Genomic DNA, 65359 nt, shown 5'->3' with positions numbered 1-65359 from the left:
CCGTCGTTTGAATCTTCATCCTCGAGCAACATTTAAAGCGTCTGCTAAATTCAGAATTGAAAAATAAAAAAAGAAGCAAAATGAATTAAGAGGATGAGCAAATATGGATCCATTGGAGTAGGCGATTGAGGAAATGCTGACTGATCGAAGCTGTTGACGGAATTCCTTCTGCGCCATACTGATCTGGAGCCACCGTAGCAGCAGCAGACGGCCTGCGCCGGTGTCGGGAGCTAGCCGCTCCCCCTTGTTTTCAGTACTATCGCTGTGGTCCTCGACCTTATCTACTTCCTATCTCTCTCCTTTAAATCAAGCAGTGACAGTTAATTTTAATTACCTTGAAAATTTACTCTTTTAGGGTTGCATGAAAGATATATAGTTACAAGGCGCTCGATCGCTAGTGTTGATATTTGAACTAACGACATGATTGAAGAGCTAGCTAGCACATCTCAAGGAGCCTTCCTCTCGTGGCGATGTGATAATTGAGATATAAGATGTTATCATATGAGGTTTTAAGGTCAAAACTCAATGCGTCCAAGTATACTTTTCCTCATGTTTTGGTCACCTAGACTAATTATGGCTAGTAGTCATCTGTGATTTACCTCCTCCGTGTTAACTTAACTTAGGATGAATTGGTGGGAGTATTAGGGACGAATGAATCACCTTTTTGTCAATTGATGAGTTGGACCCTCATGCAAGCTTGGGAATTGATGCGAATGGTAATTAGAGAGTGACATGTGATTAAGAATGTCAAAGATCCGGTGAAGGTGATGGTCAAAATCAACAGAAGGTCCTGGCTACTCTTGGCTCTGTGCCACTCTCGGCTCCATGATCGTCCACAACTTCATGTTGCTCCTGGTTCCACATCGATCTCAAGTTTGGATCATCTCGGCTCCGTGCAGCCTCGACTCCAAGCAACCCTGGCTCCACACCAATCTCGAGTCTCTATCATCTCCGGCTCCGTGCAACCTTGAGTACTCCGAGCAACTTTGACTCCATGTCAATCTCGAGTCCAGATCATCCTGACTAATTGGAGTGACATACTTGACTACTAGCAATTAAGGTGATAAATTATGGCTTGCTAAATATATGGACAACGTAATCATTCGTCAAAGAATGTGAGAAACGTTGACCGTTTAATTCAAGAAAAGTGGATAATATAGTCATTTATTTCAAGAAACATGACTAGCACAAGTGTAGATCTCAAAGCGTGTGGAGCATAACAACAACACTATAAAAGGTAACTCAAGTTTAAAGTCATAGCTAGGTATGTGCACATATTCATCCACAAACTCTAAACTATCATTCATCTTCCCTTTCTTTGTTCCTCCTCCATCGAAAATTTACTTGAGAATCGAAATGAATGTAATAGAGAACTTTAATCTTCATTTTAACCCTCTCTTTCAGTACTCTCTTCCGAGCTCCAAGGAGAAGGACGACAGAGCCAACATTAACGCCAACTTATCGGTGACACGTTCGTCGAACACTCAGTGTTAGATCACATTTGCACTATTTGCATGCTCAGGCCCTGTCTCGCCAAGACTGTGTTAAACTCATGAACAGCTCGCTCTTATTTCCTCCTCATATATGTCATTGTAATGAAGTGGATGATCGATTGGTTGTGGGGTTGAGTGTTTTGGTAGGTTGGCAATATGGTGTGGCTTATTTGTAGCAGGGTTTACGTACACCTGCATGCCTGCATGCATGCACGCTTCATGTCAGTTCACCTGTCGAGCAATATTTAAGACTGACAGTTCGGAAGAGAAAAACTTTACACCATAATTTCCCCTTTTTCATCATATTGAGCTTGACAAAACTTTACTTCGATCGGTCCAATTGGTTCGACTTGTTAATTCATCAAGCACAATCGGTCTGATTGATCTGTTTGAGTTTGGTCCAACACATTCTATTGGTTTGATCGAATGATATGATAATATTAAAAATATTATATATATATCATAGAAGTATAATGCCGGACTCAGCTCTCTTCCCATCCAGCTGATCCGATCCATATGAAGCAGATCCGAGACCTAATAATCCGTTAAAACTTGAGAACATTCTTTATAAATAGGACAGCAAGGGTTATAGTAAAAGAGGATTGACACTACTCTTCTTCTTTCATTAGCATTATCATTGTCATTTTCATTTTCATTATTTTTTTTTATTTTTTTATTTTTACTACCTTGACATCCGCTAACACACGTTGATGTGCAAGTTCCGAAGCAGCTGGTCGGAATAGAGTGTGAACTCTACCGCCTGCACACCTACAGCAAGAATGGAGTTTCTCGTGAATGTGATAAAGGTGATTCGTTCTTCTCGACCTACTAATTCTTATATTAATATAGAAAAAATAAATATGACTATTAATTATTAGTGTAATATTTAAAGATAAAATTTCTCATGAAGTCTTTATATGAAATGGAATAAGTCAATTCAATTCATTCCACACGCCTTTAGCCCCGAGGCTATGGCAAGAGCGGACTCATAGACGAGCAAGATCGAAGAAATTTGCATTAGAGGCGCATCGGTTCATCCAGAGTACCTCCATAAATTCTGATTTGATCCCTAGAGTTCTGTGTTTATTTTCTTGGAGGTGCCTCTAATTGTCTAAGGGCACCTCCAATGCTTCAATCCGAGGTTCCTCCAAGAGCCTCCAATGTTGAACTTTTATCCCGCAACTTATCCACTCTGGGGCACCTCTGACCATTCGAGATGCCTCTAGTCCCTTACGTAGGGCCTCCAATCAACTGAGGCATATCCACAATTGTTCATCTAAACTTCAATTTTACTTTTAGCTCCTACAAAATATATTAATTCAAATAGCAAAATTAACTACAAAATAGAGTTAGAATAATACATAATAAAATTTATGAATTAGATCTTGTCTGATACGACCAAGATCTAGTCATGGTCTCAACTTAAATTTTCAAAATGAATTTAAGTTGGATCATCGCCTATAGTCCCACTTGAACTCGTTTTCACTAGATATCTCTTCTCTAGTGGTTTACCTTACTTACCATTTGCTGAATCACTTGACTTGTCATCTGACCCGATTAGGTCTTTCTATCAGATGCCTCATCTAGACTTTTGTCAATTGTCAGGTTCTATAGATCCAACTGAAATTACTACTAGATATCAGCTCCTCTCTTGACCTATCTGGGTTTTTGTCAGTTATTAGGTCCTCCTGACCTAACTGGACTTCAACCTGATGTCAAGTCCTTTAGACCCATTAAGTATTTTACTCTGCACACTTGGTAAATGCATTATATCACACATAATTTAACTTTAATATTTTGTCATCTATCAAAATCTAAGTTTGATTATTAGTGTTTACTGCACCCATACTTTTTTTATGTTTTTGATGTAATGATAATTCAAGTTAAAGTTAAAAAAATAATACATTATAATGTCATGATTATATTAAGAGAAAAAAATATTAAACATTTCATTTATTCTCTTAAGCATTAGTTTTCTTTCTTAATCGGTCATCCTTCTCATTTGGTATTCATCAAAACATGTAAAGTAAGCTAATAAGTAGTAAACAAATCAAATCAACAAATTATAAAAAGATTATCAAATAACTTATCATCCTAACGAATTTCAAACAAACATCCCCGTTAACACTTTTGAAATAATGCAATTTTTTTTTTCACAATTTTGTACTTAAAATGTTAAAAAAGTTTTCAAGTAACAATTTTAAGGCATGAGAATCAGTTCTGAAGGAATGTTCACCAAACATATTTTTAGAATTTTTAATAAGGATTTTGTAGTAAAAAGATTTTGAAAGATGACAATAAATTGTTTTGAAAAAAATATTTTTCAAGTAAGGAAATTTCAGAGAAACCTTTTCTAAATAAATATTTTTCAAGTAAGAATCTTTTTGAGAATTTTTGTATGAAAATACTTTTCTAAGCAGATATTTTTAAATTAAGTAAATTCTTAAAAATGCCTTTTTTAAAAAACGATACTTTTCAATTAAGGAAATTCTTAAAAATGCCTTTTTAAAAAAACAAATATTTTTAAATTAAGGAAACTTTTAAAAATGTCTTTTAAATAAGAAAATACTTTTCAATTAAGGGAATTCTTCAAAATGCCTTTTTTTAAGAAAATATTTTTCAAAAAAGAAAATTTTGAGAAAATATTTTTAAATTTTCAATCTATTTTGAAAACTTTTGAAAGATAATTTTAAAGGTACTATTTTCTAAATTATCTTATTTTGATCCTAAAAAATATATCTGCTAATTGAATCTTCCCCTTAACCTAACATTCTATTTTTGGCAAGTGTTTGTCTTTTAAGAAAACTATCCTAATGTGCATGCATATATAATGATATATCTGAAAAAGATATCAAAATATTTTCAATTAATCATCTCAATCATACTAAATTTTCAAACAAGGTAACTTTAAAAGTTTTAAGAGATTCTTAATTTAATGGTTTGACCAAGGTAGAATTTTGATTCTTGGTTAAGTAATTTAATTTTCACTTTCAAATTTACCTTAAAAACATTATTTTGAATTATTTAAGTTAAAAAAAATTAAATTAAATTTTAAATTAAGTTTGATTAATTCATTTCGTATTAATTTAGTTAATTTAAACTTGTTTGTGTCTAATTTAAAATTTACTTGAGTTTAGCATTATTTAAGTCAATTTCTGATTTAGTTAATTTAAAAGAGTTTTATTAAAATTAATTATTTAATTAGAATTAACTAAACTTGATTAATTTTTAATTAAATTATTACTTTCGAATTGATTTTGACTAATTAAATTGAGGTTACTAATAATTGAATTTTAGATTTAATTAGATTTTTAATTATACCAATTATTTCATAATTAAATGAATTTTTATGATAATATTTTATTTTTAGATTTATATTTAACTTGTTAAATTTAAAATATTTATTTTCTTGATTTTTGATACTTAATTTTGGATTTTTCGGATTTAATTTTAGATTTTTAGAATTATTCATTGTTCGGTAGTTAAAGGGTACTTTATTATAATTAATTTTACGATTTAGTTTTGAAATTTTATTATTTAAATTTCAATTAATATTATTAAAATTTGTAAATTTATTTTCTGAGTATTTAGGATTTAATTTGGAATTTTTGATATTTGGATTAGAATTTATCTTATTTTTCAATTTGTATATTTAATATCAATCTTAATTAATAATTAATTTATTATTTAACTGTGAATTAAGAACTAAATTTGAGTTATTCAAATTATTTTTAAGATTATCTTGATTGAATTATTAATTAAGTTGGAATTTGAATTATTAAATTTAAATTAATCTTGATCAAATAAATTAAAAATCTTATTAAGGTCATAAATAATATTCTTATCTATTCTAGATTAACTTGGCCATTTTCGTGATTAACTATTTCTAAATTTTTTTATATTTTTTATTCAAAATTATCTTAATGTTTGAATTGATTAAATTATTATTTATCTCTAAATTTTTAATATTTTATTAATTAATTTATTTAAATTCGAATTTGGTGAATTAATTAATTTGTTTAATTTTAAATTTTCTGAATTAATTATTTTTTTTAGATTTTATGAATTAATAAAATCTGAATTTTTATCAATTAATTTGTGTAATTTAGGATTTTAATTTTAAGGTTTTTATTTTTAATTTATGTTTTTAATTTAATTTTTAATTAAGTTTTATTTACGTTTTAATTAAACTTTGGATTTGATTTAATTTTATTTATAATTTGGATTTAAGTTAAGTTTTAATTTATTTATGTTTTAATTGAACTTTTGATTTGAGTTAAGTTTTAATTTAATTTGTATTTAAGTTAAGTTTTAATTTAATTAAGTTTAGTTTACGTTGTAATTATTTGAGTCAATTTAATTTTTAATTCTAATTTAATGTTTTAAGTTTAACGTATTTAATTTTAATGATTTTATTTTTAATTTAAGTTTTTAATTTTTACCTTTTTGATTTTAATGATTTTAATTAAAGTTTTTTATTTTAATGATTTTAATTTTAATTTAAGTTTTAAATTTTAACATTTTTTATTTTAATGATTTTAATTTAAGTTTTTTATTTTAACATTTTTTATTTTGATTTTAATTTTAATTTTAACATTTTTTAGTTATTTTTAAATGAATTTTAATTTAAGTTTTAATTAAGTTTAATTTGAGTTTTGGTTAAATTATTCATCTCACCTAGTTAAAAATTTTCAATCAAAGTAATTCTATAATTTTTGTGAGATGAGCTAAGTTATTTTTCAAGGGTTATTTTAACTTGTGCTAAATTTAAGTGTAGCTTTGGGTCCACCAAGCAAACTTTCTTGAATAAGTTTTCAGATTGTGTTAAGTCACTTGAATATCATTAGAGTAACCATGTGCCTTACACAAAGCTTTTCAATTAGTCTTAGCTAGAGGACTTAGTATTAATCCTTAGTCTTATAGCCCTAATTACCCAAATGGATATGTTATGTTTTTGAGTTTTCAACTAATTTGGTGTCTTCTTCTAAATAATAGAATCTTTATTTTGTGTTTAAGTAATGAATTTCACTTTTAAGTATCTATTATTGATTTTGTCCTACTTAGCTTGCTTGGTTAGGTAAGCTTTCAAAATCTATGATTTGCTTTGTTTTTTATTTTTACTAACGAGTGAAATGAATGTTTTATTAGTTGAGCTAGATTTGTATTCGAGTCTGGACTTATATACAGCTCTTTGGGATCCAAGTATCATATCTAGATGTTTAGATATTGTGGTGAACTTTTCTAGAAGTCCTCTAAATTTTTGAAGTTCACATTTCAAGATGGAATTATCTTCCTCAAGTTTAACAACTTGAGTTGAGTTTCTATGTTAAATTTGTTCAGTTGAGAAATTTAAGTTAAGTTGTTGCTTAAGATCTTGATTTTTCTTAAGGAGTAATTTAACTTGTTTTTCAGATTTAGTTAATTTGTTATTTAAACATATAATTAATTTAAAAAATTGTAGGTAAATTAAATTCCACCCCATTGGAACTTTTGGAGATGGATATAGATCCATGACTTGATTCATACTTGAACTCGTCTTCTCAGTCTGAATCACTTTCTGACCCGGGTCCTGTTGCCATCAATGTAAGATAGTTTGCTTGCTTCAGTTCTTCAGCATTTGATTCTTCTGAAGAAGATTTGTCCCTGGTGGCTTGGAGTACCTTCTTCTTTTTTGTCTTCTTAAACTTGTTTTCTTTTAAATTTGGACACTAATATGTGAAGTGTTCGTTCTTGTTACATCAAAAGCAAGTGATATTCGCCTTTGGATTGTTGGATGTAGACTTGATGCTCTTCTTCTATAGATCATTCTTGGTGAAGTTTTCTTCTTTCTAGCGAATATCTTACTTACCAAGTTTACTAGTTATTCTTCTTCTTCATCTAATCCTGAGTCACACTCGTCTTCTGGCTCGAGTTTGGTCCGGGTTTTCATCTTCACCTCCTTAGTAGAACCTGCAAGGAAAGTTATACCTTTCTCAACCTGTTTTGAGTTAGTCTGTTCATGCAGTTCTAATTCATAGAAAAATTCATCTAATTTTAATTTAGAAAAGTTCCTCTAAAATTTATAAGCATTTACTATAGATGTTCATAGTGCATTTCGAGGAAACAAGTTTAGGGCATACCTTACTATATCCCTATTTTCTAACTAGTGTCTGATCAGGTGTAGTTCGTTGAGCATACCCTTGATTCTCACATGCAATTGATTTACAGTTTCTCCGTTTTACATTTTTATGTTAAGTAAACTATTTAATAACAAATCCTGTTTTATTACCTTAGCGTCATTTGTGTCTTCATGAACTTGATCAACTTATCCCAAAGTTCATTTGAGTTGTCGAACGGGCCAACCCAGATAAGTTCCTCCTTTGTTAGCCCACATTGAAGGGTGTTTAGCGCCTTCGAGTCAACTTGGGTCTGCTTCTTCGTTTCTGTGTTTTATTTTCTAGATCGAGGGGAAGATCAGTTGCATCATTTATCGGAGCCGTGTAACCTCATTGAGCACTGAACCACTGGTCGATGTCAATCTTCAAGTATCTCTTCTTTTAGTATAGAATTCAAGTCGTTTCTATTGAAGAGTAGAGGGCAAGTGGTGTTATATCCTTCACCTTGGGCCATTTAGTTTTTGCGAAGAAAATTTTACAGGAAATTTCCATGACTAGGTCTTGGGATTAGTAGCGTGAAAGAAAAAATGAATAAAGTAGAACAATGGTTCAAGTGGTGTTGCATCAATTTTAAGCAATTATGAGAAAATGAGAAATTTATTAGAAGAGGTGATTTCATCAATTCTAACTCAAGGTGAAAATCTGAAAATAAAAAAAAAATGTGTAAGAAAAAATTCTACTCGAATGTGGTTATATCAATTCAGAGTGATCTCACTCTAATATTAATTGTAAGATTGAAATGAATGAGAGAGGGGTAGGGGTGAATCTAGGGATGTAAACGAGTCGAACCGAGCTGAACAGTATCAGGCTCGAGCTCGGCTCGTTTAAGTTATATTCGGGCTCGAGCTCGAATCGAGCTTTTATCACAAGGCTCAAGCTTGGCTCGTTTTAGAATTATCAGGCTCACGAACAGTTCGAGCTCGGCTCGTTATTAGCTCGATTATCAAAGTTAACGAGCCTAACTCGTTAAGCGAGCTCGGACTCGTTTTCGAGCTCGTTTAGAGCTCGTTTAAGAGCTCATTTTTTTGCTCATTTTAAGGCTCGTTTTAGAGCTCGTTTTTTGGCTCGTTTAAGGCTCGATTTAAGGCTCGTTTTAAGGCTCGTTTTTTTGGCTCACGAGCCTATAAACGAACATGTTCGCGAGCTCACAAGCCGAATATCCTTAAACTCAAGCTCAGCTTGATAAAACCGTCGAGCTCAAAATCGAGCTCGAGCTCGGCTCGATAAGATAAACGAACGAACTTGAATGAGCTTTTTACCGAATCGAGCTCCGAATAGCTCGCGAACCGTTTGGTTCATTTACATCCCTAGGTGAATCTCATTTTAAAACTCTTCTTTTTGATTTTAAAAACTCTTCAGGAACTCGAGTATATAGCGAAAAAACTAAGTAAGAATAACACAATGGATAGTAAATGACTCATTTGTTTTTTACTTAATTCAAAGCCTTCAACAACTCCTACTCTAAATCCCACAATCCCTTGGACTGTATCAATTGGACAATTTACTAAAATCGCTTTCAAAAACCTTTGAATGGATATGTCAAATACATAAATGAGGAAAGTATAACAACCTATACTTTCCTATGCAGGTACAATAATAATTCAAAACACACTTTTACCGACACTTGTAATAGTTGTAGTTCATAGCTCGAGGTCGATGTCACTCCGGCTGCAGTAGAGCAGTAGCAAAGAGACAGTGCAGCAAAATGATCGAAGAAGCTTGTTAGAAAGTTGTTATAGAAAAAGGTGGTCGAACCCTCTTTTATACTACATTGGAGATGCCTCGGTTCATCCGAGGCAACTCCATGAAATCTGATATAATCCCTAGAGTTTAGCATTTATCCTCTTGGAGGTGCCTCCAATCATCTGAGGGAGCCTCTAAAGCTTCAACCTGAGGCACCTCTAGTAACCTGAGGCACCTCTATCGCTGAACTTTTATCCTCGCAGCTTATTCACTCTAGGGCACTTCCAACCATCTGAGGCATCTCCAATCCATTACTCAGGGCGCCTCTAATTGGCTTAGGCGCCTCTATCACTATTCATTTGAATTTCAATTTTGCTTTTAGCTCCTACAAAAAGATATTAGTTCAAATAATAAAATCACTTGTAAAAATAGAGTTAGAATACATAATAAAATTTATGAATTAGATCCTGTCTGATACAACTAGAATCTAGTCTTGGTATCAACTTAGATTTTTAAAATGAATCTAAGTTAAACTAGCGCCTACAGTCCCACTGGGACTTATTATCGGTATCCCAAGGTAGTTTTGTTGGGACCTTGATGCCCGCTAGAGGGGAGGGGGTGAATAGCGTCTCACCCAAATCGTCACTTCCTACACTTGTTAATACACAGCGGAAAATAAAATACAAATTAACAAGAAGAAAGTTAAACCTTATAAGCAATAAGGAAAGACAATAAACCAAAACAAACCGTAAGACAAGGCGTTTACGTGGTTCGGAGATTAGGGCTCCTACTCCACGACTGTCCGTAAGGTGGACGATCCCAATCCGTCGGTGGATGACTCCCCGGAAACCTCTGGCTAGCTCAAACCTCCTTCTCGGTGGAGAAACCTTACCACAACCTTGATCCAAACACTCTTAGATCACAAGAAGAGCTTAGAGGCTTTAGAAGACTACTAATAGGGGTTAACAACCTCTATTTTGTCAACCATGCCCAAGCACCCCGAGCTCTATTAAATAGAGCTCGAGAGGAAAACACTAAGCTGTTTTCCCGCTACCAGTCGACTGGTGTATGCACCAGTCGACTGGTCCTTTAAGTGAAGTCGACCGTTACCCAACGGTCGGCTACCAGTCAACTGCTATAGTAACCAGCCGACTGTTACAGTGCTGCTACAGTGTTACAACAGTACTGCTATAATGTCGCTATAGTACTGCTACAGTAAATCCTAAACACATAGGATTTTGCCCTGAGTACAATCACTCAGCACTCATCCTCGCCCGACCAACCTAGACCTAGACTTCTAGCCTCCTCCATCAGCCTCGCGTCCCTTGGATGTCTCCTCATCCTTCACATCTTGCCTTCTGGAGCTTCCTTCGGCCTTGTCCATATTGTCGGCTCTTCCTTTGCCAAGAGGCTCCTCACCTCCAGGACTTCATCCATTGCAAAGTTACACTTGGACTTACGTTGCTAAGATTACATGCTTGGACTTACACCGCCAAGACTCATCCTTGGACTTTCCTCCTTTACCAAGATCATACTTGGACTTTCCTTGTTGTACCTGTATCCTGCACACTCATAATGCATATCAAATATAATAATAAACCTAACTTAAACCTTTGCCTAAACATCAAAACCTAGGGTACTCAGATTGCTCCAACAGTTTTGATGTGATCAACCAAATCAGGTTAGGTCCTGTTGTGATTTAATCCTTGTATTTAAATGTATAGGAACTTAGGAGCATAGGAAGTCGAGCGAAAGACGCAGCTAGCAAGAATGACGGCACGGGAGAGAACCGACGGGCTTGGTGCGTTTGAGAGATGAGGTGATGCGAAAGAGTATGTGGGCAGACGAGAAGGAGGCGCGCGGCGTTTCCAAGGGACGAGAAGCCGGAGTGGAAGGTTACTCAAGAAGGTCAAAAAATGGGTTCGAGTGAGCTCTATTCTGGATGATCGAAATCACCCAAGTGAGTGGAACAGGAGCGGAAGCCCCAACCAAATGCGAACGGAACTGGAGTGGAAGACCGGGACCAAAAAGTCAACAAATATTGACTTTTTGGTCTGGGTGTCCGGACCTAGTCCAAGGTGCCTAGACCCCCGGGACAGTCGGGGCGCCTTATTTCAGCACGGTCTGGGCACCTGTAACTAGTCCAGGTGCCCGGACCAAAAAAAACTATCCAAGCACAATGTGGTGCATCATGTTGTGATGGGAATAAAAGTTTATCCTCCTCCAGGCGGCTGGAACCCTTCCAGTCATCCCGACCAGGGCTATAAATATAACCCTAATCCTAGAAGGTCAAAACAACACTTGTAATTGATTCCTCTTTAGTTTTGTTCTGTAATTGAGTGCTTCAACTGTTGTAAGAGACTTCTCCGCCTTAAAGAGATTGTTTAGTGAGCTTCAACTTCCTTTGATTGGCAATCCCCTGATTGCAAACCAAGTAGTCCTTTTGTGCCTCTTATTTTTCAATCTCTTATTTTTTTTGTATGCAAGTGTTAGACTAAAAAAGCTGCAAAGTTCGAGATGAGATTTTGTTTTTATTATGCAGGCTATTCACCCCCTCTAACCAGTCGCCAAGGGATCAACAAGTGGTATCAGAACCCAACAACTTTATGAGGACTAACCACCGAACGAAGGACAAGAAATGACCGGATTGAGCATTAACTCACCGAAGTTTGAGGGGGAATTCGCAAGCTAGAAGAAAAAGATGGATGTATTCTTTAAGACAGATTTTGATTTACTTTTAATAATGAAATTTGGTTTTGTAACACTTAAGGGTAAAGAAGAATACCAATGAATGAAGAAGGAGCAAACCAACTTTGTGGCAAATGATAAAGCAAAGTTCCATCTGCTGAGCGTCTTACTGCCACAAGAAGTCAACCGGATCGGAGCCTACGAGTCTGCCAAGGAGCTCTAGGAGAAATTCCTGGAACTATATGAAGGAACCTCTAAGGCAAAACTCGTGAGACAGGATGTGCTCGGGAACCAGATCAGCAACATCAAATTAGAAGAAGGAGAAACCGTTGCACACCTTTACTCAAGAATAAAGGAACTCATCATCGGACTCATGAATCTTGGAGAAAAGGTAAGCAACTGAGATTCACTAAGGTACGTGCTTAACACATTTCTTATAACTACTGAATGACATCATTAGTAAATGCTTATTATATATCTAAGGATCTAGAATTAAGTGCTTTAGAAGACTTATTTTCAACATTTGAAGTCCATGAAACAAGATGTGCAGATCTGAAGAAGGAGCCAAAGCACAACATTGCCTTAAAGGTAAAAACGGATGAATGAGATTCTGAATCTTCTCTCGATGATGATGAAACAACATTCATGGTAAGAAAATTTAAAAAGTTATCTAAAATTAATCAAGTGTAGGGTACAAGAAGACAAAGAAAAGTAAGATGCTATCACTGTAATGAAGAAGGGCGCGTGAAAGATAACTACCTAAAATTGAAGAGCAAGGACAATGACAAGGAAAAAAATAAAAAGCTAGCTAAAATCGACAAGTATAGAAATCTAAAGGTGACGTGAGATGAAACGTCGTCTGAATCAGAGATAGAAGATCTCACCGGACTTGCACTAGTGGCAAGTCACCAAGAAGAAGAAGACGAAGCAAGCCCATCCGAAATGAGCATCGAGAGCATCGATGAAGGGGGAGCAACATCAGAAGAAAGTAGTACTTTAGGGGGAGCTTTAGATTATGGGATCGACAAGGTAAGTCAGATACAATCTCTTCCTCCTGATAAGTTATTTCAGTTCGTAAAAATATTATTGAAAAATTATTGTAAGTTAGAAAAGGAAAATAAAGAGTTAAAATCAACCTTAGTTATATCTTGTCGATTAGAAGATCTCGACAAAATAAAAATAAATAAATAAAAAATGAAAATAGAAATAGAATATTTGAAAGATCATGCATGCTCATATATTCAAAATGTTAGAAGATATAATGGTCTAAATTGACATTTTAAATACTATAAAGGTCAAATTAGGAAAATATCAAAGAAATATATTCCTAAGAAATTTTTGATTAATCCTGTAAGAAGGAATTTATTTTAGATTAATTATTTTTATTTGGGCTTTAGAGAGAAAATTAAATATTTACTTTTATTAAAAGGTTTTGTCTAGAAGTGGTAGTTATTCCAACAACTAAGAAGACCTAGTGCCTCGCCACAGCTTGGAAGCCAATTACTGAAATAAATATTTAATTATTAACTGTGAAGTATTTAATTGTTAACTAATGCTTTCAAGTGTTTATCAAAATTTCTATTAGAAATTAACTAGAAGTTAATTTTTTTTAGAAAGATAACTTTATCACTTAACTGTAGGAAAATTTTAAAATTTTTTTAATGTTAAATTTTTTTTATTCGACAAAATTTATTTTTCTCTGAAAGTATATTCTCTGTTAAAGGAAATTTTTAAAAAAAATTTAACGCATTATTACTCTATGTTTTTTTCATACTTTTGAATTTAGAAATTATCTCTAGAGTCATTTCTATCTATCCAATTTTTTTTAAGTAAATTTTTTCAAAGTTTTTTTAAAAAAAAACTTTATAGATTCATTTTTTTTGGAGTGTTCCTTTAGACTCTTCAGTTTAGACTTTCCAAGTAGCATTTTAAAGTACCCTATTTTTAATGTGATCAAAGGAGGAGCAGTGAAAATTAAGTCTAGGGGGAGGGTAGTATTGTTAGTACCCCAAGGTAGTTTTGATGTGATCAACCAAGTTAGGTTAGGTCCTATTGATTTTTAACCCCTGTGTCTAAGTGTGCAGGAACTTAGGAGCATAGGAAGTCGAGAGAAAGATGCAGCCAACGAGAAGGATGACACAGGAGAGAGTTGACAGGCTTGGTGCGTCCGAGGGATGAGATGCTGCGGAAGAGTACACAGGCGGACGAGAAGGAGGCGCGCGGCGTTTCCGAGGGGCGAGAAGCTAGAGTGGAAGATTGCTCGAAGGCTGGAAAATAGGTTTGGGTGAGCCCTACTTCGGATGGCCGAAATCACCTAAATAAGTGGAGCCGGAGCGGATGACCTAGACCCCAGCGAGTGGAGCTGGAGCTGGAGCAAGAACCTGGACCAAATAGTTAACATAATGTTAAGTTAGGTCCGGGCGCCCGAACTTGGTCTAAGCACCTGAACCAAGAATTTTATCCAGATCACGTCAAACATGATTCGTTGAGATGGGGATAAAGTTTTATCCCCCTGGAGGTGCCTGGAACCCTTCCAGGTACCCCCGACCTGAGCTATAAATACAGCCCTGGTCCAAATGATTTAGAATAATACTTGTAAATGTTTTTAGTTTATTCTACTACTTGTTTGTGAGCCATCAATGCTATAAGATTCTTCTCCGCCTGAAAATGACTTTGATAGTGAGCTTCAACTTCCTTAGATTAACAACCTCTCTGTTTGTAACTAAGTAAACCTCGTTGTTCCTCTTCTTTCTAGTTTCTTATTTATTTTATGCAAGTGTTAGTTTAATTAAGCTATAACGTTTGAGGAAAGTTCGTGTTATTTTTACAGGGCTATTCACCCCCCTCTAGTAGGCCACCAAGGGTTCTATAATTAGTATTAGAGCTGGTTCACTTCAGGAGAACCAATCACCGAATGAAGTACACGAGATGGCCAAACCAAGTATCAACCTACCAAAGTTCGAGGGGGAATTCGCAAGCTGGTAGAAAAAGATGGAGGTATTATTTTAAAATATATTTTGAATTATTAATAATTATGAAATATGGTTTTATAGCCCCAAAAGATAAAAAAGAATATCAGTGAACAAAGAAAGAGCAAACCGACTTCGTGGCAAACGGTAAAGTAGAGTTTCATTTGCTTAGCGTTTTACCACCTTAAGAAGTCAACCGTATTGGAGCCTACGAGTCAATCAAGGAGCTCTGGGAGAATTCCCTAGAATTAAACGAAGGAACCTCGGAGGCAAAACTAGTGAGACGGGACCTGCTTCAGAACCAGATCAACAGCCTCCGATTAGAAGAAGGTGAAGCCGTCGCACACCTCCACTCAAGAATCAAGGAACTCATCACCGGACTCATGAATCTCGGAGAAAAGGTAAGCAACCGAAATTTGCTAAAGTACACGTTTAATGTATTTCCTAGAACTATTGAATGGGCATTATTAGTATATGCTTATTATATATCTAAGAATCTAGAATCAAGTACTTTAGAAGAAATGTTTTCAACTTTTGAAATCCATGAAACGAGATGTGCAGATCTGAAGGAGCCAAAGCACAATATTACCTTAAAAGCAAAGATGGACGAACGAGATTCTGAATCTTCTCTCGAGGATGATGAAATGACATTCATGGTAAGTAGATTTAAAAAATTATTTAAATCAAAAAGATTTAATCAAGTGCAAAATATAAAATAAAAAGAAAGATAAGATGCTACCACTGCAATGAAAAAGGACACGTGAAAGACAACTGCCCTAAATTGAAGAACAAGGAGAAGAACAAGGAGACAACCCAGACAAAGTATAATCTAAAAGTGGCGTGGGATGAAACGTTATCCAAATCGGAGATAAAAGCCCTCGTTAGGCTTGCTCTAGTAGCAACTCACCAAGAAGACGAAGACGAAGACGAAGCAAGCTCATCCGAAATGAGCATCGAGAGCATCGATGAAGGGGGAGCGACATCGGAAGAAAGCAATACTTCAGGGAGAGCTTCAGATTACGGGAACGACAAGGTAAGTCAGGTATGGTCTCTTCCTCCTGACAAGTTATTTCAGTTTATAAAAATATTATCGAAAAATTACTGTAAATTAGGAAAAGAAAATGAGGAATTAAAATCAACCTTAGCTGGTTTTTGTTAATTAGAAGACTTCGACAAAGTAAAAATAGAAAATGACAAATTGAAAATAGAAATAAAATATTTGAAAAATCATGCATGCTCAAGTAATTAAAAAATTAGGAGATATAATAATTTAAACTGGTATTTTAAATACCATAAGGATCAAATTAGGAAAATATCATAAAAATATATTCCTAAGAAATTTTTAATTAACCAGTAGGAAGGAACCTATATTGGGTTCCAAAAATATTCTTAAATTAATTATTTTTTTGGCTTTCAGAAAGAAAGTTAAATATTTAATTTCTTTAAAAGACTTTGTTTAGAAAGTGATTGTTGTATATCCAAGAAGGCCTAGTGTCTCGCCACAGCTTAGAAGTCAATTACTAAAATAAATATTTGATTGACAAACTGTAAAACAATTAATTATTTTAACTAAATACTTTAAATAGCTTTTCAAAATTTCTATTAGAAAAATTCTTATCATTAAAATTTATTTAGCAAAAATCATATTTGTTAGAGTTATTTTAGTGAATTTATTTTTTTTATATCTAAACAATTCTTCAGAATTTTTAACCGTTAGACAATTTTCTATGAATTAGTTATCCAAATGTAAATTTTTTTAAAAAATTCTGATTTTCCTTAAACATTAATTTTAGCTTTTCCAAAGTTATTTTAAAAGTAGCATATTTAATGTGATCAAAGGGGGAGAAGGGAATCGGAGCGAAAGACCCGAACAAATGCGAGCGGAATCGAAGCGGAAGGTTGGGACCGAAAAGTTAACAAAATGTTAACTTTTTGGTCCCAACGCTCGGACCTTGTCTAGGCGCTCGGACTTGGTCTAGGCGTCTGGACCCCCGGGACAACTCGGGGGGCGCCTTGTTTCGGCATGGTCCGAATGCCCGGAACTGGTCCAGGTGCCCGAACCAGAAAAACTATCCAAACACAACATGACGCGTCCCATTACGACAGGAATAAAAGTTTATCCCCCTCCAGGCTCCTGAAACCCTTCTAGGCATCCCGATCAGGGTTATAAATACAACCCTGACCCCAGAAGGTCAGAACAACACTTGTAATTGATTTCTCTTTAGTTTTGTTCTTTAATTGAGTGCTTCAACTGCTATAAGAGGTTTCTCTGCTTGAAGGAGATTGTTTAGTGGGTTTCAACTTCCTTGGATTAACAATCCCCTAATTGTAAATGAAGTAACCCTTTCACGCATCTTCTTTTTTAGTTTCTTATTTTTTTTGTATGCAAGTGTTAGACTAATAAAGCTGTAAAGTTTGAGAAGGGACTTTATTTTTATTATGCATGCTCTTCACCCTCCTCTAGCCGGTCACCAAGGGATCAACAATAGTCTTCACTGGATCTCTCTTTTCCAGTAGTTTACCTTACGTATCATTTACAGAATGACATGACTTGTCGTTTGACCCATCAGGTCTTCCTGTCGGATGCCCCATCTGGACTTCAACTAGTTGTTAGGTCCTGCAAACCCAATTGAACTTCATGTCGGATATTAGGTCCTCTCTTAACCTATCTGAGCTTCCTGTCAATTATCAGGTCCTCCTGACCTAAATAAACTTCAACTTGGTGTCAGGTTTTCTAGACCCGTCAAGTTCTTTACTTTACACACTTGGTAAATACATTAGATTACATATATTTTAACTTCAATTATCTGTCATCTATCAAAACCTAAGTTTGATTATTAGTATTGACTATACCAATAATACTCCATTTAGGGTTCTAAAAAAGGATCAAACATCATTGGGTCATACCTTATATTGCAAAAGATTATTTTCGTAACTCAAATTTATGACCACAAGATCATACAATAACAACTTTATTATTAGCTCTTTTAAAATAGAAAAAAAAAATAATCCAAGCAAAGAGCTAATTTGTGACCACAAGATCATACAGTAACACAATTATTCCAAGCAAATTTGTGACCACAAGAGATAAATTTGTGACCACAACTCTTCTTCTTTGATTATTTCTGTCAATTCTTGAAGGCTCTTAGAGCAAAGTGTCGTTACATTTCCAAGCATCAAGAGGCGATTCACAGCAACAAGAGATCAAGAACAAAGGTTCCTCATTGTAGTATTCATTTCCTTGTTCTTGTTGTATCTTTTATTATATTTCTCGTGTATTCTCGTGTTGGAGTTGTACGAGATTTCTCTGCCTCCTAGAAGAAGGATTTCATAGTGTATTGTGAGTGAGGAGAGTGGACCCTTCGATTAGTCACTTTAGGGAGGTGGATACCAAGTAAAATCAAGGGTGTTAGCATTTGCTTCGAGTTTCCTCTGCAACAAATCATCAACGAAGCGATTGTAGCTAATCACCCCCTCTAGCTTGCCGGAGTGTCCTCACAAATTGTAGGATCAAAACGAACAAGAGAGGAGGGGTGAATCTTGTTTTAAAACTCTTCTTTTCGGTTTTAAAAACTCTTCGAAAACTCAAGTACATAGCAAAAAAACTAAGTAAGAATAATACAAATATACAATGGAAAGTAAATGACTCATTTGTTTTTACTTGATTTGATGCCTTCAATGACTTCTACTTTAAGGCCCATGATACCTTAGACTATATCGATTGGGCAATTCATTAAAATTTCTTTTGAAAACCTTCAGACAAATATGTCAAATATATAAATGAGGAAAGTGTAACAACATATACTTTCCTATACAGGTATAATAATAATTGAAAACACACTTTTACTGACACTTGTAATAGTTGTAGTTCGTAGATCGAGGTTAGTGTCACTTTAGCTGCAGCAGTTAGGCATAGCAGAGCGCAGTAGAGTAGTAGCAAAGAGATGGTGCAACAAAATGATTGAAGAAGCCAGTTAGAAAGTTGTTATAGAAAGAAATGGTCACCCCCTCTTTTATATTGCATTGGAGGCGCCTCGGTTCATTCGGGCCACCTCCATGAACTCTGATCGATCCCTAGAGTTCAACATTTATTCTCTTGGAGGCACTTTCAATCATCTGAGGGCACCTCCAAAGCTTCAACCCGAAGCAGCTTTAGTAACCCAAGGCGCCTCCATCACTAAACTTTTATCCTCGCAACTTATTCGCTTTGGGGCACCTCCATCCATCTGAGGAATTTTCAATCCCTTACTCAGGGTGCATCCAATCGGCTGAGACACCTCGAACACTATTTATCTGAATTTCAATTTTACTTTTAGCTCCTACAAAAATATGTTAGTCCAAATAGTAAAATTACATGCAAAATAGAGTTAGAATACATAATTAAAATTTATGAATTATATCTTATCTGATACGATCGGGATTTAGTCTTGGTCTCAACTTAGATTTTTAAAATAGATCTAAGTTAAACCAGCGCCTATAGTCCCACTGGACTTATCCTCATTGAATTTCTCTCCTCCAGTGGCTTACCTTACTTACCATTTATATAATCATATGACTTGTCGTCTGACCCACTAGGTCTTCCTGCAGATGCCCCATTTGGACTTTAGCCAGTTGTCAGGTTGTACAGATCCAACTGGACTTCATATCAGATATCAGGTCCTTTCTTGACTTATTTGGGCTTCCTGCCAATTATCAAGTTCTCTTGATCTAAATGAACTTTAGCCTGGTATTAGTCCTCTAGACCCATCAAGTTATTTACTCTGCACACTTAGTAAATATATTAGATCACACATAATCTAATTTTAATCATTTATTATTTATCAAAACTTGAATTTGATTATTAGTACTGATTGTATCAACAAATACTCCATTTAAGGTTTCAAAAAAGGATTAAACAACATTGGGTCTTACGTTATATTACAAGAGATTATTTTTGTGACTCTAATTTGTGACTACAAGATTATATAATAACAACTTTATTATTAAGCCAATACTCTTTTAAAATAGAAAAAAAAAATCTATATTGTTTGAAAATCATACGCCTACTTTCTTGTAAGGTCACCTACGTAACCATGCCTTTACACAATCACTCTTTTCATAATCTATTTAAGATGCATATTCTTTTCATCACATCTCTACAAAATAAATGATGAACCATTCAATGTGCGAATAATAATAATAATAATAATAATAATAATAATAATAATAATAATAATAATAATAATAATAATAATAATAATAAAACTCGATGTCAACTGACCTTCATCCACCATATTTATCCATCTACTTCCAAGCACTCTACCACATTTGGTCTTCTCCTTTTAATTTTTTAATTAATCATTTTGAATCTTTCTCGAGACATTTCATTTTGGCTGACACAACGAAAGCAAAAGCTCTGTTTTCTTAGATTGAAAACTCCCAAAGGTTCAGTCATGGTGAAAAGGACATGCAATGCAATGTTTGGAGATTGGGAAGAATGATTCCATTTGTTTGACAGGATGAAGAAGAAGATTAGATGAGGTGTTGCTAGCTATATAGGTAGTAATAGGGTTAGGCAGATGAGTAGCTTTCATGGGACTACTTTTTTCCTTTGGCAGCCATTAAGATATGCATTTGGATGAGAATAAGATTAAGGCGAGTCTTTGTCGAGCTTGCGTTACAATTTGAACAACATCTTTTTGAAAGGAATATATGGAGTGGAGGGGAGGGGAGATTATTATGGATAGAGATATTGTAGTTAATCTAGGTCAATGCTTTTCTATCCAACTTTTTTTTTATTTTATTTTTTTTCTTTATGATTGAGAGTAAGGGTGCAAACGAATCTAAGCCAACTTGTGACTCAACAAATATTTAATTCGTACTTACAATTATTAAATTTGAGTTAAATTTAAATGTATTTGACAATTTTTTGAATCGAATTTTATCGCAAAAATTCAAAGGAGGTTTTTTTTTTTTAAAAGAAAAAATCAATCAAGTGATGTGTCTTTTTTATTTTTAATTAAAAGGAACTATCCCTTATAAAATGATTAAATTATCCTTATTTAATAATATTATATTAGTTATATTTATAGCTGAATAATATTATAGTAGTTATGATTTTATAAATGTTACAATATAAATTTGTTTTGTTTAACAATATTCATGATATAGTAACTACGAAACTGTAACTATTACAATATTTATAATAGCTATAATTTTATAATTGTTATAGTATGAATTTATCTTGTTCAATAATATTTATGTTATAATAACTATGAATTGTAACTGTTATGACTATAATAACATATTAACATCTACGGCTTAGTAGATGCACAATACGGATTTATCTTATTCAAGATTTAACGCATATAATAATAGTAATATCGAATAATATAGTAGAGAATTTAGGTCATTTTAAAGGGGTTGCATCCCCTAAGCATCCATTCCAAAAAAACAAACAAAAAGGTTCTTTTATTTTTGCCTCTGTTGTTTTTGATTGATGGTGAACAACTGACGAGCTACACTCGATATGTTTTCATTCTGTTGTATACTGCAGTTTTAGTTTGAATGTGCTCAAAATAAAATTAATTCGAGCTATAATTTAATTATATTAAAATTAAAATTCCAACCATTTGAACCCAACTCAAATTTCTTTTTTCATTAAATTCGAGCTAAAATTATTTATATTTTAATTGAAATTAAATATAGCACATATTTTTAGAATTCAAATTCAAATAATATTGATTTTCTATGATTCAACCCAATTCAATTAGCTTGTACCCCTTACTAACAAAATCAAAATACTTCTAGAATCATGGGGAGAAACAGAAGGTTTCAAAAATATTAGCAATTCTCAAAAACAAATTTAAAAAAGGTGCTGTGAAAAATTCCACATTCCTGCAGCCATAAATTCTGCGTTTGAATTTTTTTAAGCAATGTTTATAATAATAATAATAGTAATAATATTTTTCTGCAGCGAAAGTCGAAGGAAAAGAAACCAGAAAAGAATAAAATAAAACGTGGCAGATATGGATGATCGAGGTCGCTTCTATCCATGTTCATCATCCTATCCACAAACTCTCCCTAATCAACAGCAGGTGGAGACATGTGATTCTAATCCTCTAAAAGACAATGACCGAGGACCATGGCACAACAACACAATATAAGAGAAAGCCCGCAAAAGCAGAACAAATATAACTAACAACAAAACTTGTTTCCGTTTCCACTTGATCTCCATCAACTATTTGTTGATTCATATGAAGATGGCAGCACCTGCATCACCATCCCCTGCCTGTGAAATGGGTGAAGGTGCTAAGGATGATGCTACCAATGGCCTATGTTTGAAGAGAATTGATGATGATTATGATGATGATAAGAGGTGTGAATCTTCATCATTTTATGGAAATTCTGATGACTCCATCTTGTCGACATTGTCGGATCTTACAGATGATGCAACCTCCACATCTCCGAGCTCGTCGTCTTCCCTCTCATCAAATGCATCGCAATTTGATCCAAATCAATCTTCTTTCGACTTATCTTCGCTCGTGGACGACCTCCCAATCAAGTAAGTACTGGATTATCAGTTTGCAATGCAAACTCTTCGATGTTTCATCAGCTAATGAGGTTGAAACTGTCAAATCTGCAGAAGAGGGCTGTCCAAGTATTTTGAAGGGAAATCAGAGTCGTTTAGATCTCTATCTGATGCTAGATGCATTGAAGATCTTGTGAAAAAAGTGAATCCCAGCAGAAAGAGGTTAAAGGCATCCGGTGACCATGGATTCAATTCGACACAAAAGCACTGCAACAGATCAAGGTTCCATGGCAGGACAACATGGAAGAAAACCTCCAGGGGTTCGACTGTCTCTTCCTTGCTGGCAAGAAGGAACAGAAGCACTGCTTTGTTTAGTAGCAAGATGCTCAATCTACCACCGCATGAGAACCTGCAGTGAAGGTGCACAACATCAATTCAATGTAATATCATACAGATCTATGTTACGAAGAGAGTTCATTTTGATCATTTTCCCCCTTTGTTCATGCCATGGAACCATGAATAATCAGTCCTATATGTAGAGTGCCAAACTAATCGGAAAGAAGTTGGGTTGATAATTACTTTGTGCATTTATATTTTGCTCGCTTGATAAAGACAGCAGTTCTTTTGTGCCTATAATACAAATATGTTTTCCATAGTTTCATGAAGAGCAAATCCAACTGTGAATATATCACATACAACTATGATACTTAAGATTGAAAATATAGAAATCTGTGATGCCTAGCAATCTAGTTCTTAATAAAGATCTTTTCTTTTTTCACATTAACAATCTAATTGATGCTAATATCACTAGCTGAAGATGCCTCTACCATTTCTTAACAAAGAAACTCAGGTCTGTCTAGGAACACCATCCATTAATATCATGAAAACATTAAATTTACCCTCAAGCACTTCAGTTGCAAGCCAAAATCTTAAGATAGATGTCTAGCTTTTGGTGCTTGTTCCCTGCAATTTGCAATTTTCACACTCTAAGGTAGATAAATAACTGCAGTCAATGCGAAACCATTAGCCAGTGGCACTTCATCTTGAAGTGCAACAGTGCTGATCGTTGCTTCATCTTCATCTTGCTTTTGCATTATCTATAGCATAAGTGCGACATGATCTATATTTTGACATGAATTAGTGATCCCCCAGAAGCATCAAATTATAATTTGCTGGTGTGCAAGGATGAGAAAGTGCAACAGCAATATGTGAATAACTGATCATCTTTTTTAAAGACTTACCACAGCCTAGCCATGGAGGCCATGCAGATTGCCGATTGGTTATTCGATTCCAGCCCCCTTCGCACTGCTTGTTACCAGGAGAAAAAGTATGTAATCACACAGTGTGCTACATTAGAAATTTAACGAGATGGAGGTGGTCAGTTAATGATTGGATATATTTGAAATGTCAAGTATCAATTCAGTGTAAATGGTCTTTGATAGATTTCGAACATGTCAAAATTGAGGATAAAAAGTAATTCATCTTCAATTAATCAATCTGTAAGGAATATATTCAGACAGAATTACATACCTCATCTGAGGCAACTCCAAGGTGATACAGAAGTATCTTAATGCCTACTCTTTGGAACTCTAGCTGGGTTAATTCATAATTTCAAGCACACCTGCCTGTGCCTGAACATCTGCAAGCCGTTTAGCTGCCTCTGACCAATGTGGTTATCTGTTCAGCAGTTGCAAGAAAAAGTAACTCTGCTCATCCAAAGTATCATTAGCAAGAACAAAGATTATGATGCTTTACCTAAGACAAGATCAGTACATCTCCTGCAGCATATGATAATTTCAATCATTCTAGTCTTAGGAAAATCCAAGTGCCTAAAAGGAAGTTTACTCCTTTAGAAACTTGCATCTCCATAAACATATAGTACTGGATAACCATGAAAAATCTTTTGGAAATCATATCCAATGCACTAGAAAATAAGTGAGATAAAGTTGACTGGAAATTTCTCTTGAATAAAATGGCAAGGAAACTAGCAATTCATGTGAAACGATTTAGAATGCAAACTCCGACCGTGGAACACAAACTCTGGAACCAACAGCATTCAAACTCGCAGCCATGAGCCGCTCCATTGGCTTGGCTGCGAGCTTGTAGCCGTGCCACGGTTGTGAGCTCTTACCTGTCTGGCCGCAAATCGCGGTGGTCGTGATTCATGGACAGGTCGCAAATCGTTGGATACCAATTTGTTAAGAATGCAAATCGGTGAATACTAATTTGTTAACAACCAATAGGATTGAAGCTATAGCATCATTATTGGATACTAATTTGTGAGATCCAGATCACAATTTGTATCAATTAAAAAAATTGTCATAATACCTAAAATTATACATTCTCAAAAAGTCATATGTTCTTCTTGGCAATCAACCATGATAACAATATCAAGCAACCACGTCATATATTTAATTTGCAAGGTAAATAATTTTCTCTCAATATTGTTGCATTTCTTTTAAGAAGACGATTGAGTTTACCCATCTTTTCTTATGCTTTTAAATCCATATCTTTTGAAGACTCATTTCAGTAGTAGACCAATTTGCGGGCCACAAACTCACGGCCAAGCAGCAAATAGCCGCAAGTTATTCGCAGCATGGCTGTGAATCATGGTCACAAACTTGCAAGCTCGCGACCAGGCCACAAATAGCTCAAGGCTTGACCGCGAATTGCGACTACAAGCTCTGGCCCGACCACAAATCACGGCTAGGCCACCGTGAGCTTGCAGTCGGGTCATGAGTTGTGGCCGTCAAAGGTGCCAATTGTATTTTTTTTAATATTTTCTCCTTTCCTCCTTTCTCTTCCCTAAGGAATTTCTCCCACCTTTGATTCCTTTCCCTCCTCCATCCACACTTCAGGATAATAAGAGTTGCTAAATAAAAAGGTAAACAGAGGCAGCAAAAACTGTACAAAAGATGGTAGCAAAAAAAAAAAATCCTATAATAATACTTGATAAGCTTGTATGAAATCAAATTTGTTGGAAGCTTAGTCATGTGGTTTATGGCCTTCATGTGTGTGCATGATTAATCATATTTAAAGTACTTCATGCATGGATAAGAATACTATTTGCTTTGCAAGTTTTTGCCACAAACATTCTAGAGATGAACAAATATCTGACAGTGTTACTGGTATTAGTAATACAAAAACTTGAAATTTACAGTCTATATCCAAATGAGCTTATACTTTTTAGTACGAACCAAGTATATGGAAAAGGAAATCTGCATCTCATAGCCTCCAGAACAAAAGAAACAAGACAGACTTTTCAATGCAGATCTGAATAAACTATAAATGAACAATTATTGAATAATTCTGTTAGCACCTTGGGCGGATCCAAGTTTCTGGGCAAATCACCCATACAAAAGGCAAATTAGCTAATTTGAACAGCAACCTTTCTTTGTGAAGCCTCCACCGGGATCCGATACATTGATGGTCATGCCTTGGCTGGGAACTGTTCCTGCTGCCTCTGCAGCAGCAAGTGCCTTTCGGCTGATTATCTGGTAGATATTTTTTAAAATAGTCTGAAATGCCTTATCTATGTTAAGTGCCTCCAAAGCTGATGTCTCCAGGAAAGAAATCTCTTCTTTCTCAGCTAACATCTGGGCTTCCTCTTCTGTGACTGCTCGAAGATGCCTCAAGTCTGCCTTGTTCCCAACCATCAAGATCACAATGTTCGAGTCGGCATGGTCCCTCAGCTCGCGTAACCACCTTTGAACATTTTCAAAAGTTTGCTTCTTTGTTATGTCATAGACCAGGAGTGCTCCTACTGCACCCCTGTAGTAAGCGCTGGTGATGGCTCGGTACCTTTCCTGCCCAGCCGTGTCCCATATCTGAGCCTTGATTGTCTTCCCCTCTAGCTGTTTATGAAATCAAGTAACTTTATTAACAATATAAAATAAATGGAAGACTATAAAGGCATCAATAACTATGCAATTGCCATTTGCTACTGATTAAATTTTACGTAAGGATATTATCTGAAACGAGGAGCTTGATGTTGCCTAATGAACGAGAATAACAAAAAAGGTTTATGGAAATAATTTTGGGTATAACACAACCATCAGCACAGGCACACAAAGAACCCTTTTGGATTTGAACTATTGCCAATTGTCATGTTAAAGCATACATTGATGAACCATTTACATGACTGGTTCAAGTTAGGTTGGCATAAATCTTACCATGAGTCTATAGCCAGTTATAGAGATCACATCAATACGATGGTAACTATGTTAGAAAAAGAAAAGAAACACTAACTGAAAGAAAAAGGCTTCCCATATTATTCCTTTATGTTCAATCTTTCTATCACAAGCTTTGTTTTATGGCATAAATCAATTCATTAAATTTTATGATTCAAACAATAATCCTAGATAATTAAGCACAAACCATCCTTTTATAAGATTTTTCAGCAGACATAGTGCACATAATCCTTATAAATCAATGAAGATAGATTAAAGATTAACAGGAGAGAGTCATCTTCTATACTTAGCCCTAATCCCATATGGTTTATAAGGAAAATCTAAGGACATGATGTCTGAGCAGATGAAATATGATGCACAAATATCAAAAGGGCACCCTCCCACTTTGTCTAAATTATCAAAAGGGCATCCTTTTTTAAAATTTTTATCAAAGAGGTGCCCTTCTCTAACAGTATCCCTAAAACAACCCTAGACCATGATAAAATTATAACTGAATAGTTTCCTTTCAATTTTCCTACATTGAAGGAAAAAAATATATTCCAAAGCATCCATATTATTATCACACCAAATTATATAATTAAAATATCGATAAGAATAGAAACCAAGCAATTTCACTAATATTGTTCATTTTACATCATGGGTAAAGATATCCCAGAGGTATCTAAATCTACAAGGAAATATTATTTTATCGAAATACACTATGTTTGTTTGTGCTTGTTAAATGTGAATACAATTATCTGTTAATTATGCTACATGCTTTGTAGCTTTGTTAATGGGTCACATCTCAAGAATGCTAGTTCAAAACTACAAATAGAGTTAGAATATTTTTTTCCTACATTCTAGAAAAAATGAACAATTTTAAATTATTCACTTACAAATAGAGTTAGTATTTTGGTTGTTTAGAAAAGGGGTACCCCTTTTATAAAAAATAAAAGGTGCCCTAATTTAAGATTCAAATAAAATGGGGGGTGTCCTTTTCATTTTTGCTCAATTATCATTATATCTTAATTAAGACAACAATGATATACTATATATATTTAGTAAAGTCAAATGTTAAAGAAATCCTATGTTACTCAAACTCGAGTTGAGTATTCAATCCATGTGCATATCCAATATCTGGCATAACTATTTCTAAATTTGTTTTTCACATGTGATTAAAAGAAATATTTAATCTTCACTTGGGTGTTAGTGTCTACGTGTCAGTATGCAAAATGAGTACGAATGAGTTAGATAAAAAGTCTAAGTATCAGTTGAAATTTGACTATGGTGGAATCCCTTGGATCCACTAATGTTAGTAAAATCCTTTAAGACATGCTTACATAACATGAGATCTTCAATTAATTACCTTTACATCTAGATTGAATTGAGTGTCTACTTAGATTGTCATGTGGTAGCAAAATTAGTCTCTCACTTTTGACCATGTTGAGACTGGCAGAGTAAGAGACACTCTCTTAGTCTCACATGATTAAGTGAGATTCTGGCGTGCATACTTAAGTATTGAGAGACATCTATATGGAACAAATTTAGTCTATCAACTCTAATAATATTGAGAATGAGAAAGTATTAGATAGTAAGAGACACAAATTCACTTTTATCACACATGATAAGTTACATCTTCACGGACATGCTTAAGAGTCAAGAGACCCCAACACCTAAGTCGGTATTTTGAAAACTAGATTAGGGTTTAATCAATCATCTACTTCGGTCATAGTTTTTCCATTTGACTAGTCAAAAATCTAGTTCAGCTGATGTGTTCTATTTTGCAAATAAATCAAATTATTCTTTGTTCTTAGTTAACTAATATAATCAACTTGGTTAGCTATTAGTTGACTGGTCTGATTTTACAAACGCCAACCTAAGTATTTTGGCAATTTAGATTGAATTATATTTTGCATTGGGCTTTTATGTGCAATTAGAGGCGATATCTCAATTATGATGATCTTGGACTAGGGGGTTTTATGGGAGTAATAAGAGACATCTATTCCTTTTCCACATGATTTAAGTGGGATCTTCTTGGGCATGCTTAAATATCAAGGGGCCTCCTCCACAAGAAATTTTAAATTAGATAAGGCATTTCCTTAGTCTTCTACATGATAGCAGGGTGACTCCATCTCCATTGAGATTGAGGAGCAAGAAAGAGTACAAACTCATCTCTTCACTTTCTCATGTGACCATATTTTCCCATGAGAGAATACAAAAGAAAATAAGGTGATAAAAGGATTTCTCCATTTGCACTTTCACTCCATTTCTTTTAGTGAAAATGGAGAGAGAAAAGTGAAAAAAAAATGAGAAAATATTTTCCTAATTTAACATAATTCTGTTTTCACTGGATTTATGCAGAAAAGACACTACTATTTATGTGTAATAAAGCTCAAATTTGATTTTTAAAAGTCCAATTTTTTTTTTCAAATCTATTTTTGATATATATATATATATATATATATATATATATGTTTCTTAACAAATTAATTTCTGAAATTTCTTTCCCTCCCTCTTATCTTCTCTCCGAGGAAACAGCCACAAGGAAAACTCTAATTTTTTTCCTTCCCTCAAAGAAAATCAAAGCAAGAGAAATATTTCCTATCACTTTTTCATTATTATTATTTTTCTATATCCTCTTTTTTCCTCGGTGGTTCCCTTTCCTGGTAGAATATTGGACCTAAGCGGGATATTCTTGGATAAGTATCAAAAGATTCTCACTTACAAGCCTTGACAATTGGATTGAATTGAACTATCCTTGATTTTCCACAACCTCCATGAAAAATTAAGGTTTTGAAAGTTGAATCTCTGAACCAGTTATCTAGTAAATCATTCACTCTTCCGCTCCACCCACTAGACGGAACAAAATTTTAACAAAATAATCGGCGCGCAAGCAGCTTTCTTCTCGAGCATTAGGATGAACAATTGCTTTTGTGAATAATTTAGCAAGCACGCATGCAACTCTCTATCACGCACAGGATTCGGAGCAGAACAAGGAACGCAAGCAATTCGTCGAGTACCTGAAGAGTCCTGGTGGCGAATTCGACGCCGATGGTGGACTTGGATTCCAAGCAGAACTCGTTGCGCGTGAACCTGGAGAGGATGTTGGATTTCCCCACGCCAGAATCCCCTATCAGAACAATCTTAAACAGGTAATCGTACTCATTGTCCACTCGATGCGCCATTTCTCCTCCTCCCCCTCCTCCTCCTCCTCTCTATTACCTGAGCTCAATCCATTGCAAAATGAACCACAACCATCAGAACATGATCGAACGAGAGAAAAAGGAGATCGATATTTGAATCTAAGAGAACGAAATATACCCACCTGACGCCAGATCCGGTGGAAGGAAGGGCCGCGATCCCGGCGTTTTCGGGAGGCGAGAGGGAAGACATGAACGGCCGACCGAGAAACGGGAACATTTGATTTGATCCTTGAAATAGCCTTTCTATTTGGACCTTTATCTGTCTCGGGTTATCGGGTCTAGGACCCGCTATCCACTGGGCCGGATCTGTGTTGGCATTGTCTTCTTGCCCGAATCAAATTAGACCCGATCCGTATAAATTGATGCCGCTTGTGCTGTTCGGGTCGCAGCATCGGGGGCGATCGAGGGCAATGGAGGGGGAGGAGAAGACGAGGAATGGAGGAGAGATGGTGAAGCTGATAAGCGCCGAGGGATTCGAGTTCGTCATCGACAAGAAGGCCGCTATGGTCTCCCAGACGATCAGCAACATGCTTACCTCCCCCGGTCTGTCTCCTTCTTCGCTCCTCCTTCCTTAACGTCGATTCCTCGTACGTTTCTTGTTTCTCGGTCTTTTGTGGAGTAGATCTGAAATTTTTTCCGGTAGCGCAGGCGGCTTCGCGGAGACGCAACTGGGAGTTGTGACCTTTCCAGAGATTAGCACGCCTATCCTCGAGAAAATCTGCCAATACTTCTACTGGAATCTTGATTTTCAAAGGTTCTTTTCCCTTACGTTTACCTTGATTTCTTGTTCTATTGCGTGATTATGGTTTGCCTTTCCCTCAGGGTTGTGAAAATTGATCTGCTAGCGTGTGTTTACAAACCCTAGTAATCGTTTGAATCCATAGTTAGACCAATTGTTTGTTTGCTACTTGTGAAATTTGTACATTTTGTAGAAAAATTTGGATAAAAAATATTTGTATCGCATCATCCTATGTGATAACGATATATGTTAATCCTATTATCGAATACTTCCAACACTTCTCAAGTTGGACTACAGATACCATCAATGCCCTTCTAACATAAATGTCAATGTATTATCATAAGAAAAATATAAAGTAACCATGAAAATAAAATGGAAACATGATGCACAATCATAGGACTATAGGAGAAACAAAACATAAAGAGTTAACGAAGCGCGCAACTAAGGATCCCTTCATCCTATGATTCGTAGTTCCAGAGATGGTACACAGATGGTCAAGCTACAAGCAGAGGCAGATAGTTGCAATATTTATGTCTGCATAAGGCGTGGTCAATGGTAGTCTATCAGATCACAAGTAGAGGGTAATGCTAGCAGTGCCCACATCCATGAGGTGCAATCATCAGCAGACTGTTGAATCATGAGAGAGGATGGTAGTGGTAGTGCTTGCATCCTTGTGAAGTCCTTGCAGCCAGTAGAGACAGAAGGTCAGGTTGAGAGTAGCATCTAGTAATGATGGTGTTCATGTCCCTTGCAGTCCTTGCGGCATGTAGAGACTGGTGATCAGGTTGAGATCAGAGGCCCATAGTGGAAAATGGAAATGCTCTCTTTCACCTGGTTCCAACATTGCTTCTATTGGTTCTGGTTTCTTCCTCCTCTCAGCCATAATCCTGGAAGAATGATACTGATATGCTAGAAAATGAAGCCACTGATGAGTGTATGAAGAAGAGGTAATTTGCTTATTAGTCTTGGGAGATCCACGTCTGGTAGTACTAGACAAGATTTGTTCTGTGTGGGTTTGCTGCGAGCAGAATGGGTAGTCGGTGGTTGCAGCATAAACACCATAATGCTTGCAGGAACTTCCATGTTCAAGTAGGCATGCGCCTTAAGCGGTTGGGTTGTGGATGGAGGCTGCACTCACCTAAATGATGGTGGGCATGCAGTAAAGAGGGGTCAGTCAAACAGTCTAGAGAGATGAGGGTGAGGTTGACGACCTCCTCTTCAGGAGAACACCTCATTTGGAAAAGCTATGCTTAGAAAAGGGGCTTTGATATTACTGTGGTCAACAAGTATAGTTGCTGTCAGCATGCGGTCAACGCAAGCCTACATACTGGTTAGAGAATGAGTTGGAGTTCTGTTAAATTATATCACAAACCAGTTGAGCTGTATAGTGGAGGTCCACACTTGCCCATTCTGAGGTGGTCTGACTGAGCTAGGGTCCTCTGTGAGTTTGGTTGAGTTGGATTAAGTGAGTTGGCTATTGGTTTGTCGCAAAGAAATCAAAGTCGTGCAAGGCATAGACATAGTTGGTCTGAGTTGAAAATCTTACTGATGGCTGGCGGTTTCAATTGGTGTGATTTTTGCATTATCTTGAAGTGGTGCTTTGGTGCTTTGTTTATAGGCTCGGAGAGGCACACCCTATTCCATGAGATTCCTGCCACGTGGAGGGAGAGCCACCTGGCCCACCTATTATGGAATTTCAGTGCCTTCCATCATTTTACAGTAAAATTATTTAGTCAAGCTTTGAGAAAAACGTAGATTCTTGTTGAATTAATTTTTACTATAAAACTATTATAACGTTTTCCATGATTGTTGAAAATACAATAACATGCAATGTGAATTTTTCATGTGATGAGCTTAAGTATTAATAGTAGACAGCCTCATGATAATTTACCTTTATATTTAATATTTGGTGTTATATGCTAAATTGCTAATTCCCATTGATATACAACATTTAATAAATTGGGGTTTTATATTACACTTTAGAATCCCGTTAGTATGTTTTTAATGAGATTTATATTTCTTGACAACATTTAGCAATTTCATTTAACTCAGTTTAATCCTTCTCAAACAGAAAAATAGGTGGTGAATTTTGCCATCTGCTTATTGCACTTTGTACCTTAGGTAGCTAAGGGGAAAAGTTGACCATTTTGGGCCACAACTAATCTTCTTATTCCGCCCAACTTGCTTTCTTTCATTTAAGCTTCTGATCGAATTCTATTGGAAATTTCTTCTAATTCATTTTTTTATGCTGACTGTGTCCTATAAAGGACATAAATATAGTTTTTGGTTTGAAGTTATTCAAATTGGTATACTTATTCTCTTTTTGCCTTCTTTTTTTTTTTGAACAATAAGTAGCCAATGATGCCCATCTATAGACGCATTTAAAAATGAGGACATAACTATAGTTTTTGGTTTGAAGTTGTTCAAATTAGTATTCTTATTCTATTTTTTTCCTTCTTTTTTTGGAACAATAAGTAGCCAATGATGCCCATCTATAGAAGCATTTAAAATTGAGCACCTATGGATGATAGACTTTGTCAGTTTGAACTTATCTATGCTACTGTTGTATACTACAACTAATAGATGAAGTTCTGTTTACAGAAGAAAAATCATAATTGTCTTTAACTAATCTATGGTAATTCTGTCTCTGTACATCCTCAGTGTTTCCTACAAGAGAGTTAAATGTCATGGAAAGAAGTGAAAAAGGAAAGCAATATAGACGGAGAAGGAAATTGCTACCTTCTTTGTGTAGCTTTTCCCTTCATTTAACTAGAAGCAATTTTGCTCAACTGGCAAAATGTTTTTCTAGTTGTTTCTTTCCCTCCCTCTTGTTCCCCCCAAGGAAACAGAGCAAATGGTGAGTTCCACCAGCATTTTCATTTCTCAGATGTATCTCCCTCCCTTCCCACAGGAAATTCAGAAGTCATTTGATTCTTTAGAATTTTTCTGCTTGCAGCCATATGTTATATCATGCAACTTTAACAAACATATCTAGGCATGTTGCATTTGAAACTTCTTTACTCTGTTAAAGGAAGTGTCTTCCTTTATCATCTAGTGTGGTTTTTGTTTAGCTTTCACATAGTGGCAGTAGTTTAGCTGAACCCAAATAGCTGCGACTCACAACTTTTGTTGTCGTGCCTTGACAATTATTGCAGCCTGAATAGGAAAACTCAATTTCTTCCCAATCCTTAACCAACCAACAGTTTTTCTTTTGTTATCTCCTTTGTATAGTCATCCTGAGGATGATGGGACCATTGGGAGTCTTTTCATACAACTCTATCATCATAATCACTTACGTTCATGGATGTTTTTTCTGCTATCACTAATGTCAAATTGACACTTTAATCATCTCCCCAAAGCTTCTGCTATGTGATTGATGGAAACTGATAAATCTAATGTATCGATGTCGCTTAGCAAATTTAGGATTTCCAGCTGATCTGAATTGATATTTCCAGCTATCCCACTCTGACTAAAAGCAGTTGCATACAAGAAATTTGAAATAATTTTTTACTTGTTTCATTTTCATGCTCAAAAGGGTAGAATTGGATGATCAGTGGGTTAAAACCCAAATTCATATGCACCTATCCTTTCACTACTTGCTCAAGCTTTTGATTCAAAAAATAGAGAACTTACAAAAAAATATATATATATATATATATATATATATATAGTTGTGAGAACTATATGATGCTCTGTTAATATATGATGTTGTCTGTTAACTTTGACTTACTACCCATTTGGATGCTGTATCTGACAGTGGAAAGGAAACCGAGTTTCACATCGAACCTGAGATCTTTGGAGCTGATGATGGCTGCGAACTATCTCCATACTTGAGGTGCCCATGAATCAACAAACCGGAGATGATGACTCTGGAGCTAAGGATGGCTTCTCTTCACAGATATAGATCATTTATGGAAACGCATTGGAAGTGCTTAAAAACAATTGGTAGTTTCTGCTGTATTGCTTGAAATATTTCAAATAGATGTAGACTTGGTGAGAATGGAAAGTACATATCTACTTATCGACCTTTCATACAGTTTTTTTTTGTGCCATGACTTTAAATGCGACAAATAGAAATTTGTCTGCCGCAGGATTCCACTTCAATCCCATGGAAGTGGGTATTTGCAGTAGTCGTCGTCGTCGTCCTTCACCGCCGGCGCCCTCTTGGCTATGCACAAGAACAGCCTCTCGTAAGCGAGGGACATCTTGGTGGCGGTGTGCAGCCTCAACGCTCTGTTCCTGGCCGCCTCCCCTTTCCTCGCCAGCACCTCCTTCCCGTCGGCCGCGATCCTGAACAGGCACGCCGTCAGCGACTCCACCGTCGGCAGGAACGTGTACCCCACCTCCGGCCCCACTATCAGCGACCCCGTGATGCTCGCGAACCTCGTGCCGGCGGCGGCCACCCCCGATATCATCGCCTCTATGAAGGTGTGGTCGAGCCCCTGCGCCCTCAGCGTTGGGTTCATGTAAACGTCGAGCGAGTTGTAGAATTTGGCGAGCTCGGACTGCTCCAGCGGCCCCACGACGATGACGCTCCGGCCCAACTCTCTGTACCTGTCGCCCCATGGCCCGTCTCCGGCCACCAGAACGAAGACGTCCCCCTTTCGGAACGTCTCTTCCTCCTCGAAGGCCTTCTTCAGAGCTTCGAACATCAGCGGGTGACCTTTGTCCTTCACCAACCTCCCAGCGATTCCTATCACCAGCTTCGCGCCGGTCGGCACGCCGACCTTGGCCTTGAATTCTGCTCCCGATTTCGGATCGGGCCCGAAGACGCTCTCGTCGACGCCGTTGACGATGATGTGGACGCGCCCCTCCGGGATCATGTAGACCCGCTTGAGGACGTCCCCGACGTGGTCGCTGGTGGCCACGTGGTGGGCGTAGCGGGGGAAGAACTTGACTTCCTCGATCACCTTGGCGAGCCGCTCCGCCACGATCGGGCTCCGCGGCTCCGACGAGCCGCGCAGAAGGTCCTGAACCACGTCGGAGTGGATGGTCTCGTAGGCGATGCCGTGCCAGGACGCGGCGAGGTTGCGGAGGCCGCGGGCGCGGCCGTGGAGGACGCCGACGCTCTCCGAGTGGATCACTTCGAAGGGCCGCCCGGTGGCGTTGTGGATGCCGAACTGCTCCCACGCCAGGGCCTGGTTGAGGAAGCCGGCAGGGGAGGGGTCGGTGGGGTGGAAGATCAGGGCGGAGGCGGCCGCGGCGGAGTCGCCCAGGGTGGCGTTGGATTTGGTGGTGAAGACGTGCACCTCGTGGCCGCGGCGCGCGAGGGCGAGGTGGAGCGTGAGGGCGTGGCGCTCGAGGCCGCCGGCGCGGTTGCGCTGCGGCCAGCGCTTGACGAAGAGGGCGATCTTAAGGAGCCGCGGCGGCGGGCGGACGGAGAAAGAAAGCTGGTTGAGGGCGGAGGAAAAGGCGAGGATGTTCAAGGACCTATTCTGCTCTGCGGCGGCGGCGGCGAAGGCGGCATCGATGTTGCAGGGAGTAGAGGCGGGGCGAGACCAGAAAATGAAGGAGGACAGGATGGTGATGGCGAGGAGGAAGGGACAGAGCCGCCGGAAAGTGATGGCGTTGCTGCCACAATGCGCTCTCTTCATCACGGATTCGAAATCGAAGGAAGTAATTGAGGAGGGGAGGGATTTGATGCGAAGTAGCTGACAAGTACGCAGGTAGAAGATGAATACGTTTACGCCCAGGGCTCCATCATTTCGCTTTAGGATCAACACAGACAAAATAAATCATCGACGATTACCGACCTTTAGAATCATTAGAAGATATTTAACTCAGCTATTTCGAAATTTAAATCTCAAATTTTATGATAACAACACTTCACATGCCAAAACTAACAAGCAAGAAGATTCGTGGGTTTGTTGTCCTGTGAGATTTGAAATCTGGAGGTGTGTCCGATGGTTTGACTTCATTGCCAGCTCCAGTCCACGTGATCTTTACTGGAATTTAGGCCGGATCTGGTTGAAATCCATCGTAGATTACGTTAACAAAGGGAAAAGATTGAAAATAGAAATATAGTGAAGAGGAAGAGATTTTTTTAATTTTTAATTTTTTTTTTTTTTGATGATTTTGTTACTTTTACTGATTTAGTAAATTAAAGTGGATTATTAGGTGGGAACTTGAAATTTTGCTAAAATGATGAATCATGATGATATTTATTTACAAAATAATTTGATTAATTAACCATGAAAACTAGTAAAGAATTAAGCAGCTGGGTAGTTGCACATGGTGCACATGCTTCTCCGCTATCGGATCATACAGTTATGCTACAATAAACAAAGGGCTCGACCAGTAGGTTCAAATGTTCTAGGAAATCACAACCAACTAAATAAAAATAAATAAAACTGAATATCTGTATTACTAAAAATAAAAAAACATAGAGTAAAGAAAAATAAATTGACACTTCAAATTAAAAGAAATATCAAATCGGCATTTCTTTTAAAAAGTCAAAAGGGTATCTCTTATCCCAATAATACTATTTATTTCAATATTGGTGTAGCATATAATTGTTATAATGGATAAAAGTTACCAACGAATTGTTATAATATTATTCACTATTCTCAATTTTATTATTCCTATAGGATGTCATGTTTTCAGGAAAAATTCCTCTTAATAATTTGACGATCATAAATTAATCCTATAATTTATCTTTCTTCCTATAATTATAAGAACGAGTTATAAAATATAACTGGAATAAATATATTTATCTTTTATAATTTATTCTCAAATGCTATTGTAATAATTACCACTGAACTAGAAACTATTCTATAATTACTGTAATCTGTAATATTTAATACAATATTACAGTATTATAGCTGCTATTTAGTATTTCTACCACTATTTAAAATAATTTTAATTAATTTACAATGATATTGATAAGATTTAAATAATTTTGATTAAAAATATTTAAATATAATAGTTTTTAAAGTTTAAAAATTAAAAATTAAAAATTAAACTACAAATGTAATAGTTATTGATCTTATCCGAGCGCTGAGTCGACGGATGCTGGAGACGTGGCACGCTCCGCTGTCTCCGACTGGTAGTGTAGATCTCCGGCGAACCTGCAAAGAAGTCGAGCCGGGAGGGGTTTTCCGGCGATGGCCCTCCGACGCTCAAGTCAGGCAACGAGAGAGACAACGTAATGTGGCTACCTTAAAGATTTGCGCATACCTTCGTCGACGTCTAGGGGTCCTTATATAGGACTCCAGGGAGACGCGGGCATGCTTCTCTATGCGTGCACGCTTCCCCAAACATACCTTAACAAGCCTCTGTCAGAAAAGTACCTCTTGCGCCATTCCGCAATCGTCCGAGCATATCCCGGATGTGACAGTGGAAGCTTCCACCGTATGATCCTGTGTACGGCTCGACCGCCAACTCTGCTACCTGTCGGCGGCAGACGTCTCGAAGATGATGTTATCCCCTGTCTCCTTTGTCCTCTTGCGCTTCCTATCTGTTCGAGGGCCGAGCGGGTCGACCGCTCGGCAAGCGTATTATTTCTGTCGCCGGTTGTAGGTATCGATCCAACCGGGAGAACTCCCGGTCGTATGCTCGGATGGAATTGCTCCTGCCTCTGTTGCCTGGTGCCCCAGCCGAACGGGCAGCCCGCTCGGCCCTGAAACCTTTTTACCTTGAGTATCGGAAACCCAACCCCTAGTCGGGTTGTCTTTCATTCGGCTCGAGGGGATTCACAATCGGTCGGCCCGCTTCATCCGGTCGGTCGGCCTGCTTCGCCCGGTCGGCCGAGTCTCAGGGTTGAATCTCTTGACCTTTGACCTCTACGTGTCGTTGACCATCCGCCAACGAGGGTCCTCCGCCCTTACCACCGGATCACATGTCTCCCCTTCAAGTGTAGTCGAAGGAGGCACTAAGTCCGACTGACTGGACTGTCGGTCGGCCTGAGTGACACGGCTCTACCACTCTCTAGAATGTTCCTCTTCACGGCCGTTCGACAACCGTGTCGACGGTCAACGCTAACGTCCTTCGAATCTCCTCGGAATTCGTGCAAATCCTCTCCATTAAGACCGAGCATGCGCGCTGCGCACCATAATGGCGCTTATTAAATGTGCCCCTATGACATGATGCCACATGGCGCTTCTGCAGGCGTCATCGTATGGCTCTGCGACGTGTCTGAGGGGACATCGGCGGTTCGAAATGAACGGGCAGATGTGGGCCTCGGTTCTTGTGACCTGCATCCGACGGTCGAGGCCGATTGGGCTTGACCTTATAAATCCTTCGCCTTCGTCCTCCGCCGCACCCTTGCCTTCGCGTGTCCCGCAGCCTTCCTCGGTGCTTCAGCGTTCTGGCGACTCTGATTTTCCCTTCTCCGACGATTCTCCGCCTTCTTCCTTCGATCCTCAACTCCTTTGTAAGGTTCTTCCTCCTTTCTTCCTTTTATCCCTGTGTTTTCTTCGCGTTCTCAGCTGTGTTTCGTCCTTTAGCTACTGTTTTGCTCCTTTTTTCGCTTGTGCATTTGCTTTCCCTTTCGATCTGTACTTCTTCCATTGCTCTGGCGATGGCAAGCTCCTCTCAACCAGCGGACCCGGCTCTCGGCCCATGGTATACCACCATGGAGTCGCGGTTCGATCGGCGCGATGTCGAGAGCCTGTTTAACGCCTATGATATCCCTTCCGACTTCGAGCTAATTTTACCTTCACCTTCCGCTCGGCCACACAGACCGCCGAGCGGTGCCTTTTCTCTCTTCCGCGACCAGTTCGTAGCCGGTCTGCGGTTTCCCCTCCACCCCTTCATTGTTGAAGTTTGTAACTTTTTTGGCATTCCGCTCACCCAACTGGTCCCCAACACCTTTCGCCTCCTCTGCGGGGTTGTGGTCTTATTTAAGATACACAACATTTCGCTCCGCCCAGAGGTCTTCTATTATTTTTATTACCCCAAGCAATCTGAGCCTGGCACTTATCTGTTTCAAGCTCGGCCCGGCTTGGTCTTTTTTGATAAGTTGCCCTCTTCCGACAAACACTAGAAGGAGAACTTTTTCTACCTTCGTGCTCCCGGGCGGCTCCCCTTCCGTACGAAATGGCAGGTCGGACCGCCCATCTCTCCCGAGCTGAAGAAATATAAGACCCGACCGGACTATCTTTAAGCAGCGAATCTGCTAGCCGGTCTGAAGCTCGACATCAATAAGCTCCTCCCTGAAGGAGTGATGTACATATTTGGTTTGAGTCCGAGCCAAACCCCCCTTCCGAGCAGCTTCGGTAAGAACTTTACTTAGACATTTGCCTTGAGTTCTAACTGATTTCCTTCTCTTTTCTTTGCAGCGAATATCGTAATAGAGTCGGTGTTGTTCAGAATTTTGAAGAAGAAAGCGGTCGCGCTCGAAGCAGCAGCGACCAAGGAAATGGAGCAACTGGGCATTGCTCCAGTCGGCTCACATGAGGACGAGAGCGAAGCGCAAGCAAGCAAGTCGGCCGCTCAGGCTTCGCCCATGGATGATGCAGCCGATGCAACTTCTGGCAAAGAATCGGCCGTTCGGGAGGAAAGCTCCGATCTGGAGGACGCGCTCCCGCTTAACAGGAAAAGACGGAGAGTTGAGAAGCCCCTCCGTTCGGCAACCTCCGCAGTGCAAGCGTCCGAGCGGACGGGCACCGCCTCCCCATGCGAACAAGCACCATCGGTCGAGGCGCTATCTTCCGACCGGACTCCTTCTCAATTGGAGGCGGCTGCGGCCCCCATCGAAGCGGTTCCGGTTGCCTCCCTTCCTCCTGCACCACGCCGAGTCCTCCGCTCGGGCATTTTGTCCACCCTGTCCAGCCCAGTCTCCGATCCTTTGGCGTCCACTCAGACGACTCCGGGCCAGTGTCGTACTGTTAGGGCTACTTTGCATCTCCCTACCGAGGCTTTCATGGCCGAGTCCGATCGGCCTACGACCCCCGAGCATATGATCACTATGAAGGGGCCCCTCGCTGAAATGTGTGCGGACGCTCGGGCCCGTGTGACCCTGATACCACTCGACAAGCTGGCTGATAGCCACATGCAGCAGTCCACAGGGGTAAGCCCTATTTCCTTTTCTTTATATAACCTTTCCGATTGGCCTTTTAATCTTTCAGTGTACACCAGCGATGGGTGGAAGAGATTGTTGTCTCCGACCGCTTAGGGATGGTGGAGGACGAGCTGAAGAGGCTGAAGAGTCAGGGCGGCTCGTCGTCTTCCCGAGGCCCTTCTTATGTCGAGCTGCAGAAGGAGCTCGACAAAACAAAGGATCTGTTAGAGGCCGAGCGGAAGAAGACGGCCGACCAGGCTTACATGTTGGACCAGCTAGACAAAAAGGTCAAATCCTATGACCGCAAGATTGAGTTGGCCACCACTCGGAAGAACACCGCCATCGCTGATCTGGAAAAAAAGAATGTAGAAGCCCGGGCTCTGGAGCAGCGTGTGAATGAGCTTGCCGAGCTGCTAGAAGGCGAGCAGAAAGGCCGCTCGGAGGAGGTGACTAAGCTCAAGGGCGATTTGAAGGACCTGCAGGAGGCTCTTGAAGCTTCTCGTTCTGCCTTCAAGGAGTACCAAGAGGCGGAGCCGGGCCGTGTCGCCACCTTGAGCCAAAACTACATCCGCTCGGCGGAGTTTGTAGAGAAGGTGTGCGACCGGCTGGTCATCGCCTTCGAGTTGACCATCACAGCCACGGCGGATTATCTGAAGACCAAGGGTCAGCTCCCCGAGTCCGTGGTCATCCCTGCGACGGAGTACGCGGCGCTTCTTACTACCATCCCAAAGTATATCTTTGACTTCCTTGAGTGAAGTATTTTCAGTAGTGCTTCCGATCGGCGAGTCTTTTATTTTTCATGTGGCATCTGTAACTTTTAAATGCTATTTTTAAATGAATGCACGCTCTTGCTGTGTTAACCTTCCATTTCGAGTGTTCCTTTTAACTGTGCCGACCGGTCGCTTGACCCTTTTCCCACAGAGAATTTCTTAATTTCGCTGATCGATTAAACGACCTCTTACTATGTCTGGGACTTCTATAAGTTTGTTGCTGGGGTGTTCGTATATACTGCGCCGATAGGTCAGACAACTTTCCCCTTGGGATTTCTATGAGCTCTTCGCTTAGTGTTTCCCTTTATTGCGTCGATCGGTCAGACGACCTTTCAGTAGGGATTTCTGTGAGCTTTTCGCCTAGTGTTTTCCTTTACTGCGTCGATCGGTCAGACCACCTTTTTCATGGATTTTCAGCTAATGTTTCGCTGAAGTGCTTCGACGCGACGCTGCCTTATCTGGGGGGTTTATAGTCGCCAGTCCGACTCTAGAGTTTAATGTCACCGCTCGACGGTCTTCAAGCCGGAGGGTTTATAGTCACCGGTCCGACTCTAGAGTTTAACGTCACCGCTCGACGGTCTTCAGGTCGGAGGGTTTATAGTCGCCGGTTCGACTCTAAGATTTAACGTCGCGGCTCGACGGTCTTCAGGCCGGAGGGTTTATAGTCGCCGGTTCGACTCTAAGATTTAACGTCGCTGCTCGACGGTCTTCAGGCCGGAGGGTTTATAGTCGCCGGTTTGACTCTAAGATTTAACGTCGTTGCTCGACGGTCTTCAATAATGAGCTTATGGCTCGAATAATATACGCCCGGCCGAACGGCACGAGGTCTTCGCCATCGAGCATATGACTTGGATAATATACGCCCGGTCGAACGGCACGGGGTCTTCGCCATCGAGCATATGGTTCGGATAATATACGCCCGGCCAAACGGCACTGGGTCTTCGCCATCGAGCATATGGCGGATAATATACGCCCGGCCGAACGGCACGGGGTCTTCGCCATTGAGCATATGGCTCGGATAATATACGCCCGATCGAACGGCACGGGGTCTTCGTCATCGAGCCTGTGGCTCGGATAATATACGCCCGGTCGAACGGCTCGGGGCCTTAGCCACGACATCATGCAGCTACCCGCTTGGTGTACCATGCTCATGCCTTTGCTTTATTCTTATAGCTTTCATTCCTGCAACCAAATGATACATCCGAACGGAATATTCATGAAATATATTACATCAGCGCACCTTTCATCTAGCCCGATAGGGCTGGAGGTGGTTTACACTCCATGTCCTCTCTAGCCGTCGTCCATCCTCATCCTCCAAGTAGTAGGCTCCCGATCGAAGCTTCTCGACGACTTTAAAGGGTCCTGCCCAGGGAGCCTCCAGCTTACCTACGTCCCCGACCGGCTTCACTTTCTTCCAGACCAAGTCACCCACCTGGAATGCTGGGGGAATCACGCGGCGGTTGTAGTTTTGCTTCATCCTCTACCTGTAGGCCATCAGCCGGACGGACGCTTTGGCTCGCTCCTCGTCGATCAAGTCCAATTCTAGCTGCCTCCGCTCGGAATTCGCCTCATCGTAGTTCTGGATCCGGACGGACTCTATGCCGACTTCGACTGGGACGACCGCCTCGCCTCCATACACCAGGTGGAAAGGTGTTACTCCCGTTCCCTCTTTAGGGGTCGTGCGGATGGCCCATAAGACTCCTGGCAGCTCGTCCGCCCAGCTTCCTCTCATGTTATCGAGTCGAGCCCGAAGAATTCGGAGGATCTCCCGGTTGGCTACTTCGGCTTGACCATTACTTTGGGGATACGTCACAGACGTGAAATGCTGCTCAATGCCATATTCCTTGCACCATTTCTCGAGCTGCTTTCCGACAAACTGTCGCCCGTTGTCCGACACGAGCCGACGCGGGATGCCGAACCGACAGATGATGTATTGCCAAATGAATTTCTTGACCATCTGCTCGGTTATCTTGGCTAATGGCTCGGCTTCCACCCACTTGGAGAAGTAATTGACTGCCACCAATAGAAACTTCCGTTGTTCGGTCACCATAGGGAAGGGTCCTACGATGTCCATGCCCCATTGGTCGAACGGGCAGGACACTGTGGACGCTTTCATTTCCTCCGTCGGCCTATGAGAACAACTATGGTACTTCTGACAAAAAATACATGTTGCGACGATCCGAGCGGCATCCTCATGCAAAGTTGGCCAGAAGTATCCGGCCAGCAGGATCTTTCTAGCCAGAGACCGGCCGCCCGGATGACCTCCGCAAGATCCTTGGTGTACCTCCTGGAAAATGTACTCGGCGTCTTCCGAACTGACACACTTCAGCAGAGGTCGGGAGAACGCCTTCTTATAAAGTTGATCTCCGATGAGCGCGAACCGGCCGGCTCTCCTCCTTAGTAGCTGAGCTTTGCCCCGATCGGACGGCGTGGCCCCTGAGCGCAGAAACTCCATGATGGTTGTTCTCCAATCTCTTGGGAATGTGAGGTCTTCCATCCGGTCTATGTGCGCTACCAAGTATACTTGCTCGATTGGTTGCTGGATGATGACCGGCGATATCGAGCTTGCGAGCTTGGCTAATTCATCTGTCGCCTGGTTCTCCACTCGGGGTATCTTCTGGACCATCACCTCGGTGAAGCTAGTCTTGAGTTTTTCAAAAGCCTCCGCGTACAACCTGAGTCTTGCATTGTTTATCTCGAAGGCACCCATGAGTTGTTGAGCGGCTAGTTGGGAATCTGAGTGAATCACCACCCGGCTGGCTCCAACATGTTGTGCGACCTGCAGTCCGGCTATGAGGGCTTCGTACTCTGCCTCATTATTTGTTACCCGATAGTCCAGTTGGACGGACAAATGCATCCACTCTCCCTGAGGCGAAAGTAGCAGGATCCCAATTCCACTTCCGAGCCGAGTAGATGATCCGTCCACATATATTTTCCATGTAGCTTCGGGCTCATGCTTTTGTACCTCAGTCACAAAATCTGCCAAGGACTGTGCCTTGATCACCGAGTGGGGTTGGAATTGGATGTCGAATTCGCTAAGTTCCATTGTCCACTTGATGAGCCGTCCGGATACTTCAGGGTTCAAGAGTTCCCTTGCCAACGAGTTGTTCGTCATCACAATAATGGTGTGCGCCAAAAAGTAAGGGTGCAACCTCCGAGCGGCAAGGACCAAAGCAAAGGCCAACTTTTCGAGACCGGTGTAGCGAGACTCAGCATCCTTTAAGATATGGCTTAAAAAGTACATCGGCTGTTTTTCGCCGCTCGGCGAGCCCACAACATTCTCAGTTGAAGATAAATAAATGCGGAGTGGCTCACCTACAACCGGTTTTGCCAACACGGGTAAGGAATTCAGGTAAGTCTTCAGTTCCTCGAATGCCCGATCGCACTCCTCGTCCCATTGAAACTTGGTGGCTTTACGAAGAATCTTGAAGAATGGCAGGCTCCGGTCGGCGGTCTTAGAGATAAACCTTGACAGCGCCGTTATCCAACCGGTGAGACGTTGTACCTCTCGAAGATTTCTGGGAGGCGGCATGTCTTATAGTGCCTTTATCTTGCTGGGGTTCGCCTCTATACCCCGCTCGGTCATGATGTAACCCAGGAAGCTCCCGCCTTTTGCTCCGAATAGACACTTCTGAGGATTAAGCTTGACGCCATATCTTCTTAATGTTTGGAAGGTCTCCTCCACATCCGCATAGAGATCGGCCGCCCAGAAGGACTTAATAAGTATGTCATCCACGTACACTTCCAAGTTGTGTCCGATCTGCTCCCTGAAGACCTTGTTCACCAGACACTAGTAGGTGGCTCCTGCGTTCTTCAGCCCGAACGACATTACATTGTAGCAGTAGGTGTCGACCGCCGTGACGAATCTGACCTTCTCCTGGTCTTCTCGGGCGATCGGCACTTGATGGTAGCCTTGGTATGCATCCAGCATTCATATCAGCTCGCACCCGACCGTGGAGTCCACCAGTTGATCGATCCGGCGCAGGGGGTAGAAGTCCTTCGGGCATGCCTTGTTCAAGTCCCGAAAATCGATGCATACTCTCCACTTGTTGCCCGGCTTGGAGACCAGAACCACATTTGCAAGCCAACTCGGGAATTGTACTTCCCTTATGTGGTCGGCCTCCAGAAGCTTCTCTACCTCTGCCCGGATGATTACATTCTGCTCCGCGCTGAAGTCCCTCTTCCTTTGCTTCACCGGCCGAGCGTCCGGTCGGACGTGAAGTTCATGCTGCGCTACGCTTGGCGAGACCCCTGGCAGCTCATGGGTCGACCAAGCGAAAACGTCGCAGTTTCGTTGTAGGCATTTGATCAACTTCTTCTTCTGATTCTCCTCCAGATCGGATGCTATGAAGGTGGTGGCCTCCGGTCGGGAAGAGTCAATCTGCACCTCCTCTTTTTCTTCATAAACCAAAGAAGGTGGTTTCTCAGTATTTACCTCGACTCGCGACACTTTCCGAGCGGACTTGGATTCGGCTCGGACCATCTCCACATAGCATCTTCGAGCCGCCAGTTGGTCTCCCCGCACCTCCCCTACTTGATCTTCCACCGGGAACTTGATCTTCTGGCAGAAGGTAGAGACGACTGCCCGGAACTTATTGAGAGCCGGTCGTCCCAAGATAGCGTTGTTCGCCGAAGGAGCATCAACCACAATGAAGCTTGTGGTCCTCGTCCTTCTGAGCGGCTCTTCTCCCAACGATATAGCTAGCCGGACTTGGCCGACCGGCAAGACTTCGTTCCCCGTGAACCCGTAGAGGGGGGTCGTCATTGGCAGTAGTTCAGTTCGGTCGATTTGCAGTTGGTCAAAGGTCTTCTTGAATATTATGTTGACCGAGCTGCCTGTGTCAATGAAAATGCGGTGAATAGTATAGTTGGCTATTACCGCTCGAATGATCAGGGCGTCATCGTGTGGGACTTCAACTCCTTCGAGGTCCCTAGGCCCGAAGTTGATCTCGGATCCGCTCGCCCTTTCCTGGCTACAGCCAACCACGTGGATCCTCAGCTGCCTTGCGTGTGCCTTTCTGGCTCTATTGGAATCTCCGTCGGTCGGGCCTCCGGCGATGATGTTGATCTCGCCTCGAGATGTGTTGCCCCTATTTTCCTCCTCCCGAGCGGAAGGTCGAGGTCGTTCATGCGACGCACGATGGTGGGCTCCGAGCTGCTGGCGGTGCTGCCGCTCGGGGGATCTCCTTTCTGTTCTTTGCATGGGGCTCCGTTGTTGATGTCGTCGGTCTGGTGAGGGTGATCAGCGGCGGTAGCTTTTTGGCACCGGATGAGCGATGGGGGGAAGGCTCCGACAGTCGCGAGTGTTATGAGTAGCTGACTGATGGAGTGAACAGAACATCGGGGTATATACTTTCCCCTTGGGCTTAGGCCGATCAGCCGCAACTTGCTGGACCGCGTACGGTCGGGTGTGTTGATGAGGACGGGCGGCTTCGGCTCTCGGTTCTCTGGGTGGCTGGTGACTGATGGGCTGCTTCCGCTCGGCGGAAGCTGGTTGGTCACTCAGGGCTTCTTTTCTTCTCGCCGCCTGGGCCTCCTCCACATTGATGTATTCGTTGGCCTTATGCAACATATGGTCGTAGTCCCGGGGAGACTTCCGGATGAGCGAGCGAAAGAAGTCACCGTCCACGAGCTCTTGCGTGAATGCGTTCATCATTGTTTCCGAGGTGACCGTTGGAATGTTCATGGCCACCTGGTTGAAGCGCTGGATGTACGCTCGGAGCGGCTCCCTCGCGCCTTGCTTGATGGCAAACAGATTGACGCTTGTCTTCTGGTAGCGCCTGCTGCTTGCAAAATGATGGAGGAACGCCGTTCAGAATTCCTTAAAACTTGTGATAGATCCGTCCGGCAGCCTCCGAAACTATCGATGCGCCGACCCCGAGAGGGTGGTGAGAAATACTCGGCACTTCACCCCATTTGTGTATTGATGTAGGGTGGCAGTGCTGTCGAACTTACCCAGATGGTCGTCTGGGTCGGTTGTCCCGTTGTACTCCCCGATCGCAGGGGGCACATAATGCTTCGGCAGTGGATCGCGAAGGATGACATCTGAAAACTGCCAGTTGATCTGCTCGGGTGACGCGTCCGATCGGGGTGCCTTTCCTTTCCAGACGTCCCGGACGGGTGCTTCGCCCGATGAAGATCCCTTGTCTTGATTAGCTTGCGCTACCTCCGAGGGCGTCTAGAATAGAGCCCGATGAAAAGGTATCGGGGCGGGCGGCGCCCCATCTGGGTGTCGGTCGGTCCCTTATTTTGCCCCCATATTGAGAGCTGCTCCTGCCTGTCTTCGGGTAGCGCTCGGCCCCCCGAGGCTGATGTCGCTTGCTGCGCTGCCCGCTCGGCCTGAGCTTTCTGCTGCTGCTCCACGATTTTCGCTGCTCGCGCTTGGACGAGTGCTTCGAGCTCCTCGGGAGAGAGCGTTACCAGAAGTTGACGTCCAACTTCTTCCATCTTCTAGGCTCGGATTCAGGTGTGTTTCCACAGACGACGCCAATTTGATCCTATTCGAGCGCTGAGTTGACGGACGTTGGGGACGTGGCACGCTCCGCTGTCTCCGACTGGTGGCGTAGATCTCCGGCGAACCTGCAAAGAAGCCGAGCCGGGAGGGGTTTCCCGGCGACGGCCCTCCGACGCTCAAGTCATGCAACGAGAGAGGCAGCGTAATGTGGCTACAGTAAAGATTTGCGCATACCTTCGTCGACGTCTGGGGGTCCTTATATAGCACCCCGGGGAGACGCGGGCACGTTTCTCTATGGGTGCACGCTTCCCCAAATATACCTTAACAAGCCTCTGTCAGAAAAGTACCTTTGGCGTCATTCCGCAATCGTCCGAGCATATCCCGGATGTGACGGTGGAAGCTTCCACCGTATGATCCTGCGTACGGCTCGGCCGCCAACTCTGCTGCCTGTCGGCGGCAGACGTCTCGAGGATGATGTTATCCCCTGTCTCCTTTGTCCTCTTGAGCTTCCTATCTGTTCCAGGGCCGAGCGGGTCGGCCGCTCGGCAGGCGTATTACTTCTGTCGTCGGTTGTAAGTATCGGTCCGACCGGGAGAACTCTCGGCCGTATGCTCCGATGGGATTGCTCCTGCCTCTTTTGCCTGGTACCCCGGCCGAACGGACAGCCCGCTTGGCCCTGAAACCTTTTACCTTGAGCATTGGAAACCCGACCCCTAGTCGGGTTATCTTTCATTCGGCTTGGGGGGATTCACAGCTGGTCGGCCCGCTTCATCCGGTCGATCGGCCTGCTTCGCCCGGTCGCCCGGGTCTCATGGTTGAATCTCTTGACTTTTGACCTTCACGTGTCATTGACCTTCCGCTGCCCTTATCACCGGATCAATTATCAATAATTACTACCACGTATAACCCTAGTATATAGATATTATAACATAAAAAGTTATGTATTTTCTTTTAATTAAATTAAATCATAAATCATAAAATCTAAATCTTAAATAAATTGTAATAGCGACTGATTTAAACAAGTTATAATAGTTACTTATAACGTATTTTTAATATAAAATATTTTGTGAGACGTATCTTTGATTTATATTTTTTTTAAAACGAAAGGCACTTTTAACGTAGGTATATGCTGGGATGCTTTTTCGATTTTTACTCAATTATATTATATCTCTTTAGCTAGCTAGTACAATATACCTAGCCCTAGCCCTTCAAACACAAATCCAGCCAGTTCCTATGAAATTTCCTGTAGAAAAATATGAATGTTTAGGAGACTACGCGGCGTCCGCTGCACCGGAGGCGCTCAATTATATTATGTTGAACAAATAATGGTAAAATAGGGAAAAACTTCTCATGACAATTTGAATTTTGCATGTAATCTTTATCTATAAATAATTTTATTTCCACTTCCTGCATGTAAATTTTTATTTGCTTCAACTCCCTCATACAAATATTGTGATCTAATTGCCCCTCAAATTTTTAGGTACAAAAAATCTAAAAATGAATATAATTGCTCTTAAATTCAGCACATATTAGAATCGAGTATATTTTCTATTAAATTGAGTATATTTTTTTCCTATTTTAATATAATTTCTCTTAAATTCAGCATCATATAAAAAAAAATCTAGTATATTTTATATCCAATTAAGTATTATTTAAAGAAAATCTAGTATATTTTTCTATTCAATTGAGTATCATTTAAATAAAATCTAATATATTCGAGTATATTTTCTATTAAAATTGTCCTTCTACTTTTTTATATATATAAATAGTCTAAAAATGAGTATAATTCCTATTAAATTCAGCATTTTAAACTAGAATCGAGTATATTTTCTATTTAATTGAGTACAATTTTTTTCCTATTTAATATAATTTCCCCTAAATTCAGTACCATTTGAAAAAAAAATTTAATATAATATATTTTTCATCCAATTGAGTACCATTTAAAAAAAAATCTAATATATTTTCTCTCCAATTGAGGTGAAAAAAGAATCGTACTCAATTTAATAGAAAATATAATAGATTCTAGTTTAATGTACTAAATTTAAGAGGATTTATATTTATTTTTAAATTTTTTATACTTAAAATATCATGAATAATTAGATAAATATATTAAACTAGGAAATAAAAATAAAGGACTTTTTCAATAAAGAATACATGCAAAGTTGTATTAATCAATAGAGATTGCATATAAATTTTCCCAACAAATAAATTGTGCGACTGACAATCAATCAACCAATGGAAGTTGGAACAATTTCCACTGCAGAGACTGGTTGCTTTGGAACAGGCTAACAGCCTTTCAAAAAAAAAAAAAAAAAAAACAAAACAAAAAAAAACTCCAAAACTTTTTGCAGTAATCCACATCGCATCTTTAACATATTTGCAAAGGTAAATTGCTTTTCCCACCCCCGTCACACACCCCCTTCACCTCCCCTCTCTCCCCCGCCAAAAGACGCATGTAACCTCCTTTTCATTTTTTTATTTTTTTTTATTTTTTAATTTTATTTTTAATTTTTTTAATTCATACTTATATATTCATACTTACATATTTTTAATTTTTTATTTTAAATTAATTTTAATTTTTAATTTTTTATTAATTTTATTTTAAATTTTTTTATTCATACTTATATATTTTTAAATTTTTATTTAGTTTAATTTTATTTAATTTTATTTTTAATTTTTTTCATTCATACTTATATATTTTAAAATTTTTATTTAATTTATATATTTTAAAATCTTTATTTAGTTTAAAGTTTTAATCAATTTTATTTATTATTTTTCATTAATACTTATATATATTTTTTATTTTATTTAATTTTATTTAGTTTTATTTTTTATTTAATTTTGTTTATTATTTTTTCATTAATACTTATATTTTTTTAATTTTATTTAATTTTTATTTAATTTTATTTTTAATTAATTTTATTTATTATGTTTTTAATTTTTTTAATATTTATTATGTTTTATTTCTTTAATCAATTTTGTTTATTGTTTTTTTATCAAAATTTTTAATTTTTTTTATTTTATATAATTTTTAAATTACTCACTTTCTTTAAATTACATTCCTAATTTGTCACTTAAATTATCCGCATCCAACTATTAACACATGTCATAATCTTCTCTCCCTTAAAATCATCCCTCCCTCCAACCATTGACATATAACACATGTCAAAATCTCTCACCCTCTTTAAATTACTCATCCTCCAACTATTGACACATGTCAAAACACTCCCTCCATTTAAATTCGTCATTCTCCAACCATTGACATCTGTCAAAACACCCCCTCCCTTTAAATTACCCCTCTTTAATATTTGACATATGTCAGAATTTTCTCTCCCTTTAAATTATCTCACTTCTAACCCTTGACACATGTCAAAATCTTTTATCCCTTTAAATGACCCCCCTTCCAACCCTTGACACATGTCAAAATCTCTCATCACTTTAAATGACCCCCCTTTCAACCCTTGACATATAAACATATAAAAAAATTATTGAAAAAATAAAACTGATAAAAAATTGATAAAGAAATTGATTAAAAAATTAATAAAAAAATAAAATTTAAAAAAATCAATTGAAAAAAATATAAGTATTATGAAAAAAATAATAAATTAAATTAATTAAAAAATAAAAACTAAATAAAATTTATATAAAATTGAAAAATAAAGTATTGATAAAAAATAATAAATTAAATTAATTAAAAAAATAAAAACTAAATAAGATTTATATAAAATTGAAAAATAAAGTATTGATACAAAATAATAAATTAAATTAATTAAAAAAATTAAAATTAAATAAAATTAAAAATATAATTGTAGGAGAGTTATTTAGTTTTTATGATCCAAATTTTATTTTTAATTTTATGATTCAAATTTAATCTAATTAAGAATTAAATGAAATAAAAAAAACAAAAAAACAAAAAAATAAAAAGGAGGTTACATGCGTCTTTTGGCAGGGAGAAAGAGGAGAGGTGGAGAGGGTGTGCGTTGACCGGGAGGGGAGAAAAGCAACTCTCTTTGCAAAGCCATGGACGGTCCCCCCCTAACCCCCTTCCTCTGCAATTTGCATGTAGCTTCCATCTCTGGGAATCATGGCCACCACCATCAACCGACTCTGAGATAGTCCCTCACACGTCCCCAGGGGCTGGATCAGTTGGTAAGTGGCTGGGAAGTTGTACCATGAAGCAGCAGGTTCGAGCGTCGACGGTTACAATGTGGGATAATATCTCCGTCTGCCGGCTTAAAGCCTCGAACCCCCAGCCACTTGTCAACCCAGCATTCATCCTGATTAACCCTCCTCCTACATCACCATGGGGCAGGCGTAGGGGGCCGTCGAGGCGGCGGATTCCGCCTTTTGTACCATGAGATAGTCCCTCACACCACACACGTCCTCTCCCGTTTCTCAGCTTTTCTCCTTCCATCATTGCAGAAACTCTCACCTTCTGTCGACAAGCAGGACGCGAAGAGGGCCCGAGAGGAAGCACTTTAGAGTCCCCGACGCCAACAACCATGCACCCTTAATGATGCAACGAGGATCCTCAATCCTTCTCGCCTTCCTCTGCACTTCTGATCCAGCATTGTCCCTCAATGGAGGACGCTGAGAGCAAATGTGGCGAAGCGTTCAGCCGTTCGACTGGAGATGAGCGCAGTGCAAACTGTTCCAGCTTTGTGAGCAAGCCGATGAAAGGTGGAGGTTCGGGTGAAGAATTTTTACAAGTTATGCAAGTTTGAAGAGCTTCTTTTGTTTAACCTGCAGTTGCGTTTGTTTAGAGATCGAGTTGATGAAGGAGCGGCTCTCCAAGTTGCTGCTGGGGGAAGACATGTCAGGCTGTGGCAAAGGGGTCTGCACTGCGCTGGCCATCTCCAATGCAGTCACCAATCTCTGTGGTGATTTATATTGTTCTAGTCCTTGAAAATTTTGGAGCATATGACAGATTAAGGTCAATCTCTGTGTTCTTGTGCTTCTACCAGCTACTGTGTTTGGTCAGCTCTGGAGATTGGAACCTCTGCCTCCTGAAAAGAAGTCCCTGTGGCGAAGGGAGATGGAATGGCTTCTTTGTGTCAGCGATCACATTGCCGAATTCAAACCGACTTTGCAAACGTTTCCTGATGGAAGCAAGCTTGAGGCTATGAGTTGCAGACCAAGGCCAGATTTGTACATCAATCTGCCAGCACTCAGGAAATTGGACAATATGCTTCTTGTGAGACACTGAATTTGCACTTGTTGATTTCAGGTTTAAATACACTTGCTGATATTGATCTTTGCAGGAAATTCTAGACAGCTTCAGTGATCCAGAATTTTGGTACGTTGATCAAGGGACACTGGCATTAGATTCTGATAGTTTGGCATCTTTCAGAAGAAGAATTCACCAGCAGGATGAGAAATGGTGGCTTCCCGTTCCTCGTGTTCCTGCCGAAGGACTTCGGGAGAGCACTAGAAAGCAGTTGCAGCACCAAAGAGGCTGTGCAAATCAGATTTTGAAGGCTTCAGTTGCAATCAATAGCACTACTTTGGCAGAAATGGAAGTTCCTGACTCTTACTTTGATTCACTTCCAAAGGTGTGTTTTCTTTCCCTTGATCTTTCCAATGCAATCGACGGCATTTCGTTCGATCGATCGAATGATCGTACAATCACCCTGGATTACAGAATCTAAGAGCAAGCATGGGTGAGACGGTGTACAGTTTTATCACTTCTGAACAATTCTCACCTGAGTGCCTTCTGGATTGTCTCGATTTGTCCTCCGAACACCAAGCTCTCGAAATTGCAAACCGCATCGAAGACTCAATTCATGTTTGGTGTAGCCGAAGATCGATAAGTAGTCACCGAAATGGCACTGCCAGATCGTCTTGGGGCATTGTGAGGGGCCTGGCCATGGATACTGAAAAAAGTATAGTATTTGCCAATAGAGCCGAGACGATCTTGCTGTGCTTGAAGCAAAGGTTCCCTAGTCTAACACAAACCAATTTGGATGTCTGCAAGATCCAATTCAACAAGGTTTGTCTGACTTGCAATTCCATTACATATCTGAATGCTGATTCTTGTCTTCTCATATCTGAAAACAAAAACAAATAGGATGTCGGAAAATCCATCCTCGAAAGCTACTCTAGAGTATTGGAGAGCCTCGCGTTCAATATCGTTGCTCGAATCGATGAATTGCTATATGTAGATGACCTCTGTAAGTGTCCAAAGATCAGCTTTGTCGACCACCAGCAAGCCTCATTTCGACACTCAGTACCTGGTTTAGACACTGCTTGTCTGACTGCTTTCTCCACACCAAGTTTCTCACCTGCAGCAGTGATTAGTCCAGCAAGAGAAGAGAGGTTTGTCATCTTAAACAGCATGTCCCGCAATCGCGGGTCAGTCATGAAGAAAATCTTGACAAGTTATTTGAATGCACAACAGGCAAAGGGAAAGAACTCGAGTTATGTTATCAAAAGTGCAGAATTTCCATGCATGAAAACTGGAGCTCAAGGAAGTTGAGGTTAAGCAGAAAGGAAGTTTAACCTATATGAAATAATGGATTGAAATCAAGAGGAGGCGTATCGTACTTCCTTGAATGCTTGATCGAACTTGTAACTATGCTAGATTTATGAATGTTGGTGATTCATATTGTATTTACTTCTAAGACAATTATGATAAAAATAACAGTTTTATAAAAACATAATTGAAATAAATGTAACAGCACTGGCAGGTGTTTTAACACTTGGATCAATTAGGTAAATCTCCTGCAATTAGGAAATCATTACTCTTAACAAGTGGATTGAGCGTTTACAATCTCAACTATAAGGCACGAGCAAGAAACGGCAGTGTAATAGCAAAAGTAAAAAATAGTTGGCCTCTCAAATGGCATTGAAACTTTATTTGATGCCATATTTGTGAATAATGTTAAGTGATAAGAAACAGGGAATAATTATGTTTGAAATGCCTCCAAAGGTTGAGCAAAATTCACAAAATAATCATGTTTTAACACAAAAATTTGAGTATATTTCCAATGGGTGAGATAGCATTTTGGTCTCAATCGCATCAGATGCTTCACATTGGAGGCCGGCTCGAACCTAGTAGTTGCCCAACTAAATTTGTAGCCTGAAATTAGAACAATAATGGAAACAGTTATGAACTCGATAAAATTCGTCAGAGAAATTGTAGTTACACAGAAACATTAGGCAAAACCAACAAAACTAGAGTTTGGGTTCCTTTCTTCCCAAGTAAAACAACTATGCTATGATCTTGTGAACTGTTAGAAAGATTGCGGTTTCAAAGTTGATCTTGTGAACTAACGGTTAGAAAGACTGCATCACTAGTATTGTAAGACTAAGGATTGGTTGGACTTGTGATTTTCGTTGTGAAAAGTTTCAAATATAATCTATCAAATTTTTTTCTCCATGTGATTCGATTTGGAATGGTTGGTTTGTATTAGCAGATGCCAATAAAAAATGTTTGTGGGTTCATGGTGGCAAAAGACGAATACGTTAGCTCTCAGCGCCCCGCCAACCCGTCTCAAGACCAACACGGAAGAGGTAAATCACGGAAGGCTACTAGTTTTTGGAATAGTGACTAGCACATAAGAGAGGTATTTACCTCGACTTTGCCGAGATTCGAACCTCAGACCTCATGGTGACAACACCTCATGCGTTAGCCACTAGACCCATCCGAGAGGACGCAACTGTTGTGGGTTCATGTTACTTATGGTCGTGGAGACCCACTAAGGATGAAATGTCATTTAATTTTGATGTACTTATTCCTTTTCATTAAAGTGAACGATATGCAGCAAGGCTATTTAAGTACAACATTGCATAAAATTCAATGATGATAACGATAGTGTCTTGCCTGCCAATATTTCGAAACACAGCGGTCGATGCAACTGTTTTCACCCATGTTTAGCTCAGATTCCTTATACCTGACAAAATATCATCAATTTACTTACTCAGAATAACAACAAGTGAATGGGAAAAAATAGTTCCATTTTGTGGCATAAAACAATACTCGTCGAGTGAACATTTATTCATCAGTAAGAATCATAAATAACAGGCACAATATGATAATTACATTACTGGAAGTAGACAAAATTTGTAAAGATAAAAAATAAACAAAACAAAAAGTGGGCAGTGTGGATTAAATGACTGAGGCATGACAAACCTTTTCTCGATACACTTGTCAAAACATATCTTTGTGAGCCTGTTTCAAAAATGAAGAAAGATTACTCAGATGGTTATTTTTTAAAACCAAAATATTGTATAATTACATGGAATTAATTGATAGCATCATTTTGAACCCTTAAGCAACAGTTACTTGTCCATTGAATTTTGTTTATAGACTCACAAGCATTTTAGGTATAAGTTTAATCAAATACCAATGACAATGGTTTGTTATAAATTCATGATAATAAAATTATTAGGGATGTGGCTGGCCCCGAGTACCAACTGTCAACCTCAGCGCCATTATAAGCCATACGGGCTGCTGGATCAATGCTGGGGCAGCTCCAGACCTAGAGGGACCCATACAAAGAATGATTATACCATGCAATCCACAACTTTGCTGGGAAGCAAACAGAACCTGTTTGGAGAATCCCAAAGGCCAAATTCAAGCTGAAAGATCTTCCAAAGCTGATACAATATGCAGTACAACAAGAAACTAATTTGGACAGATTATTTCCAGACTCAGTCAGGCATGTATCAAGTCATATATGTAAAGGACGAGCTTGACTTGTGATAATTCAAGCAAGTGTTTCAACTTGGATAGATGACTCAGGAACAAGGTCAGCAAAGGCAGGGTAGCATGGCACTAGAGAAAAGCCTGCTACCCAAAAGATAAAGGACTTTTAGCCACTACATATAAACACACACATATAAAAGGTGTCTCTTCAGAGACATATGATAAAATTGGAACACACAATAAAGGTAAACAATTAAATTTGTAGTAATCATTATAATACATATATAAAAGGTAGAGTGGGAGCTCTGTAGGGTCCTGGCAAGAAATAATTCCCTTTAATCTTAACATACTATCAAAGCCAGGCTCATGACCGCTATCCCACCCTGACGTCTGCCATCTTTGTTAGTCAGCTATGCCATATGTGTGTGTGTCATTCCACAGTCTGTTAGTGTGCTAGCATTGTTCATCACACCGTCTGCCGGCGTCTTCTTCCAAGCTCCTGTTTGCACGATACCACTGAAGCCAGATTAATCACTGACATCGATCCTCTCTCTTGATTCCTCTCCTGCTCTCCTCTCAAATCAGAGTCCAACCCTTCCTGATCATAGCATTGGGTCTTCACAATCCACCCAACCCTTGAGAACAAGCAAAATTGCTAGACCTGTCCCAGTTGTTTGAGTGTTCCTCTTCTTAGCGTGAATCCTCTATTTGATTTGTCTGCGTCATCATCTCCAATGGTTGTATACCTCCCTAACCGTGAACTTCCAGACTCAATGTGAGCCTTCAAATGTGACGCATCTCCCTGTCAGTGTTCCAACCAAAAAATCTGCCTGCATCAGAAATTGTGTGTGCTTCCTGCGCATCCAACGAGCACAATGAGCTTCATCCTCCAAACAGTCCTGTCCAACTCTCCCTCCAAACAACCACTTCTATATTGAAGTTCTTTCCTCAACCAGAGACTTGTGTGCACAAATGTTGCACATACCCCTTATTGCAGCTTCTCTTCTGCCCTAAGTCCGACCAATTTTTGAGCCATTCCAGAGCTCTTTTGTCCGAGCTCAACCCCAATATTCAAGGCTAGTAGTGGATCTGATCCATTACACCAGCAGCAGATCTAACCCATTGTTTCTCCACCATTTTATGTCAAAATCTTGAGGAGCTCAACAGTAAAATCGAAGACTCATTGTACATGCAGCACGCTCTAATTCCAATATCATTCTTCAAGTCAAGGAGTTGTGGCTCTAGTGCTTCATCTCAACTAATCACCTAATATGCCCATGGAGCTATCTCTATTGTTTGTCTATCTCATACCTCTAGGCTGTCTTTGACGGTTCTAGACTCAAGTGTCTATGAGCATATTTCTAGTAACATCTCTTTCTCTACTATCACACCACCAACACGTTCTACAGATTCGTGTCACTATTTTCTTTCTCAAGGGTGTGATATATACTCTATCTATCACCATGAATTTTTAGAAGCACTTACTTTGTCCACCTAGTCTACTCTGGCTAGGATAAGTTATCTGTATGATCTATCAAGTGCATCTTCCTAGATTACAATCCTCTATGAAAAAGTTGTTGTTATTCTCCATAGACACATTGGGCCATTATCTCTCCTAACATTTTTTGAATCAACTTCTTTCTTTCCTTTTACATATCTCTATTTGAGTCAATGCAGGAAGTACTTCACTTTCCTAACCAGCTATCTTTTCCACCTCTGCCTATGGACCTCCTTTGCCACCGATCCACCATACAAGGAACCTCCCTTTATACATGTGTAATCAACTGATCGTATCTCCTAGACTTTCTGACAACTCCCTGCGACTACCCCTTTCTCTAATCATCAATTCTTTATCACCCAAACACTTTGCCTTTATGTTATCTTTATACTAGAGTTAATTCCTAAGAATGTTCCAAGGGGACTTTTAGATCCAAGGTGGCAATAGGCTATGATTGATTAGATGGATTCTCTTCACTTTAATAGCACTTGGGAGCTAATTTTGCTTCCTTTGAGAAAATCCACCAAGGATGGCAAATGAATTTCTCTAATAAGTATTCACTATTCACCAAATGACATTGTTGATTAGCTTAAAACCTACCTAGTGGGAAAAGGGTAAACTTAAAGTTGTAGTGTTGATTATCTTAGTACATTTTGTCTCTGCTGGTCAAGACCATTTCAATTCATCTCTTACTCTAAGGAAGTGCACCATGGATTGTAAATGGAATTTCCCTCTTATGTGTTCCCCATATGGTGAAGGAGAGTCTTGGCGCAACGATAAAGTTGTTGTCATATGACCTTGAGCTCACGGGTTCGAGTAGCAAAAACAACCTATTGCAAAATGCAAGGTAAGACCACATATAATAGACCCAATGTGATCCAACCCTTCCCCGGGACTCCACACCGACGGGAGCTTCGTACACTAGGCTACCCTTTTTTTTTAAGTGTTCCCCCTATGGTATTGTTGATTGACTTGAGATTGTCTGGTGGCAAAAAAGCACACTCAAACTTATAGTGTTGACTACCTTGGTATATTCTCTCCAATAGCCAAGATCGCTTCAGTGTGTCTCTTCCTCACACTAGTTGTTATCTTTCATGGACTTGCTCATTAGCTTGAAATCAAGAATACTTTCCTTTATTGTGATCCTACAAAGGAGGTTTATATGAAGCACTCTTTGTTACTTACAGAGAGATTAGTTTAGTGTATAAGCTACAGAAATCTCTGTTTGAGCTAAAGCAATCTCCAAGTCTAGTTTAGGAAGTTTAATTTAACTATTCTATAGTGTGGCATGACTAAGAACATCAAAATCCCATAGATGAAACTTGCAAGAGAAGAGGAATTATATTGAGGGCATGTTGATGCAAAGTTACAAAGTATTTTTATCTGAAGATAATACCTGTTAAAAAGTTCCACCCTGTACTCCATTTCACTCTTTGCTATTTCAAGTATCTGCACAATTTTAAGGTCAGGTTGACAAAGTAAGTCACTTGAGAAAAAGCATAATCATACATGATAACCAAATGCAGAAACATTTCACTAGCAAATGCAAATAAAGGTAAAATATAATATCTTAATCTTTTCTATAAGGGTAAACATGAATAATTAAGAAATGAGCATCATGTTGATATAAAGAAAAACTGAATATGTCTATGAAATTCTATCTTGGGTGGATAGTTACATGTGATTCACCATACATCCTGGAACCGGGTTCCTAGAATCGAATTATCATGTAAAACTTTAACTTTTCCTAGTGTTGCATAATGCAGGATGCTTCATAAGCACAACCTTAAAATAAAGTCATAGGACGGCTTTGAAAGTGCCAAAACTACAAAACTTGCACCAAATTGAAACAAAAGGGTTATGTTTCTACTATGAAAAAAAAACTACAAGTAGCACAATTCGCACCAAATTGAAGGGGCAAGGGATAATATATTCAACAACGATAATATATTCAGAAGAAACGAAGTTACAGAAGAAAAAAAAAAAAAGATAATATAATCAGAAGAGTGAAAAGCACAAAAAATTGTTTCCACTATGGCCGTGTCTAACAATAAGAATCTATTCATTTCACTGAAGAAAATGAGGAAAATATTAAGTAATCTTCAAGTCAAGATTTGCATACCTGCTCCTTCCCAATATTATTTGCGACATTGTTAGTGGCCATTGTGGAACTCTTGTGGAAGGTCCTGGGAGAAAGATCGCCAGATAATTTTACACGTTAATTATCCAGAAGCAAATGAACGACAAATCACAAGTACGCGAAAAAAAATTAAAAAGATTCAAATATATAAATTGAATAAAGTAGCGCACTTCAGCAAGCACTGCATGGAAACCAAATCGAAACCGAATTAGAGATCCAAATACAAGAATATCGCTTAGAACCAACTAATAACAATTATGAGGAGTTTGATTCAGTTCACAAATCTTATTTAGATACTGTTGATGACGATCAACGAAGAAGGATCACTGTTGTTCTACCCCATTGCAAGCAAATGTTTATTCACTCGAGAAGAGAAACTCAGATTGAAGCAGACTTACCGGAGAAGAAATTACTGTCGAAGGAAGAGCAATCGCAGAGGAGCGGGCTGGAGCGTAGCTAGCTAGGACGGCGGCTTCCAAGTATTCTAGGGCATCTAACGCAGAAAAAATAAATCACAAAAAAATTGCCACCAAATTTCATATCAACCCACATTATTTACCTTTATTTTGAAAATGCTCTCCTTCCAATTTCTTACCATTGACATAGTGATTTGGGCCAAATTTTTTTACTAATTTGATATTTAACTTAGTAAAAACTTATTTATTTATATTTTTTAATATACATAACATCAATTAAATAGATATATTTCAACAGTTTATTAAATTAAGTAAATAAACTTGAATACATACATATGTATTCAATTCATTCATATTCATGAACAATGTTCATAAATAATGTTCACGAATCATGTTCATTAATAAAATTCATAACAATATGCTAAATAAATTTTTAAAAATAAAATAAATAAGTTTGAGTTATCAAGTTGAATAACAAATCAAATAAGTAAACATTTTAAATAATCAAATAAGCTTGAATTGAGAGTTTGATAACATCTAAACTAATCCTGTCCGAAAGTCGAAAAGACGGAAAGCTGGGGATGTGGTGCTCACGCTGACCTCCTGTGGACTCCACGCGGACCTACAATACAGACTGCGTCGATGCCGAGCCAGGAAAGAGATCTCCGGCGTTGGCCCTCCGACGCTCAAGTCAATTACCAATGATAAAGTGGAAAGCGGAGCAACAAGACTACTGTAGTGTAAACAATGAATATCGCATACTTCTGTTGATGCTTAAACCCTCTTTATATATAGCTCTGGTAGCATGTGTGCATGCTTCCCAAGGTGACACGTTTCTCAAAGTTTTTCCTGAAAAGACTTGTCAGTAAAGTGTCTCTAATACAGTACCTTAACCGATCGAGCATATTGATAACCATGATTTTACTACATTATTTTGATTCATATATGCATGGTTTGATGTTGATTTTATAGGTTAAAATCATGGTTACATCACATTTTGTGCATTGTGTGTATTTTTGGACTTAATTGTAAATTACTTTATTTTTATATTATTTGATGCTAATATTTGATTCTTATTTTGTAGGCATCAAAAGATCTTAAATTTGGATCTATTTGGACCGAAATTGGGCTCGAATCGGAGTTCAAACGAGAAGATCAAGCTTTGAAGCATTATGGCCCGTTCATCAAGAATAGGACAGATCTGTACCATCCATTGAAGATCTGGCCGATCCAACTTAATGGGGAGCAGATCTGAGCCATTGATGAAGATCCAGAAGTTTTGATGCAGATCTGAGTTCATCTAGCTATTGATCCAGCCCGACTTAATCTGGACCGTTTATTGAAGACTAGGCGGATCTGGGCCATCCAGTGATGATCTGATCGATCCGACCTACTGGAGAGTAGATACAGACCCTAGATCAACATCAGTACCTTCGGATCGGATTTTGGATGATTTTTCACCGTCGATTTAGCCCGGAATCATCTCAGCCGTCCGTTCAGATCCAGATCTGATTTAAATCTGAGAAGCTACAGTAGCATGCCTCTTCGTCGATCTCCTCACGCAGCTGAGCGTCCCGCGGCGTTCATCTCCGAGATTCCGACCCCCTTCCTTCTCCAATCGATCTCTCGAGCTTCAACCTTAGTGGAGGACTTCTCGGCGGCGTCATCCCGATCATCTGGAGCCTCCGGTGGGTGTTTCCTCTGGTGGAATTTCTCTTCCGGTGTTTTCTCTGTTCCAGCGAGATTTGGAGGTGGTCCTCCAAATCTGTGCTCCGATTCCCATCAGCAACATTCTGAGGTAGTCCTCCGGAGTTGCTGAGCTTCATCCGACGATCATCCGCAATCCACAACTTCCATCCAGATTCAGAGAGCTCCGGTAGAAGATTTCCAGCATTTTCGGTCGTTCTTGGGTTTTGGCTTGTTCTAGCTCGTCGGGGGTGGTCCGTCGGCGTTGTTGAGCAATCTTGGAACTGATACGCTGTAGAGAGTCTCCACTGAAGTCCAGAGTTGGGTGGTCTCGACTTTGGCACTCTTGTGTGACGGCTTGAGTGTGAAGTTTGGTGAGATTGGTTGTGAGAATGGATTGGTTAGGGTTTATTTCGTTTTGTTTCTGTTTTTACAGATTTTTATAGATTTATTTAGTGGTTGTTATGTTTTAGCAAGTAGTTTAGCATTTCTTTACTTAATTGAAGCTTAGTTTAAGACTTCTTTAAAGCTTGGTTACTTGTTTAGTGTTTAAATTCTAAGTTAGGGTTTCATTTCTGTTTAGATCATATTTAATTGTGTCTTGCTATTTTATCTTTAGTTTAAGTGTGTGTCGATGGTTTAATCACAACGTAGAGTGACAATACGTTGAGGTTTGATTATTGGCACATAGTTAAGTTTTACTCTTGCTTTAGATTAATCTCTTTATTGCTGCGCTTTTCCTTTGTTACATTTAGATTCAAGCTTAAATCCCCCCAACTCCATTTTTATATCGAAAACCCCAAAAATAGGAATAAAATATAATCCTAGATTACATATCATCGTTGGTTCCTCGAGAGCGATCCTGGGCTCGTTACTACAACGTTATTGCAAAATTAAGGGGTTCAGTGGAAAAATACATTTGTATCAATTTGATTAGCGGATGTGACAGATTCGCTCTTATCAAATTTTGGCGCCGTTGCCGGGGAATTTGTTATATGCAATGTTTAGTAATTTTAGGATTGTTGTTTTGATTGCTTTCATGATTATATATTCATGTGTTGATTTTATTTGTTCCTGAGTCTTCTGATTTTATTTGCTAGTGTTTCAGTGTAAGAACAGAAAATTCATGTGACCATGGATCCATATCATCAGTATTTTGGAGATGGGATGGAGAATTATTTTTATCAGCCTCAAACTCAGTTCTATCAGTCCTACCTACCTATGGAGCAGCGGAATAGGTATGAGGAAGTAGAAGAACAATTTGCAGATTCAATATGGAAATTCAATGAAGTTATGCAACAAATAAGTGAGCATCAAGAGCAACAATTTTCAAGGATACAAAACATACAGAGTCAGTTAGATCAGATAGCATCATCTATTAATCAGTTACAAGCACAAAGAGCCAGTGAAGAGGTGGATTGTGGAGATCTTGTCAGGCCTGACACTACTTCTATTTCTTCACAAGAATTTTCTAGTTTAATTTGTGATGATGATGTAGTTGTTCAAATTTATGATTCTACTAATGTTGTTGCTCTAGATGATGTGAGTGATGCAGGTATTGTTGCAGAAGATAATATAAGTGTAGGGGAGTGCTTACTGGAAGCATTACCTCAAGAATCACCAAGAATGGAGGATGTAAGTGTAGGGACTTGTGCTATGGAGCCAAGCACCCAAGAATCACTACATGAAGTTGAACATTCACCTGAACTAGAGTTTGAGCATTTTCTTGATGAAAAAGAGGTAACAATCACCACTCCAGGTACCTTTCAAGATGACAAGGTGAGTATTTTGTGTAATTTTTCAGAGAATTTTATTGAGGTACCAATTGTTGATTTTATTAGATGTGAATCATTTCTTGAAATATCTTTTACCCACACTAATATTCTCCTATTTTCTTTTTATCCCACATGCATGTGGGAGGTGTTTTCTTTTATTGATGTTGTAGGAGAAATTAAGCTTCCGGAGTGGGTACTTAAACTAAACTTTGACAAGGTAATGAAATGCTAAATTACTTGCATAAAAACATAACAAACATAAAAATAAATCTGTATCAAACTACAAAACAGAAATAAAATGAAATTAACCCTAACCGATCCAACTCACAACCAATCCATACAAGTTCCACACTCTTGCCGTCACACAAGAGTTCCAAAGTCGAGACCACCCAACTCTGGACCTCAATGAAGAACCTCAATGGCATATCAGCTCAAGGAGTGCTCAACTACACCAAGGACCACCCCCGGCGAGCTAAGAATATCCCAGAACCCACTCAAGTGCCGAAAATGCTGGAAATTTGCAAATCTGAAACTCTGGATCGGAATGAGCACTGTGGATTGCGGATGGGTATCGGATGAAGCTCAGGAACGCCGGCGGACCACCTCCAAGCGTCTCTGATAGGAATCGGAGTCGTCGATTGGAAGACCACCTCCAAATCGGCGCTAGAACAGAGAAGAACAGAAATGCAAAATTCGCCGGAAGAAACACCCACCGGAGGCTCCAGATGATCGGGATGAGCTGCCGTAGAGATTATCACCGAGGTAGAAGCTTGAGAAGATGATTGGAGAAGAAATCGGGCCGAAATCCGAAAGATGCCGCGCCGCGGGACGAAGAACAGCGCAGGGGATCGACGAAGAGGCATGCTACTGTAGCTTCTCAGATTTAAATCAGATCTGGATCTGAACGGATGGCTGAGATGATTCCGGGCTAAATCGACGGTGAAAAGTCATCCAAAATCCGATCCGAAGGTACTGATGTTGATCTAGGGTCTGGATCTACTCTCCAGTAGGTCGGATCGATCAGATCATCACTGGATGGCCCAGATCCGCCTAGTCTTCAATAAACGGTCCAGATTAAGTCGGGCTGGATCAATAGCTAGATGAACTCAGATCTGCATCAAAACTTCTGGATCTTCATCAATGGCTCAGATCTGCTCCCCATTAAGTTGGATCGGCCAGATCTTCAATGGATGGTACAGATCTGTCCTATTCTTGATGAACGGGCCATAATGCTTCAAAGCTTGATCTTCTCGTTTGAACTCCGATTCGAGCCCAATTTCGATCCAAATAGATCCAAATTTAAGATCTTTTGATGCCTACAAAATAAGAATCAAATATTAGCATCAAATAATATAAAAATAAAG

The 65359-nt window shown here is 39.4% G+C and overlaps 5 protein-coding genes and 1 pseudogene across 11 annotated transcripts; 3 read left to right on the top strand and 3 right to left on the bottom strand.

Annotated features, from left to right (window-relative positions):
* Nucleotides 1-21957: 21957 nt before the first annotated feature.
* Nucleotides 21958-30101, bottom strand: LOC122040807 (ras-related protein Rab2BV-like). 4 transcript variants are annotated; one of them, XM_042600250.1, is made up of 7 exons: nucleotides 29993-30101; nucleotides 29688-29889; nucleotides 25818-26352; nucleotides 24029-24327; nucleotides 23740-23803; nucleotides 23398-23618; nucleotides 21958-22907 (listed from the first exon to the last, which is right to left on the bottom strand). In XM_042600250.1, exons 2-3 carry the CDS (start codon nucleotides 29850-29852, stop codon nucleotides 25870-25872), a joined length of 648 nt encoding a protein of 215 aa, XP_042456184.1. In that variant the 5' UTR covers nucleotides 29853-29889; nucleotides 29993-30101; the 3' UTR covers nucleotides 21958-22907; nucleotides 23398-23618; nucleotides 23740-23803; nucleotides 24029-24327; nucleotides 25818-25869. The 4 variants fall into 4 exon arrangements, with proteins under 4 accessions (XP_042456184.1, XP_042456185.1, XP_042456183.1 ...); XM_042600251.1 differs by lacking the exon at nucleotides 23398-23618 and having other exon boundaries at nucleotides 24029-24175; nucleotides 24254-24327; XM_042600249.1 differs by lacking the exon at nucleotides 23398-23618.
* LOC122040810 lies at nucleotides 22224-23131 on the top strand. Its single transcript, XM_042600254.1, has 2 exons — nucleotides 22224-22531; nucleotides 22613-23131. The coding sequence occupies exons 1-2, from the start codon at nucleotides 22224-22226 to the stop codon at nucleotides 22914-22916; spliced, it is 612 nt and encodes a 203-aa protein (XP_042456188.1). The 3' UTR covers nucleotides 22917-23131.
* Nucleotides 30102-30254: 153 nt separating the features above from the next.
* Nucleotides 30255-34645, top strand: LOC122040812 (annotated as a pseudogene).
* LOC122040795 (D-inositol 3-phosphate glycosyltransferase-like) lies at nucleotides 34570-36353 on the bottom strand. The gene has a single exon (XM_042600234.1). It carries the CDS (start codon nucleotides 36201-36203, stop codon nucleotides 34710-34712), a length of 1494 nt encoding a protein of 497 aa, XP_042456168.1. The 5' UTR covers nucleotides 36204-36353; the 3' UTR covers nucleotides 34570-34709.
* A 15799-nt stretch (nucleotides 36354-52152) lies between these two features.
* On the top strand, nucleotides 52153-54518 carry LOC122040794 (rop guanine nucleotide exchange factor 7-like). Of its 4 annotated transcripts, XM_042600231.1 has the most exons (7): nucleotides 52153-52519; nucleotides 52597-52713; nucleotides 52798-53027; nucleotides 53095-53385; nucleotides 53475-53822; nucleotides 53901-54148; nucleotides 54231-54518. In XM_042600231.1, the coding sequence occupies exons 1-7, from the start codon at nucleotides 52414-52416 to the stop codon at nucleotides 54283-54285; spliced, it is 1395 nt and encodes a 464-aa protein (XP_042456165.1). In that variant the 5' UTR covers nucleotides 52153-52413; the 3' UTR covers nucleotides 54286-54518. The 4 variants fall into 4 exon arrangements, with proteins under 4 accessions (XP_042456165.1, XP_042456164.1, XP_042456163.1 ...); XM_042600230.1 differs by having other exon boundaries at nucleotides 52156-52513; nucleotides 53901-54518; XM_042600229.1 differs by having other exon boundaries at nucleotides 52156-52519; nucleotides 53901-54518.
* Nucleotides 54519-54659: 141 nt separating this feature from the next.
* LOC122040813 (mitochondrial import inner membrane translocase subunit TIM10-like) lies at nucleotides 54660-60649 on the bottom strand. The gene is made up of 6 exons (XM_042600256.1): nucleotides 60517-60649; nucleotides 60101-60164; nucleotides 59375-59427; nucleotides 55965-56003; nucleotides 55656-55725; nucleotides 54660-54911 (listed from the first exon to the last, which is right to left on the bottom strand). The coding sequence occupies exons 2-6, from the start codon at nucleotides 60140-60142 to the stop codon at nucleotides 54861-54863; spliced, it is 255 nt and encodes an 84-aa protein (XP_042456190.1). The 5' UTR covers nucleotides 60143-60164; nucleotides 60517-60649; the 3' UTR covers nucleotides 54660-54860.
* Nucleotides 60650-65359: the final 4710 nt, after the last annotated feature.

The sequence above is a fragment of the Zingiber officinale genome, chromosome 2A, assembly GCF_018446385.1.
Source record: "Zingiber officinale cultivar Zhangliang chromosome 2A, Zo_v1.1, whole genome shotgun sequence".
Taxonomy (NCBI): domain Eukaryota; kingdom Viridiplantae; phylum Streptophyta; class Magnoliopsida; order Zingiberales; family Zingiberaceae; genus Zingiber; species Zingiber officinale.
The sequence above is the reverse complement of the archived record's forward strand: the minus strand, read 5'-3'. Positions and strand labels throughout refer to the sequence as shown.

Coding starts and splice junctions, on each gene's coding strand:
- LOC122040810 (XM_042600254.1), top strand. CDS start 22,224: ATGAAGATGGCAGCACCTGCATCACCATCCCCTGCCTGTGAAATGGGT. Junction 22,532..22,612: donor GTGGACGACCTCCCAATCAA/GTAAGTACTGGA, acceptor TCAAATCTGCAG/AAGAGGGCTGTCCAAGTATT.
- LOC122040807 (XM_042600250.1), bottom strand. CDS start 29,852: ATGGCGCATCGAGTGGACAATGAGTACGATTACCTGTTTAAGATTGTT. Junction 26,353..29,687: donor TCGCCACCAGGACTCTTCAG/GTACTCGACGAA, acceptor TTTCATAAACAG/CTAGAGGGGAAGACAATCAA.
- LOC122040795 (XM_042600234.1), bottom strand. CDS start 36,203: ATGAAGAGAGCGCATTGTGGCAGCAACGCCATCACTTTCCGGCGGCTC.
- LOC122040794 (XM_042600229.1), top strand. CDS start 52,414: ATGGAGGACGCTGAGAGCAAATGTGGCGAAGCGTTCAGCCGTTCGACT. Junction 52,714..52,797: donor TGCAGTCACCAATCTCTGTG/GTGATTTATATT, acceptor TGCTTCTACCAG/CTACTGTGTTTGGTCAGCTC. Junction 53,823..53,900: donor GCAAGATCCAATTCAACAAG/GTTTGTCTGACT, acceptor AAAAACAAATAG/GATGTCGGAAAATCCATCCT.
- LOC122040813 (XM_042600256.1), bottom strand. CDS start 60,142: ATGGCCACTAACAATGTCGCAAATAATATTGGGAAGGAGCAG. Junction 56,004..59,374: donor AGGGTGGAACTTTTTAACAG/GTATTATCTTCA, acceptor TTTTTGAAACAG/GCTCACAAAGATATGTTTTG. Junction 54,912..55,655: donor GTGTTTCGAAATATTGGCAG/GCAAGACACTAT, acceptor TTCTAATTTCAG/GCTACAAATTTAGTTGGGCA.